This window comes from Miscanthus floridulus, chromosome 14 (assembly GCF_019320115.1).
Source record: "Miscanthus floridulus cultivar M001 chromosome 14, ASM1932011v1, whole genome shotgun sequence".
Taxonomy (NCBI): domain Eukaryota; kingdom Viridiplantae; phylum Streptophyta; class Magnoliopsida; order Poales; family Poaceae; genus Miscanthus; species Miscanthus floridulus.
In genome coordinates, this window is record NC_089593.1 from 78,085,063 (window position 1) to 78,157,151 (window position 72,089).

Sequence of the window (72,089 nt, forward strand, 5' to 3'; positions counted from 1 at the left end):
GGGAGTGGGCGTGTGGGGGCGCGGGCGCGCAGGAGCTCGGTCGTGGGCGTCGTCGTCTGAAAGCTCCTCAGATTTCAGTCGACTGAAATCTAGGAAAAGTGTGATGAATAAATGGTCCTTAAGCTACATATGACGAGGACTTTGTAGTTATTTTCTTTAAAAAATCAAGACAAATTTAATTAAGTTGAATGGAGAAGTACGAATTGAGATTGTCGAAATAACAAGACAGAAATCAAGAGGCAATGCCGAGTAGTACTTGGTCAGGGAATCACATTCATATAAGCCACGTATGTAATTGGATTACTTGGTCGGTAGGAATAAAAAAATTATATTTTTTTTCCCTGAAACACCAGAGTGGGGTCGCTCGAGCGGGTTTGATTTTTCAATCCAGGTATGTTTGCTCATTTCTCACTGATGAATTTTGGGGCCTTTGGAAGGGATTTCTTATCGGGTACCGACGGGTCTGAACCCGGACCCACTTACAGAGAGCGGAGGCTCATGACGACGACTCACGAGATCAGCCCAGCTGACGACCATCCCAACGGTCGGGAAGGTTAAAAGTTGACTCTCGGGCTCCAACTTTTGACTTAAGCCCCTGATGATTCGTATAATTATGAGGTGATCTTTCTGTTGGAGATTTTGATTCTCTTTCCGACAGCACACTATAGGTAGCATAATAAATAAAATAAAATAAAAAGAATGGGATACGAGGATGGCATCTTCCTTGCGGTGAGGCTGACGTGTCAATGGCACCAGCAGATTCAAATTATTCTGTCCTTCATTTAACACAACTTTTTGAATGTAAGTATCTCCAACTAGGACAATAAATATTGGGAAAATTGGTTTCATAGCATCGAAAGAACGCGAGATCCGAAAAATACCATCGAAAGTTTATCGCACCGTAGAATATCATTGAAAGTGAGCATTCGTTCCGCGATCTAACACTTTGTTACTTTCGCTGTTAACGTCGTTTGTTGGCACTATCCGTGCCTTCGTCTCACTCAATAACAAGCAGGAACCATGGGAGGACGCGGGGAATAACATGTACACTGCATCAACCTGGGCAGGCGAAGTGGTAGAGCAAGGACATGCCCATAGGCCTGCTGCTGCTGAACAGCGTGACAAGGGCTGCTCGGGCTGTGGCTTCATGCGACAGCTAGTCCTGTACTCGCCCTGCCGTTGGCAATGAAAATCCCAGAAGCGTTCATCGGCATCGCGCAGGCCTGGTAGACGGCGAGCTCCTCGCCGCCCTCTGTGCCACCGATGCCGCAGAGCGTGCCGTAGCCGGAGATGATGTCGCACTGGTCGCTCTTCTTGCACGCGCAGGCCTCGGGCATGGTGCTCTTGTAGACCAGACTACCGTCGGTGTCGAAGTGGTCGCCCTTCCCCCAGCACGCGATGGAGTAGTTGCTCTTGAGGATGCCGCACACCGCGTGCGTCGGCCTCGATGGCCAGGAAATGCATGTTCCTGTACTAGTTCGGCACCTAGACGGCGCCCCAGCACTGGACCCCGCCGCTGCCCGAGAGGATGCAAGTGGTGTCGTTGCCGAGCGCCATGGTCAGCATGTCTCCCGACAGCTTGTGCATCCACACCTCGAGGACAGCGCCATCGCCCCAGCAGGCGAAGCTGCCCTACGCGTCGACGGCGCAGGCGTGGCGGTGCCGGTGGCGACGTTTTTGAAGGGCGTGGGCATGGGTGTGAGTGACGGTGCCCAAGTGGCTCATGCTGGTCTTGCCAAGCTTGCCGATGCCGCGGAGGAAGTCTGGCCCAGTGCGATGCGGGAGAAGTCGAGGGCCTTGAGGCCTTTTGGGAGGTCGAGGTTCGACCACTCCCAGCATGTGGGGCCGTGGTCGTCGGAGAGGCCACAAACATGGCAGCCGCCAGCGTTGAGCGAGTGGAGCGAGGGGCCCCAGTAGAGGCAGCGGCCGACGGGGCAGCCGAGGTGAAGTGCAGCTTGGAGCCTCGGACCGACTCCAACAAACGACGTTAACAGCGAAAGTAATAGAGTGCTAGATTGCGGAACGGATACTCACTTTCAATGGTATTTTACAGTGAGATGAACTTTCGATGGTATTTTCCGGATCTCGCGTTCTTTCGGTGCTATGAAACCGATTTTCCCATAAATATTTCTCGCCACGGGCGACTTTTGTATTTGTGGTGCATCCTGTATGAGTGTTCTACGTCGTGATGCGCAGCACAGTTTAAAAAAATCGTAACCTTTTGATACGAATTGAGATGAGGACAATTTATATAGAATTGCTGCTCTGAATAAGATCTATAACTCCCTAGTTCATCATTTTTTTATCTGAAGCCATTTAAATGACGAAATCTGTTTGTTGATTTCAAAATAGATGTAAACTTTGTAGCGTTCATGTGGGTGTCCAAATTGACTTAATAAAAAAAAGGACTATAAAGTTGTAGATCTCGTCGAAAGCCTATAATACTTTGTTGATAATTTTAACCTTAGTCTGAGTTGTCAAAAAAAATCTTAATCTGAGTTCATATATGAAAAAGTTATATTTTATAAAAAAATCATGTTATGCAATTGTGGGGGGTACGCCCCCAGATACCCATGGCAGACTACATGGGCTGCACCGTCAGGGGTGGTCCAGCCCACAAGACAAAGACTTACGGTGCACAGTACTGGGCGCGTACCACAAGACATCAAGGGAAATATCCTGAAGATGCTACGAGATCTGTTAGGATATGCTCGATCCCATGATTTCTGTAATTTGTTATTACTTACCGGTTATCTCCTAGATCTAACCGACTTGTAACCCTACCCCTCGGCTATATATGGTGTGTAGGGGACCCCCTCAAAACACACGCAATATCATACGATAGCCAATACAAATCAACAGACCACAGGAGTAGGGTATTACGTCATGTAGATGGCCCGAACCAGTCTAACTCTTATGTCTCTATTGCCTTCTTGTTCTTGATTACGCACACCTCTGCCGATCAATCTATCTTCGTGGGATACTCCTCGGAGGACTGCCGACGATATTCTGTCAACAGTTGGCGCACCAGGTAGGTGTGTGTTTGCTGATCCTGTAGCGAATTAGATGTGAATTTCTTCATCAGCGACGTCGTTTGTGGTGGCTCGGATCATCATGGCGGCGGCGTTCGGCTGTGGCCAACGGCGGATGTGACACATGATCTTCACGGCATCCCTCTGCTCCTACATCTGACGCTGCGCGGGGAAGTTGAGATTTCCCTGTAATGTCAACGGCAAACAGACAAGGAGCACACACAATCTTCGGGGCCATGCAAGATGATGGAGCATTGAAAGCATCTAGGCCCCTAGTTGGGTTTCGGTGATTAATGACAATACGTGATTACTATGACTAATGTGTGTTTTATAGAGGCAATTAAGTTAGGTCATGGTAATGTAGATCAATTGGGCAATCACGGTGGTCATGCCCCTACGATGGAAATCATTTCAGTTTTCAAAGGATGGATGACAAGGTTAAGGATGGACTAGTTCTAAGTGTCGTTTGGTGTTGAAGAGACACTTAGAGTAGTTTAGGACTTTGTTTTTTCTTTGGCCGTACTATTAAGGGGGTATGGACGGGTAGCTTGACCTAGGTGAATCTAGTGAGTTAGGTGTGGTGCACACTTGCTAAAACTAGCACTAGGTAGCTCCTAAAAAGCCCTTAGATCCATTGGAGCAAACTTCATTCACGTATGATTGAGAGTTGGAAGTGAATGGAGGGTCAAATGCTGACCAGACGCTGGTTCCGGAGTGACCGAACGCTGGCTCAGGGTTCGGTTAGTTCATTTGATCAAGGTGATTTCGTCTGGTACGACCGGACGCTGAGAGGTGAGCGACCGGACGCTGGGTGCCAGCGTCCGGTCGACTCCAGTAAGGTTCCAGAGAGGGAAAATCACGACCGGACGTGTCCGGTCAGTGCTGACCGGATGCTGTCCAGCGTCCGGTCACAACTTAAACACTGGAGGTCGGGGTGAACTGACCGGAGCATCCGATCACCCCGCAGAGGCACATAACGGTTTGTTTTTCAACCAATGTTACAAATACTTCCTCCATTCGTGTAAGGGGGTACTTTTGCTCATTCCAATAGCTGAGAAACACCTTTGAGAGTGCCAAGAAGAGCAAGGTCATAGTGAGGCGATTGAAATTTGAGAATCCCAAAGAAAGCCCTCATTATTGAGATCAAGAGTAGCAAAGTGTGCATCCACCCTTCTCATTAGGCTTATCATGGTCAAGTGAGAGTCCGTGCTTGTTACTCTTGGTGATCGCCATCACCTAGATGGCTTGGTGGTGATTGGGATCTTAGTGATCATCCGGTGGAGCTTGTGGACGACCCAACTCAAGTTGTGAGCGGTTGTGGGTGATTCACCACGATGGAGTGTCGAAGAATCAACCCATAGAGAACACTTGATCCTTGCGTGAATCAAGGGGGGCCTACACCCTTGCGCGGGTGCTCCAACGAGGACTAGTGGGGAATGGCGACTCTCCGATACCTCGGCAAAACATCGCCGCGTTCCTCCTTCTCTCTTTACTTTGAGCAATTCAATTCTTGTCATTTACATTCATAGAATTACCATGCTAGAGTAGGATTAGAACGTAGGTTGCTAAACTTTTGTGCGATAGATCAATACAAACACTTTCTAGGCACAAGGGGTTAATTGGGATAACCGTAGGGTTTTATTATTGCAAAAAAATTAGAATTAGCCCAATTCACCCCCCTCTTGGGCATCTTGATCCTTTCAATTGATATCGGAGCCTCGTGCTCACATATTTAGGCTTAACCGCCTAGAGAAAGATGTCTCACGGGGATGGACCTCCTCCTATCTTTGAGGGCGATGATTTTTCTTATTGAAAAATCCACATGGAGGCGTACTTAGAAGCTCTAGATGTTAGAATACTTAGAGCCGCCTCACAAGGCTTCCCAAAACCTCAGGATGCTACACACCTATAAGGTGATGAGGTGAATTACAAGAAATGGAATGCAAAGGCTCGAAACATCATCTTTAGAGGCCTTTGCAAAGATGTGTTCAATCGGGTGAGGAACCACAAAGACACCCATGCACTATGGTCGGATGTTTGTGCGCTCCATGAGGGAACAAAGAGTGAGTGTGAGGAACGCTATCATCTAGTCATGAAAAAGCTAAATTCTTTTAAGATGCTTCCTAAAGAATGTGCTAATGAGATGCACTCCCATTTGAATGTTCTTGTAGAGGAAGTCAATGGGCTTGGACTCACTCAAATGCAACCATCCGACGTTGTAAGAAAAATCTTGAGTGTCCTCCCCATTGATAAATATGGGCATATTGTGACCGTGCTTCATCAAGGTGATCTTTCCACCGCTACACCAACACAAATCTTGGGAAAGATCAATGCTCATGAGATGTACATGCACATCACACCTCAAGATGGCTCATCCTCTACTAAGAAGAAAGAAAAAGATTTAGCATTCAAAGCTAGCCAAGAGAAGGGCAAAGCAAGGCTTGAGTATGAGAGCTCAAGTGATGATGAAATTGATGATGCAAGTCTTGCTTTCATGGTGAGAAGAACCGCCAAGATGCTAAAGAAGCTTAACAAGAGTGGCACCAAGTTTGATGGCAAAAAAAGAAGTTCTTCACTAGCTCTAGAAGAAAGCCAATCTCCGAGATGGATTGCTACAATTGTGGAGAACTTGGTCATCTAGCACACCAATGCACCAAGCCCAAGAAAGACAAGTTCAAGAACAAGTACAAGGGCAAGAAAGATGACTCAAGCAATGAAGAAGAAGATGAGAAGAAGAAAAACAAGCCATATAAGAAGAGAGATGGCAAGAAGGACTTCCACAAGAAGAAGAAAAGTGGAAAGGCATACATCGTCGGTGATTGGCTCATGGACATTGATTCATCTAGTGGCTCATTCGATGATGATAGTGACAACGAGAAGGTGGCTGACATTGTCATTGACTCTTCATCATCTTCACCGCCACCACCGCCATCATCCTCTACACACCTATGCCTTATGGCCAAGGGTGATCGCAAGGTATCAAATGATGATAGTAGTGGTGATGAACATGCTAGCAATGATGATAGCGATAGTAATGATAATGAATATGAATCACCTTCTTATGATGATCTTGTTAAATTGCTAAATTAATACACTAAGATCATTAGAAAGTCTAGAGCTAAGAATGAAAAGCTAGAAGCTAAGAATGATTCACTTTTAGCAAAATATGATGTAGCCGGAAAGGCTAGTGTTGAGCTTAGAGAAGCAAATGATGCTATATCATCCAAACTTAAGGAGCTCAAATCTTCTAAGAAAGAGCTTAAAGATAAACATGATAAACTTGAGAGGATACACAACGAGCTCATCACTAGCCACAACATGCTAAAAGAAGAATATACTACTCTTAAGATTAATCATGATAATCTTGTCATTGCTTAAGAATATTTATCCAATGAGCCACATGATGCTACTAACAATGTTGTTAAGATTGATATAGCTACATCATGTGATGATTTAATCATTGAGAGCATTGAGCAAAGTTCTAGTAGCAAGGGCAAGCAAGTGATTGAGACCGATAGTTATGATGAGTATGTCAAGCTCAAGAATGACAATGAAAAGCTCAAGAAAGATCTTGAAGAGATCAAAAGCCACAACACTATTGTGCTAGAAACTCTTGATCATTATGGTGATTTGATTTTTGAGAATGAGAAGCTCAAACAAGAGAACAACAAGCTCAAGGAAGAGAAAAATAATGATGCTCTCAAGGAAGAGAACAAGAAGCTCAAGTTGGAGAAAGAGCATCTCAAGATTGGATTGAGCAAGTTCACAAGAGGCAAGCATCTTCAAAGTGAGCTACTAATGAACATCATCATGAAGATGGATAGAAGTGGCATTGGGTATATGGCAAACAAAGAGAAGAAGGCTCAAGCTCAACAACAACAAAAGCCAAAGCCAAAGAAGTGTTTTGAGTGTGGACAGGAAGGTCACTTTGCTCATGAGTGCCAAAACTCCACCACCACAACCCTTGCCCAAGCATGCTAGACCTTTTGTTTTTAATGCTCATTACATGCTTAGAAAGGATTCTAGTGGAAAGATGAAAGTGATGTTCTTAGGACCTCCCAACAAGAATAGGCCTAAGAAAATTTGGGTAGCAAAGTCACTTGTTGAGAAGGTGAAGGACCCTCAACAAGTTTGGGTTCCTAAAGCTTGATCTTTTGTGTGTAGGTGAACTACAAAACCGGTGGAAGTCATTGGGTTATTGATAGTGGTTGCACACAACATATGACCGGTGATCCTCGTATGTTTACCTCACTAGATGAAGAGGTAGATGGATAAGAAAGAATCATATTTGGAGACAATTCAAAGGGCAAGGTTAAAGGATTGGGCAAAGTGGTAATATCAAATGATCATTCTATCTCAAATATGCTATATGTTGCTTCATTGAGCTTCAACTTGCTATTCGTTGGACAATTGTGTAATCTTGGCTTCCAATGCTTGTTTACCGAGAAGGAAGTTGTTGTATCTAAGAAGGATGATGATCAAGTGATATTCAAAGGATTTAGATACAACAACCTATATCAAGTGGACTTCACCTCCGAAGATGCAAATTTGAAGACTTGTCTATTCACCAAAATAACACTAGGGTGGCTATGGCATAGAAGACTTGTTCATGTTGGGATGAGCTCACTCAAGAAGCTAATGAAGAATGATTTGGTGAGAGAGTTGAAGGATGTGAAGTTTGAGAAGGACAAGCTTTGTAGTTCATGTCAAGCCAGCAAGCAAGTTGCAAATACTCATCCAACCAAAGCTTTTATGTCAACCACAAGAGTGCTAGAACTCCTTCACATGGATTTATTTGGACCAACAACATACAAGAGTTTAGGAGGAAATCTTTATTGTCTTGTGATTGTTGATGACTATTTAAGATACACATGGGTATTCTTCCTTCATGACAAATCTGAAGTTGCATCATGCTTCAAGAAGTTTGCCAAGAGAGCACAAAATGAGTTTGAAGTGAAGCTCAAAAAGATTAGAAGTGACAATGGGAAGGAATTTGACAACACAAACATAGAAGCCTATTGTGATGAAGTTGGGATCAAGCATGAGGTCTCCGCAATATATACTCCTCAACAAAATGGTATAGTTGAGAGAAAGAACCGGACATTGATCACTCTTGCAAGAACAATTCTAGATGAGTATAACACCCCCGAAGCTCTATGGGCGGAAGCTATCAACACCGCATGTTATGCATCCAACCATCTATTCCTTCAAAAGTTCCTTGGCAAGATACCTTATGAGTTGCTCAATGGGAAGAAGCCGGACGTCTCCTTCTTTAGAGTGTTTGGTTGCAAATGCTATATCTACAAGAAGCGGCAACACCTAGGGAAGTTTCAAAGACATTGTGATATTGGTTTTTTTGTTGGTTACTCATCAAAGTCCAAAGCATATAGAGTATTTAATCATGCCACCGGCTTGGTTGAAGAAACATATGATGTAGAATTTGATGAATCTAACGGCTCCCAAGGAGCACATGAGAATCTTGATGATGTAGGTGATGAACCATTGAAGGAGGCTATGAAGAACATTCCGGTTGGAGACATCAAGCCTCAAGATGATGAAGATGATGTACAAGTGATCAATCCACCTTCTTCATCAAATGTGCCACAAGATGGTGAAAAAGATGGGAGAGTAGAAAATGAAGACACTCATGTCTTCCATGATCAAATGGTGGTACAAGCACAAGATGTTGATGCTCCACAACCTCCTCCTCAAGTGGTCAATAGAAGAAATACACCTCTACTACAAGATCATCCACAAGGTCTCATCATAGGGAGTCCATCAAAGGGTGTAATGACTCACTCACAAAAACTTGCTTCATTTATTGCACATCACTCTTTTGTCTCTTGCTTTGAGCCTACTAAGGTAGAAGAAGCTCTTCAAGATCCGGATTGGATAAATATCATGCATGAAGAGTTGAATAACTTCACCCGCAATGAAGTTTGGACTCTTGAAGAGCGGCCAAAAGGTACAAGAGTCATTGGAACGAAGTGGGTGTTCCGCAACAAGCAAGATAATCAAGGTGTTGTTGTGAGGAATAAGGCAAGACTAGTTGTAAAGGGGTTCTCTCAAGTTGAAGGTTTGGATTTTGGAGAGACCTTTGCACCAGTTGCAAGATTAGAAGCCATTTGTATCCTCCTTGCATATGCATCACATCATGAAATGAAACTATATCAAATGGATATGAAAAGTGCATTTTTAAATGACTTTATTAATGACCTAGTCTATGTTGATCAATCTCCCAGGTTTGAAGACCCTAGATATCCTAATCATGTTTATAGGTTGTCCAAGGCGTTATATGGGCTTAAGCAAGCCCCAAGAGCTTGGTATAAGCGCCTTCGGGACTTCCTCATTAAGAATGGCTTCACCATTGGAAAGGTCGACACCACACTATACACCAAGAAGCTTAATGGGCATATCTTCATTTGTCAAGTGTATGTTGATGATATCATCTTTAGATCATCAAATGAAGATTCTTGTAAAGAATTTGGTGAATTGATGTCAAAGGAGTTCAAGATGTCAATGATTAGAGAGCTTACATTCTTTCTTGGTTTTCAAATCAAGCAAATGAGAGAAGGGATTTTCATCTCTCAAGAGAAATATACAAATGATCTTCTCAAGAGATTCAAGATGGATGAATGTAAGCCAATCAAGACACTAATGCCAACTAATGGACATTTCGACCTAGATGAGGGAGATAACACGGTTGATCAAACTCTCTACCGCTCTATGATTGCTAGCTTGTTATATTTAACCGCATCTAGGCCCGACATCATGTTTAGTGTGTGTATGTGTGCTAGATTTCAAACTAATCCTAAGGAAACTCATTTGATTGCCGTTAAAAGAATCCTTAGGTATCCTAAGCACACACCAAGCATTGGCCTTTGATATACCAAAGGAGCTATATTTGAATTAGTTGGCTATTTTGATTTGGATTATGCCGGTTGCAAAGTTGATAGAAAAAGCACATCCGGAGGGTGCCATTTGCTTGGTAGATCTTTTGTGTCTTGATCCTCCAAGAAACAAAATAGTATGGCTTTGTCCACCGCCGAAGCAGAATACATTGCTGTGGGTGCTTGTTGTGCACAAATACTTTATATGAAACAAACTTTACTAGACTATGGTGTAGTTCTAAGAAAAGTACCTCTTTTGTGAGACAATGAAAGTGTGATAAAACTTGCAAATAATCCAGTTCAACACTCTCACACCAAGCACATAGATATCCGCCATCACTTTTTTAGAGATCATGTTGCAAAGAATGATATTTTATTAGAAGGTGTAAGGACCGAGGATCAATTGGCGGATATCTTCACTAAACCGCTAGATGAGGCAACTTTTTGTCGATTGCGGAATGAGCTCAATGTTCTTGGTTTTAGCAACTTCACTAGAAATGAGCTTGTGTTGTCCCTTGCATTGCATTGTAATATATAACATGTTTACTTAATGGTAATGCACTTAGGGCTTGTCTAACATGGTTAAGATAACTGCCGTAAAGCGTGTGAAGAAGCTTAACCTTGGATCAAACTTGACAAGCAACTAGATTTACTTTCAAGTTTTGCATTACATATGCATGAATGTTGTTTTGTCGTTTATCTTCAATTGCCCTCTTATTGCCTATTTTCTTAAAAAGAATTATAGCCTAAGGCAAAATATTTTTGAAAAATTTGAGGGTTTGAGAGAGGTCACTCACATCAGTCCCAATTGGTGTTTATTTGGATCTTATTAGAGTTGGGACTTGATTGGGAACAGGCAACACGAAGGACTTTAAAGATTTGCTGGAAAAAGAGTGACCGGACGCTGCACCGGACTCTAAAGTCCAGCGTCCAGTCAGTTCACAGGAGGTGAACCTGCTGCGATAGAGTGACCGGACTCTGCTGTTCAGCGTCTGGTCCGATGGTGGCTCAGCGTCCGATCAAGCGAAGGCGATCAAGGCAGTGGGGACCGGACTCTGGCTGCGTCCGGTCGGTGTTCATCGGACGCGTCCGGTCGTGGTTCCAGGGGTTTTGGACCGCTCTGGAACCGACCGGACTCTGGGTGGCAGCGTCCGGTCGTTGCCACCGGAGCGTCCGGTCAGTAGAAAACGTACAGGTTTAGGACTTCTTCTCCGTTTCCTTTTCTAATCCATCGGGGGCCACCATTAACGCCGCGCCGTTTGACCTAAGGCCCCACCCCGCATCGTCATTGCCGTTCTTGAGTCGAGCCGCTGCACCGCATTGCTCCATGCCGCCGCATCTAGCGCCGCTCCTGCATAGCTGCTCCGAGCACCGCCGCCGCGCTCCACGACGCCTTGTCTGCACCGCAGCAGCACCGCTCGCAGCAATCCCGTGCCACCGTGCACTGCTCCAGCACCGCCACCGCGCCAGTCGCAGCCGAGCTCGTGCCCTAGCGCCTCCAGCATCGCCAGCGCTGCCACTAGAGCCCCGCCGGAGTCCCTGCTGCCTTCATGAGCATCTCCAGTGCCCACATTGGATCTCCATGGCCGATCCACGCCGACCAACGCACCCTAACCCTAGGATTCCAGGTGGTTCCCCACGTGTCGTTCCTTTGCTTTTTGGATCGCCGGTTCGTCAAGTAGCAAGCCCTCAATTCCAATTTTGTATCTATTGCTTGCTTTCTTAGGGTTTCGTATCTCTAGATATATTGTAATTATTCATATATCCAATCCATTATAACCTGTAGTGAGTCGGTGTTTCTAAGGTCACATTGGCAGTTGTCAGTCAACTCGGGGCCAAGCTCACGAGTACGGATCGAGGCCAAGCCTCGAAAGTGACAGTTGGCAGTTGATCTTTGTCAGCGACAGCTATTCTTTTCAGCTCCATCAGATGGCTCGTGTCAAGAATGTTGGAGGAGGTCCCGGTGATGAGGATCCGAGGCCCCCACCTCGCTAGCCTATAGATACAAAAGGCAAGGTGACAAAGAAGCTGGCAACAAAGAAGCAAAAGTATCCAGATGTAGATATAGCTAGAGCAGCCACAGTTGCAGCAGCCGCAGAGCATGTAGAGTCAGGAGGTGCTAGGGGTGGAGTCTAGATCACAGATCAGCTTTCACCAGTACAGAGGGCTGCACTTGAGTAGGTTGAGCACTGTTATGGTGGTCCAGCTAGGACTCTCATGGTTGGAGGACGGCGTGTTGCTATTGATGAGAGTCAGCCTCAGGGGGAGTCACAGCAGCAGCCACAGCCAGCAGAGCAGACTCAGGAGGGAGAGTAGGCCGAGGAGACAGAGCAGACACCTCAGCCATAGTTATGCTGCTCTGGTCATACCCGTGCTCTAGTCACACTGAGGCCAGAGACACAACGGAGGGGTTCTCGTCCGCCTCCTAGACCACAGGGTCCGCTGCTAGTGACTCATCTAGATTTGAGGGCCGCCACGGCCAAGCAGGTGCAGCAGCTCAGATTTGTGGATTTTGACCAATGATTCCCATCAAGGAGGGATGACTGAGCTTCAGAGGGCTTCTACACACCACTGCAGGAAGATTTTTATAATGCATATCTTAACAGTGGAGCAGTTTTCAGATTTCAGAGGGTGTGAAACATTGAGTCAATTGTAGCAGCAGCTGGAGAGCATATTCGCCCCTACCTAGCATACTTGCCAGGGCTGACTGATTTACTCAGATGGACATGCTTATATGTTCCACCTTGGGTCTGAGAGTTCTATGCTAAACTTTGGATTGACCCGCAGCACAGATTCATTCACTTTGCTTTCAGAGGCAGAGATTACAGGCTGATGAGCTTTAGGGTCAGGGAGATTCTCAGGCTTCAGGAGCAGCCCGTTAGGCTACATGAGGTTTGCTATGGACAGACAGCGCCTCCTAGACGCCCTTATGGCGGTATGGTACCTCCTATAGATCTAGTCCGCCACTGCTTCACATAGCCTTTTGGCGAGGGGTCGAGTAGGACTCCTAGTGATCTCACTCCTATAGCTAGAGTGCTGGATGCTATTATGAGGAGGACCCTGCTTCCAAGGATGGGGTATCGCGAGGGCTTGACTCGCATACAGTTATGGCTACTGAACTCTCTGATGCAGCAGACTGTGTTTGACATTTGGGATCTCCTTCTATCAGAGATGGAGGATATTATTGTAGAGGGGTTCAGGGGTCACAGGCAGCTGCCATATGCTCACTGGATTACATTCCTGATCCATAGGATAGTTACTGTGAGGCCACCTGAGATGTTGACAGAGTATAGTGGTGCTACTACAGAGTTCCCTGCATACAACATGACTCAGATGATCCGCCATAGTGCAGTGAGGACACCCAGTTAGCCACATCGTCGTCTAGAGGTGCCAGAGTCTACAGCCCAGCAGGATGATACTATCAGGGGCATAGCAGCTACTGAGGAGGAGCAGTTAGATGCTCAGCTGGAGGAGATGGTCGAGAGCGACCCCAGCGAGAGCTCAGATGATGACTACCGGGATATCCCTCAGATGCCTCCTCGACGACATGACCATGAGGTTGGTAGCTCTAGTTCAGCTCCACCTGCACCGCAGACAGACCCAGCTCTACTTGCTATACTTGAGCGGATGAGGCAGGATTAGACTCGCCAGGCTCAAGAGACAGCTGCTACATTTGCGCAGTTTCAGACTAGACAGGATAAGTTCCAGTGACAGCAGCAGGTGATCCAGCAGTAGCAGCAGGCTATACAGCAGCAGTAGGCCATGCATCAGCAATAGCTTCTCATGCAGCAGCAGCTACTTGGGTTTATGTAGCATGTTGTGACAGCTATTGGGGCTCCATCGCCACAGCATTCGCCCCAGATAGCCCAGCCTACCACCACTTCTATGACTCTAGCTTTATAGCCTAGTGGGCTTTAGAGTCTGGGACAGCCACCAGCACAGTTTGCTTCACCTACAAAGCAGGTGTCCCAGTGGTTTGCCTCGCTAGTGCCAGCCCCGCAGTTCACACCTTTTTAGATGGGCTTCATACCGGCTCAGACTTTCTTGCTGCTTGTGCCAGAGACTATAGTTTCCAAAAGCCTTGGTGCTTCCTTTAGTGAGTTGACAGGGCAGCCTACTCTGCCATATCTACATGTCCTAGGTCCTTCCATAGTTGCACCTATTATCGGGACTACAGAGACGGTCCCTTCTTCTGTTGCATCATCAAAGCCGCCTGCTACAGTCATACCTACACAGTCTATAGCCGCTCCAGTCCCTGATCCGACCCAGACTGCTTCAGCATTACTTCCAGCTACAGAGGGTCAGACTGCTTAGAGCTCAGGGTCAGATGATGATGGCACACAGTTTCAGCTCGCTCCTCGCACCTCAGCTCCCAACTCGTCCGCTGCAGCCCCGCCGACCGACCCTTAGGTTTTGGTGTTTGACGCCAAAGGGGTAGAGGGTTCGAGTATGTTAGCCTTAGGGGGAGCAACTCATTTAGGGGGAGTTTACTTATTAGCTTATCTATTACATTTGGAGTTTTATGTGTGATACATTATGTATTCATGTTTATTGTTATGCATTGAACTACATAAGTGTGATCGTAATTGTGATATTAATGTGATCGTGATATTTATGTGATATGTGACATGTGTGCTCTCTACTTTGAATTATTTATATGTCATATCACTTGTACTATGCTCATTTGCTTTTGCTTTTGCGTTTTACTCCGATGCAAATGGGCTTTATTTATTGTACTCATGCTTATTTTATATCTTTTGAGTACATCATGTTGTCTTGGGTCATATAAGCTTGCCTAACTCTTTTGTTCTTATTGTCAAAAGCTTATATGATCCAAGCATGTTAAAAACCTCAACTCTTTCACATACTCGAGGTAGTATTGTCATCAATCACCAAAAATGGGGAGATTGAAAGCATCTAGGCCCCTAGTTGGGTTTCGGTGATTAATGACAATACGTGATTACTATGACTAACGTGTGTTTTGCAGAGGCAATTAAGTTAGGTCATGGTAATGGACATCGATTGGGCAATCACGGTGGTCATGCCCCTACGATGGAAATCGTTTCGGTTTTCAAAGGATGAACGACAAGGTTAAGGATGGACTAGTTCTAAGTGTCGTTTGATATTGAAGAGACACTTAGAGTAGTTTAGGACTTTGTTTTTCCTTTGGCCGTACTATTAAGGGGGGTATGGACAGGTAGCTTGACCTAGGTGAATCTAGTGAGTTAGGTGTGGTGCACACTTGCTAAAAGTAGCACTAGGTAGCTCCTAAAAAGCCCTTAGATCCATTGGAGCAAACTTCATTCACGTATGATTGAGAGTTGGAAGTGAATAGAGGGTCAAATGCTGACCGGACGCTGGTCCCGGAGTGACCGGACGCTGGCTCAGGGTCCAGTCAGTTCATTTGATCAAGGTGATTTCGTCTGGTGCGACCGGACGCTGGGTGCCAGCATCTGATCGACCCCAGTAAGGTTCCAAGAGAGGGAAAATCATGACCGGACGTGTTCGGTCAGTGCTGACCGGACGCTGTCCAGCGTCTGGTCACAACTTAAACACTGGAGGTCGTGGTGAACTGACCAGAGCGTCCGGTCAATATGACCGGAGCGTTCGGTCACCCCGTAGAGGCACATAACGGTTCGTTTTTCAACCAATGTTATAAATACTTTCTCCATTCGTGTAAGGGGGTACTTTTGCTCATTCTAATAGCTGAGAAACACCTTTGAGAGTGCCAAGAAGAACAAGATCCTAATGAGGTGATTGAGATTTGAGAATCCAAAGAGAGTCCTAATTAGTGAGATCAAAAGTAGCAAAGTGTGCATCTACCCTTCTCATTAGGCTTGTCGTGGTCAAGTGAGAGTCCGTGCTTGTTACTCTTGGTGATCGCCATCACTTAGACGGCTTGATGGTGATTGGAAGCTTGGTGATCATCCGGTAGAGTTTGTGGATGACCCAACTCAAGTTGTGAGCGGTTGTGGGTGATTCACCGCGACGGAGTGTCGAAGAATCAACCCGTAGAGAGCACTTGATCCTTGTGCGGATCAAGGGGGGCTACACCCTTGCGCGGGTGCTCCAACGAGGACTAGTAGGGAGTGACGACTCTCCGATACCTCGGCAAAATATCGCCGCGTTCCTTTTTCTCTCTTTACTTTGAGCAATTCAATTCTTGTCATTTACATTTATAAAATTACCATGCTAGAGTAGGATTGGAACATAGGTTGCTAAACTTTTATGTGATAGATCAATAAAAACACTTTCTAGGCATAATGAGTTAATTGGGCTAACCGTAGAATTTTATTATTGCAAAGAAATTTAGAATTAGCTCAATTCACCTCTCTTCGACCGTCTTCAACCTTTCAAGCATCTACATCTAAATCTCATCATCGCCCTGCGTCATGGATCTGCGTATGCGATGATCTGTGGTGCTCAAGCCAACGATGGTGGCGGCCCTTTAACATCCTCGACGCACTTGAGCCGGACGCCTCCATCAACATCGAGAACAAGCAAGCAAGGCCATGTGCGATCTACGAAGCCATGCAGGTTAATTAAGTAATCAAGATATTGGTGAATGCTGCATGTACGGACGGATGCGTCATGCATGCAGCCACTATGCACGCCCACGCCGCCACGCGCAACCGAACAAAGCTAAGTCAATCTTTAAATCTTCAATCAATCTTGTGATATATGTATGCAACCAGATATCTCCATATGTGCGCATGATTATTTTGACAGGAATTTAACTGCGTTCATAGTCGTTCCGCGTCGTCTCACGCTTGCGCCATGGATCTCATCGACTGCACGCAGCGATTGTCCTGCAAGCTCGGCTCAAGGTGGATCAAGGCACCGCGTCACCAAGCCGATGACGCCAAGGAGTGCATCAAGGCACGTGCGATGACGCAAGCAAGCTAACAATCAAAAGCTACTTGCGTACACATACGCACCGGATCGTATGTGCAGCAGCCGTGCAACGCTGAGTTCGAGTACGCTGGCGCTGACCCTGACCCTGATTTCTTCTTGCCAACTTCGACTACGTTTGAAGCGAGCCATCAAGCGAGCCGTACCGCGTCGCAATGATGACCGACACGAAGAACGGCACTATGATGATCACAACCGTCGTCATGATGATAGTTCGGAAAGCTCGAGGGCTGGACAATTTCGTACACGCCGACCAGATAACGACAGACGCCTCCGACTAGATGTTCTGTCTAAAGCTAAGTCACTCTTTAATATTTTTCTAAATATTCCCCAACCTTCATATATCTCCATGATATTTCTTCGAGCCGTTTTCTCCATATTTATTCACCAAATAATTTTCTTTCATGTATACCATCTTAAAGATGACATACAGCTAAGTCTAAGGCAAATCCCCGAACAGTCATGTTGATGCTCGGATGTTCCCAGAGACGGCCCTGTCTCCAGCTTCTCCCTACACGTGCACGAGCGCCTACCCTCTGCGTTTGGGGTGGTCGGCAGCACCTCCTTAGCGACGCCCTGCTCTTCCTACACGCACACGGGCTCCGCGATCCGCGTTATGGTTAACAGGCTAGCTAGGACTGGAGACTCAGCTACACACTAACTGGTCGGGCGGTTTATATTAAATATAAGCACATCTTCAGAATAACACTAAGTCTTCACACCAACTGATCGCCTAGCTGCATACGCTATTTCATCATCATTGCTGATTCTTCTCCTGAGTTCATATATTTTATTTTTACATCATGTACTACCCATTCTACACATTTGTTTCACAGGGGCGTGGTTCGGTCAACGAGCTTACGCTCAGAGACTGGACAAGATGATCATCGTCCGGGTGGTCGGACCACCTATCGGGCGGACTTCACCGCCAACCAACTGGTCGGACTGCTCGGCACTCACTCCTGCTCGGTGTTCACTTCGCCGCCGACCAGTTGGTTGGACTGCTCATCGTATGGGCTTTATCGTCAGCTATATTGGGGGCTCGCCAGGTACGCTGGGGACTCCTCGGGGTTTGGATTCTTCGTGCAAGCGTCGTCAGCTAAGCTGGGGACTTCCTTGGTGGTCGGATCTTGCTATGTCTCATCGGTGTGCTACCAAGTTGCTCCATGCTGTTCAGATCAGGGTGCTAATCTTGGGCAGCACGTCCGGGGTCTTGTGAAGTACATGGCAGATGACGTTGGCAAGCTTTCATTAAAAATTCTTTGACCATGCTACAAGATATCTTCAAAATCTTCCAGCAGGCTCGAGGACTACGTCATCATTATGATTCAGTTTCTCACCATACTGGGGACTTTTTTTTCTGGTTACTGTTGTTTCTAACCCTAGCACCACATGACCACGTCACCTACTATCAGGCTCGGGGACTAAGTGGGCACACTTCACCTTGCGGTGAATGTGCGCTTTTCATTTCAGGGCTCAGCCTGTGGACTGGTTGCCTGTTCGGCTGGTCTTCTATCTTTCTTCTACTTTCCGGACCCTGGTACTACGTGACCACGTCACATACTGTCAGGCTCGGGGACTAAGTGGGCACACTTCACCTTGCGGTGAGTGTGTTTCCTTTCATCTGTTCATTGGAAGACTCCGTGCCTCCTGAAGTTGAAGAAGATTATCTCCCTTTCTCGTGGTCGGACTCTAAGTGAGCACACTTGGTTCACAGCGAGGAAATTTTCGATTTTGAATTTGAGCTCCTTACATCCTTCTAGCAAGCCTTACTTGGGTAAGCCCGGGCTCGGCCGGACAGTTAAGCTGGTCGGTTACGGTCTACAACTGCTCGACAACTCATTAGGGTGGTCAGACTATGAGTCTGACTGCTCGGCTTTGTTTACACTTGCTCGGATAAGCTCAAAACGGTGTTGCACAGCGGATACAAGGCGCTCGGGGACTAGCTGTGGGGGGTACGACCCCGAATACCCATGGCAGACTACATGGGCTGCGCCGCCAGGGTTGGTCCTGCCCACAAGACGAAGACTTATGGTGCACGGTACTGCTCGGTGCATACCGCAAGACATCAAGGGCGATATCCTGAAGATGCTACGAGATCTGTTAGGATATGCTCGATCCTGTGATTCCTGTAATCTATTATTACTTACCGGTTATCTTTTAGATCTAACCGACTTGTAACCCTACCCCACGGCTATATAAGGCGGGTAGGGGACCTCCTCAAAACACACGCAATATCATACGATAGCCAATACAAACCAACAGACCATAGGAGTAGGGTATTATGTCATGCAGACGGTCCGAACCTGTCTAACTCTTATGTCTCTGCTGCCTTTTTGTTCTTGATTACGCGCACCTACCTTCGTGGGATACCTCCCGGAGGACTACCGACGATATTCTGTCGACAGCCATGCAAATAATTCATTGCCCATTGGTCAAGAAGAAATATAAAAAACCTTTGAATGAGAGATAGCATATAGGTCACCAAATAGAAATATTTACCTGTATGACCCTCAAAATAATGCGTCTTTCTTCCGTGGCCTATTTTTTTTTCGAAATTACCTGTAAAGCCAAAAATGAAATTCTCTTACATGTATGACCTTCCGTCCGTTTCTAGCACTTAACGGTGTTAAGTCAAGGGTAAAATGAGAATTTTACCTTGGCAAAAAAATAAAGTACAAAGTTTAGTTTCTGTTTTTCTAGATTTGGAGTAAATATTGCGTGGCACCAATTGGCCCCTCCCATAATGTTAGTCCAAATTTAAAAAAGACAAACTAAACACTGCACTTTATTTTTTCGCCAGGGGTAAAATGGGCATTACCCTTGACTTAACAACGTTAAGTACTAGAAACGGACCGAAGGCCATACAAGAGAATTTCGTTTTCGGACGTTACAGGTAAGTTCGAAAAAAATGGGCCATAGAAGGAAGATGCATTATTTTTAGGTAAATATCTCCACCAAATGTGAGAGATCCAACTTGCAATCCTTTCATCGGGCTGCTTCTAAACCTCATCCACTCAAAAGGGCAGCAGGTCGACCACATCCATAAATTGCCAACTGGGTGGGCGATAATTTCCGATCACCCACTGAGTAGTAGATGATTGGAGGCAATATTTGTATTTTTTTAATGCACTACAGAAAATACAAAAACAAAAAAACGGAATGAGAGGCGCGGATGGGCCGGCAATGAGCTCTCGTCCATGCAGGTCAGATGGCTTGCTTTGACCTTTGAGAGGTGTATTAATACTTTCTCCGTCCATAAAAAAACACAACTACGTGTTACGTGCCACCAATTTTTAGTGAATATTATTTACATTTATGGCTTTAAAATAATTTATTATAAAAATATATTTCATACTTAACCTAATAATATTTAATTGATATCATAAATAGTGATACTTTTTTTATTTATAATTGATCGAACTTAAGATACTACTATGCTAAATTATATTTTTTTGACGGAGAGAGTAATATAATATTGCATGGGCAAGGATTGAACTTTCTTCTAACAATTGCTACTGGTTGTGGGCTTGGCCATCTAGTATTTCTGGGCCTTTAGGCAGGCCAGCTCGTTAGAGCAAGTGTATGAATTCTTGGCTGGACATAGCGTATATGTTGAAAACATTTGCAAATTGTCACAGGCATATACCTCTAGTCAAGATTCGATCACAATGCATGCCCCCATATATAACTTAATGTCCCTCTACTAATTCAGCTGATGTACAAGTTCGTTTCAGGGTAGTTATTACATGTTCATTACCAATGTTGGTGAACCAAAAACAAGCTTCTTCGTTTGTTTAAATTCACTACAAGAATTCTGTTGATATCAATGTTTTCCTAAACGGTAAACGGTAGACAGTCGACGAGGTCTCGTGTAGCGTTTAGACCGTGTACACGGCGTGTACACGGTTTTACACGGATTACTCGTTTTTACTTTATTTGTAAAAATAACTGTAATAACCTGTGTAGATATTCCTATAACATAGATAATATAGAATTACACAACAACAGTTAGTCCAATAATATAGAATTAAGAACCTAAGTGCTAGACCTAATAGCCTAAGTGCCTAATAAAATATTCCCTCCATCCCAAAATAAGTGCACATCTCGCTTATCGAGGAGTCAAACTCTTTTAAGTTTGACTAAGTATGTAGAAAGTAATATTAATATCTGTATATTTAAATAATTTTATTATGAAAGTATATTCCACAACTAATCTAATGGTACTTATTACACATCATAAACATTGGTAATATTTTAAAAATAATTTATTTTCAAAATATTAGTAGTGTTCGCCTACACGGCCGTGTAGACCGATTACACGGCCGTTTTTTACCGTTTACACGGCGATCCCGTGTAACCTACCGTTTATGGCCTAAACTGCACGTTCGGCTACCGAGTAGCGATTACACGCCGTGTAATCGGTCTACACGGCCGTGTAGGCGAACACTGGTTGATATATGACGGATCCATTTCGTCACAATATCCCTAAAATCCGTCATAAAAGGCACCAAATATTCAGTCCTAGCGAGATGCATGTACAGTTTTGAGAAGCTTCTTTTGTTTGAATTCACATTGGACACAAATGATCCAGTTTTCCAATAGTTGGCAGTTGGCACCCAATGTGTTCACAACCATAGTTGCCTCCGCAAAATAGAAAAATGGAGGGATGAAAGTTTGACACTTTTGGCCTTTGCCACGTCCTAATTAAACAGAACATTGAAGAGATATAGAGCATACCCTCTGTAATATGGAAAAGCCTGCTGATGTTAGAAAGGATAGCCTCAATCTAGTGAACTTGGCAACAAAAAGTTCCCAAAGTTATTCTAGAGCAATCTCTGAATTTGGAACATTTATGAAACTAAACCGAGCATCAACACTTATCTTGGCTGAAGGCCATCAGTAGACTTACGTTGTTTTAGTGCTGCAGCTAAAACTGATGTATTGCCCTTATTTTTCTCCATGCTGTCATCAGTCAAAGGCCTCAAAAGCCTTAAAAGCTCATGCTCAATGTTCACCGATCCTGCTCTCATGGCATACAAATACAGTTCTTACTATTTTGCAACCTACTGCCTATTTGCAAGGAATATTAAACGAATCAATCACATGGTGAAAGTAGAAGAGGAAAATTTGCCACAATCATACACAGTATTAAATTCCACATCATACTTTCATACATAAGTCAATATTGTTCTGATAATTAGATTGCAAACTCAAATTCCCAAGCACAAAGTGAGTACAATCCTGATTCAGCTACCATCTTGTGGAAGAGCCCAATACAGCATCAAACTAAGTAGCAAGCTACTGACTTTAGAGATAAATAGTACTACTAATTATTAATGGTACCGGTGGTCTAGAATACATTTAGGAGCGCAGCACAGCAGCAAAATCAAGTAAGACTATCTCCAATGGATGACCCATATGGAGACCCAAACCCAAAATTGATCGTGGATGGTACTGTATCAGCCTCCAACAGAATACCTATATGCAAGACCCATTTTTTGTTATAGCAGAGGTACAACCCAAATATGAGTATCATCTCTTCTTGAGACTCATTTGCAGAAAGGGTTTTCTTTTAGGTCCTGTTGCTGGAGAAGGCCAAAAATGGGTATTAAACCCTTTGCCTGTAGCGCTACCCAAACATGAAATGAGTTTTGTATTTTGGGTGATGTTGTTGGAGATAGTCTAAGAGATACCACACTGAAAACCATGATTCTGTTGTATTAATTTCCCTCTTGATTTAGAGGCCCTTGCACTTGTAATTTGAGCTTCTTAGGCATTTGACACATGCCAGCAGCTCCTGGCCCCTCATTTGCAGAGACCGCAACACCAGCTCCAGGTCCCTCGTCTGTAGAGACCGCAATATCAGCTACTGACACCTCATATGTAGAAATGGCAACACCAGTTTCTGGTCTATCATCTGTGGAGACTGCTCCCGGTGCTGCATAAGAAACACAAATACAAAATATGAGTAATTGATGGGAACAATGAACATTCGGTCTACAGAAATCACACAGGAGCCATCAAGCACTGGTAGAGAACCGAGCTTTACTCCCGGTGGGGAACCCCCTCTAGTCCCGGTTCCCCACCCGGGAGCAAGCATCCGGGACTAAAGGGGGGTCCTTTAGTCCCGGGTCAGGAACCGGGACTAAAGGAGGACCTTTAGTCCCGGTGGGTAACACCAACCGGGACTAAAGGTGCCTCCTGACATGCCACGATGGCCGGCACCTTTAGTCCCGGTTGGTAATACGAACCGGGACTAAAGGTTTTTTTCTTTTTTCTTTTCTTTTCATTTTTTTGTTTTCTTTTCAAAATAGGTTTTCGAAGTCGTATTGTACGCTGCTAATTATACATTTATACGCGCATATAGTATGTTTCGGTTCAAGCACAATGAACGTATTAAATCACACAATTCAAGCATAGAAATATATATATATATATATATATATATATATATATATATGCATGCATGCATCATATATATATTTACATGCATGCATGCATATGTGTATTTTACATTATATTATTTCATGTGCATATATTACAAAAGATTGCATTATAGTTGTTGTGACATAACAAGTTTCTTCTCATCCTCTAGCTTGGCTTCAATGGCAGTGTTGGGTCGAAGTAGAACTCGCCCTTGGAATCGATGACCTGCTCATTAAAAATCCGGCTATAGACTCTTGAATTGCTTTGATTTGGTCTTGCCGTATGACCTTTTCCTCCAACCATCGAGTCTACAGGTTTGAATTAAAGGAAAATAAATTAATATATGTACATATATATATATATAAAGACATAGTAACACAATCAATAATAATAATTAAATGAATATATAGTGTATTTTTAACGTACTTTGAGTCTCTCTGTAGGAGTTCTTTGGGAGAGCACCTTGATAAACTTGCAAACATAGTAACCACAGTAATTGTTCCCCTGTTCCTGCCTCAGACACCACTTTACGAGAAAAAGATTTGTCATCCAATCTGGTGATCCGGTGAAAGCTATATGTTTAATTAATAAAGATGATGCGATTCAGGGGACTTACTTTCAATGGGATTACATTCAGTGGCGCTTTGCATTTTTCCATGTGTTGCTTCTCAATAAAGGTTTTCCAAATACTGTCCAATAAAAAATTTGCCACGTCATCAGATATAGTTAATCATCATGTTTGTGTGTATATATAGTTGCTAGAGATCCCGAAATTACCTCTGGATAATATCTATCATATCTTGGTAGTCTTGTTGTGGTTTTCTCATCGAGTCATAGATTATCAAGTGACTTTTCACCAGATCGATGTCCATCAATATCCAGTGATTGCTGCATGTGTTTATAGGATATAACGCATAACACTCATTAATTAACTAGAATCAACATATGAGCCATTAAGGCTATGATCGACATGATTAACACTCACTTGAAGTTATAGGGAAAGAGTATATCCTTCTTGTGGCGTTGGTTCACTAAGAAGTTCATGAGGTTACTCTCTGACTCAGACTTCCAATTAGTCATTGGAGTAATTGGGTCTTTGAATACTATATGGGGATCAACAAAACCAATTTCATTGCAGCCTTCCTTTCTGAGCTCTGTCATTGTAAATCTGCATATATATAGTACTTGTTAGGATAATTTATATGCATATACACACATATGATGAGTTTAATAATAGATCGAAAGAATTATTACTTACAGGCAATAGCAGCTAATGATAACTTTGTCCAGAGAGGTCAGGTGGCATAGTTGATGAAATTCTGCAAAGTCAACATACATAACATCATCGCCACGGAACCAATGTTCGTCTCTAATTCTGACACCAACGCAGAAGTCTCCACTGGTAGACGCTTGCATATACCACTTGTTTAGCAGGTACATTTGCGTCCCCAGATCAGATAAGGCTTGAGGGTTGTATAGACTCTGGCCTAGTACAAATTTTTTCTTCCAAATATCAACCTCCGCCGCACTCTCAATGTTTCCATCACCAAACATCTGGTAAAGGTCGAGACCAGTCTCATCAAGAAATTCACCAAGGTGATCCAAATCGACATCCGGAGGTATGTTTGCCTGATGCATTAATCCTAAATTCGAACCATATTCATTACCAACAACTAGCGGGGGGATTGATTGGTGCGCTTGTTGTCCGAGTTGGGCAACTCCTTTCCCTGCCCGCTTCTTTTTCTGTGCCGCCTCAATTGACTTGGTGAGAGTGCGGTCATAGTCTGATAACGTTGATTTGGACGGCTTACGAGATTCCCGCTGTTGATGCTGGTAAGAAGTCACCTTTTTTCTTAAAATATCCGGAGCTACGAAGAAGTATGGTTTCTCTGGGTTTCTCCTTGCTTCTTGATTCATTTTAAGTTTGTCATAGAATCTAGACATGTCTTTTTTATATGCATCAGTTCCTTCTTCCTTCTCTTCAGATATTATTTTGGGAATAGCCCTTGGTTTCACGGTGGCTTTCTTTGCAGGCGGGGACTGGTTCTTCGTTTGAGGGGCTGGCCTCTTGCTAGGCTTCTTGGTAGGCGGGGGCGGGGGAGGCGTTGGAGACCTCCTTGGAGGTGTTGGCAGCGGCGTTGGAGACCTCCTTGGAGGTGGCGGCTGCGGCGTTGGAGACCTCCTTGGAGAGGGTGTGGATGCAGCCTCGTCTTCCAACACAATGTCATCGTACAGAGCACTATGATGATCTGGCGATTGAACAATTGGATTTAGGTTGGGGGAGGATCTGCTACAAAAAAAGGAATGACATATTATTATGAGCAGATTGTTAATTATTTAAGCCAATCAAATTAATGATGTAGTGTTTTCATCCGCACGTACCTATGGTGAGGTAGTTTAGGAGGAGGTGGAGCCGACATCCCTGGAATGATGATGTAGCGCTTGCGCCATAGAATGAATGTCTTCTCCGCTTCTCCTAGAGTCTTCTCGCCATCACCTCCAGGAATGTCAAGAGGCAAATCACTAAAACCTTTTCAGCTTTATCTACCGAGATGGTGGCATATCCTTCTTGGATTATATTCCCATGAATCCTTGGTGTCTTGGTTCGGTCGATAGGATTAACAAGACCGATAACCACCTTGATTGTGGAATTCTCCTTCGGAATGTGTAGCTCACACGTTGTACAAGGTTCAGTGACGTCATCCACAGGGAAGCGCAGTCCTGTGTCCCCTTGATTTGGTATCTCCGTGGAAGCGCAGCTGCTTTTCAACTGAACAGATTGGCTAATGTTGATTCCTGGCTCTGATGCCTGCTTGCTTGCACTCACTGCTATTTGCACTTGCCTTTTGATTTCCTCCTGCATTCTCGCTTCAAGGTTTTTTTCCCGCTCCTGTGCTTCACGCACCGCTTCCTCCAACCTCTGGAGCCGGTGTGCCTCTTCTTCCTTCTTTCTCTGGCGACTTCTGTAGGAAGGTCTGTCCTGAGGGAATCCATGCTCCCACGAGACACTTCCTTTGCCTCTAGTTCGGCCACCATGTTCAATAGTCCCGATGGCGTATGTCAGCTCATCCTTCTCTCTGTTGGGCCTGAACGCACCACTAGCAGTAGCTCTCTGAGCATAAAACAATCTTTCTGCTGCTTCTTGCAATCTTGCGCCATAAACGCACTTCCCTGTCTCCTGGTCTAGTGTTCCCCCATGAGCGAAAAACCAATTCTTTGCACGTTCTCCCCACTCGAGTGATTCTGGTCTGATACCCTTGGCAAGAAGGTCTGCTTCCATTTTGTTCCACTTCTTAATGGCAGTCGGGTAGCCACCTGATCCCAAGGTATGGTGGTATGTCTTCTGTTGGGCATTACGTTGGTTCTTTATCACCCGACTCACACCCTCTTCCGAAGTCTTGTACTGTACAAACTCATCCCAATAGGGCCTCTGCTTTGAGATCGGGCCTGGGACAGTAAAATCTGGTGCTATGTTCTTCTTGACATACGTCGTGTATAGGTGTTTCTTCCAAGTCTGAAACTGGGTGGCCATCTTCTTCATTGCCCAATCCCTAACTCGCTCCTTCAATTCATCACCATCTATTATATCATCATAATCATCTGTTTGGAGCGTGAAATGTACCAAGACATCATTCCAAATTAACGCCTTGTCACGATCGGAGACAAAACTGATATGAGGAGCATTGGTCTTCTTCTTCCATTCACGGGTACTAATCGGGAGCCGGTCCCGTACAAGGTAACCACAGTGGTGCACAAATTTCATTTTATTCGGCCCCCCCGGTTCTCCTGTATCCACATTGAACTCCGAGATGATGAAGCGACCCTCCAATGGCTTTTTGGGACCTCGAACATTTTTACTCTTCGTTGTAGTTGTTGATGTCGATCCAGAGGGCTACAAAACATAAACATTATTTTTAATGTCATGAGCACACATAAGACATATGATAATATATATATATAGCTAATAATAAAAAATATATACTTGGCCAATATGTTGTTGCTCATTTTGTTCAAGAGCTAAGTACTGACTCCCATCATCTACATCCTCTTGCACGTTATTTTTAGCACCATCATCGCCGGCAACTTGAGTGCCAGTGTTGATCAAATTCATCATCAACTCCTCCTCATCCATATTTCTCGGGTCGGCCATCTAGCTTCAAAAAACAAAACCAATATATAGTACGTCAAATCTTTGCTTATTACATGCGTAAAATCTACAAACAATATGCATTATTAAATCTTGCCCCTCGATCACGGACGCAATTCGCCACACTAGGACGAACTACGTCGGTACTAGGACGAATTAGGGCACGAGAAAGGGCGGTGTGACAAGAGTGGCGGTGCTCCACTCCGCCGTATATATGTCTGTACACATGGGTGAACGAGGGCGGCGGTGCTCCGCCGTATACATAGAAACGCATGGACGAAATGCATATGAATACAAATGACGTATATATACGTGTCGGCGCGGTGGCCGGTGTGCTGACGACGATGACGTGAGGCGGGCCGGCGTGCTGACGACGACGACGACGTGAGGCGGGCCGGGGCGGTGTCGGTGCGTGATGTTGTGATCCTATGTACCATGTGATCAACCATGTAGTCATTCATCATATGAGAAAATTCTATGTTAATAATATAAGTATAAGTCATTATGAAATGTAAGTATATGTGTCTTATTGCTCATATAATCATTACTATTTCCGAAATGATAAGAATTTATTTTCTTCTTCTACAGGCGATCTTTGATGCTATGATATAAAGTTTGAAGATAGTCTTCCCGGAAAAAAATATGTAATGCTCATATTACTTTAGCAACATTAATATATTATATCTGTATATTCAAAGTTCACAAATGAAGAAACATGTGATATTTTTGATAAACTAAAAAACGCTTAGTTTACAAACTGGGTATCAAAATTGAGTTCCTATTTGACCATTATATATCCTACAACAAATCCTTCAAAAAAAAGACCCTACATGAATATATTTGGATAAAATTTCGTTAACAAACATTGATCTATGAAGATAGAAAAAATTCTTCTATTGAAACTGCATCTTGAAATAATGGCATATCATATAGTGATGAATATATGGCGGTTGATGGGCTAGATCATTAGCGGATGGTTCGTAGCGTTGTTTCCAAATAATATATATAGCGTGTTTATTATACAAGCCATGGATTTACATCGATCTAATTAATTTCTAAAGTAATTTCATTGGTGATCCTTAATTATACTTGTCATTTAGAGTTCCAAATATTCAAAACTTGCCTTAAGATATGTTTTTATTTAAAATCATTTAGAGTTCCAAATATTCATTTTTAGTTTCTAGATTTTGTGATTCAAAATTTGGAATTTTCAATCGACCTCGACCGTTGACATGGCTTACACCAAAGTTGTAGTTTTCGACGTGATCTATAACTCGGCAGTGGAGGGCTCGGACGAATGTACAAAGAGATCGACGAATATATCACCTCGAAGCTCGGCAGTGTACGTACTGGAGGGCCTCGGGCCGGCGCGGTGGGGCAACGCGCGGTGGAGGGCCTCGGGCGCGGAGGAGGGGCACGGGCAAGCGCGGAGGAGGGGCACGGGCAAGCGCGGTGGAGGCCGCACGAGGAAGAAGACGGCGGCGCCGGTGTCACGGAAGGCGAACGGACGCGGCGCGAGGAAGAAGAGGGCGGCGGTGTTCGACGAGGAAGAAGACGAGCGGATCGATCTGCCAGGCGCTGGAGGTTATATAGCAGAGGAGAATTACTCCCGGTGCCAGCCACCAACCGGGAGTAAAAACCCTTTACTCCCGGTGCGTGTTACCAACCGGGAGTAAAGGTATACCTTTACTCCCGGTGTGCGTATTACCAACCGGGAGTAAAGGTTCCTTTACTCCCGGTGCGTGTTACCAACCGGGAGTAAAGGCTTTTTTTTGGCGGGCCACGAAACTGCAGCCCACCTTTACTCCCGGGTGGGCTTCCCACCCGGGAGTAAAGGTGGCCTGCAGTTTCGTTTCCCGCCTGTTTTAAGCAATAGTCTTGTTAAATACAATAGAAATGCAATAGTTTTTATTAAATACATAGTAAATTAAATAAAAGGCATAAAATTATTTTGTTAAAAATATGAATTTTATTTTTGTTTATTGCACATAGGAAAAATCGATAACCTAACTTTTTTTATTTTTTGTTAGAATTATAAAACATAATGTAACTAATATTTATTATTTTGTTAATGCAAAAATGTAGTATTTAATTAAAATTATTAAAATTATTGGTTTTGGACAGGAAATTTGTTTTCACATCATTTTAACGTTAATATTTTAATTTTTCATCACTCAGTATCCTAATTTACCTTTTTGAGAGAGAAATCCCACCAAATCAAATATTGATTTAATTTGAAACATGACATAATAAACATCTGAATTCACAATTATTACATAATATCTCAAACACACACTATATTAAATCACTATATCATCAAGTGGGCACAGCAGTGAACTTCTTCTTTACGTATGTCCCTTGGTTATGATCGCTTCGTAACCATGGAGTGTCCTCATCATTTATCAAGATGCTAGGGTCTTTGTTCACTTTGAAGGGCGGAATTCGGTCATCCTTTTCATATTCTTCTGACATGTCCGACTTGTCCTCAATTCCCACGATGACTCTTTTCCCTGAAAGAACTATGTGGCGCTTTGGCTCTTTGGTTGAGTCATTATCGTTTTTCCCTCTTTTTGGTTTGGTAGACATATCATTGACATAGAACACCTGATTCACATCCTTGGCAAGGACGAATGGTTCGTCTTTGTACCCAATATTACTAAGGTCTACTGTTGTCATTCCATACTCGTTGTCTACTGTTACCCCGCCTCCGGTCACCTTGACCCATTGGCACTTGAACAATGGGATCTTCAAAGTAGGTGCATATTCTAGTTCCCATATTTCATCTATGCGTCCATAATATGTCTGCTTATTCCCATTCGGGTCTGTGGCATCTATGCGGACACCACTGTTTTGGTTGGTACTCCTTTTATCTTGGGCTACTGTATAGAATATGTTCCCATTTATCTCGTACCCTTTGTATGTGACGATATGCCATGATGGTTGCATAGCCAATAAATACAGTTGCTCATGGATGCTCTCATCACCTTGACATTTTTTTCGCAACCAACCGCCGAAAGTTTCCATGTGCTTATGCGTAATCCAAGCTTCAGTCTTCCCTGGAAACTCGGATCGTAAGAGATCCTTGTGTGTCTCAATATACGGATCTACCAAAGAGGAGTTCTGTAGAACTGTGTAGTGCGCTTTATTGAAATAATCATCATCCGTACCAATATATGTTTTCCTCCCTAGTGTCCCCTTTCCGCTTAGTCTTCCCTCATGTCTCGATTCAGGAACACCAATCGAGTCAAGGTCGGGAATAAAGTCAACACAGAACTCAATGACCTCTTCTGTTCCATAGCCCTTGGCGATGCTTCCTTCTGGGCGAGCACGGTTGTGAACATATTTCTTCAGGACTCCCATGAATCTCTCTAAGGGGAACATGTTGTGTAGGAACACAGGACCGAGAGTGAAAATCTCTTTGACTAGGTGAACTAGGAGGTGTGTCATAATATCAAAGAAGGAAGGAGGGAACACTAACTCAAAGCTGACGAGACATTGAACCACATCATTCTGTAGTTTAGCTAGATCAGTTGGATCAATTGCCTTCTGAGAAATTGCATTGAGGAATGCACATAGCTTTACGGTGGCTAGACGTACATTTGGAGGTAGAATTCCTCTTAATGCAACTGGAAGTAATTGCGTCATGAGAACGTGACAGTCATGGGACTTTAAGTTACAGAATTTCTTCTCTGGCACATTTATAATACCCTTTATATTCGAGGAGAATCCAGATGGTACCTTGATGTTGTTTAAGCATTCAAACATGATTTCCTTCTCCTCTTTGCTTAGAGTGTAGCTAGCAGGACGTAAGTAATGGCGTCCATCATCTGTCTTCTCTGGATACAGGTTGTCTCTTTCTCTCAAACAACGCAGGTCCTGTCGTGCTTCAAATGTGTCCTTAGGCTTTCCATACACACCCATAAAGCCTAGCAGGTTCACACAAAGATTCTTCGTCAGGTGCATCACGTCGATCGAGCTACGGACCTCCAGGACTTGCCAATAGGGTAGGTCCCAAAATATGGACTTTTTCTTCCACATGGGTGCGTGACCGTTAGCGTCTTTCGGAATAGGTTGGCTTCCATGTCCTTTTCCAAAGACGACTTTCACATCATTGACCATATCGAGTACATCCTCACCGGTTCGGTTGCGAGGCTTGGTCAGGTGGTCTGCTTTCCCTTTAAAATGCTTACCTTTCTTTCTTACGGGGTGATTTGCAGGAAGAAATCGACGATGGCCAAGGTACACGACCTTTCGACATTTTTTCAAGAATACACCTCTAATATCACCGAAGCAGTGTGTGCATGCATTATATCCCTTGTTTGACTGTCCTGAAAGATTACTTAGAGCAGGCCAATCATTGATTGTTACGAACAACAATGCTCGCAGATCAAAGTGTTCCTGTTTGTACTCATCCCACACACGTACACCTTCTTTATTCCACAAAATGAGAAGTTCATCAATAAGTGGTCTCAGGTACACATCGATGTCATTGCCAGGTTGCTTCGGGCCTTGGATTAGCACAGGCATCATAATGAACTTCCGCTTCATGCATAACCAAGGAGGAATGTTGTAGATACTTAGAGTAACAGGCCAAGTGCTATGACTACTGTTCTGCTCTCCAAAAGGATTGATACCATCTGTACTTAAAGCAAACCTTAAGTTTCTTGCGTCATTTGCAAACTCCGGGAATTCTCTGTCGATTGCTCTCCACTGGGACCCATCAGCAGGGTGTCTCAACATATTGTCTACCTTACGGTCTTCTTTGTGCCATCGTAACAATTTTGCATGTTCTTTGTTTCTGAACAGACGTTTCAAGCGTGGTATTATAGGAGCATACCACATAACCTTGGCAGGGATTTTCTTACGTGGACGTTCGCCCTCAACATCACCAGGGTCATCTCGCCTGATCTTATACCGCGACGCATGGCATACCGGGCATGCATCCAATTTCTCGTACTCTTTGCCACGGTATAGGATGCAGTCATTAGGACATGCATGTATCTTCTCTATTTCTAGCCCCATAGGACAGACAACTTGTTTTGCTTCGTAGGTAGTGGTGGGCAATTCATTGTACTTCGGAAGCATCTTCTTTTGGATTTTTAGTAACTCTCCAAATCCCTTGTCAGATACACCATTCTTTGCCTTCCATTGCAGCAATTCTAGTGTGGTTCCCAACTTTTTCTGCCCTGCATCACAAGTTGGGTACAACAATTTCTTGTGATCTTCTAGCATCCGCTCGAACTTGATCTTCTCCTTTTCACTTTCACATTCTCTTTGTGCATCACGAATGACCTGACAAAGATCATCAGCCGGCTCATCTTCTGCGGCTACCTCTTCTTCAGCTTCTCCCATTGCAGTATCATTGAAGCACGCACCATCAGGAATAATATCATTGTCGTCCCATTGTTCTTCTTCATCTTCTTCCATTACAACACCGGTTTCTCCGTGCTTTGTCCAACAAATATAGTTTGGCATGAAACCCGACTTGAACAAGTGTGAATGAAGAGTCCTTGAGCAAGGATATTCCACCGTATTCTTACATATGGCACATGGACAGCACATGAAACCGTCGCGTTTGTTTGTCTCGGCCGCACGTAATAAAGAATGCACGCCGTCAATGAACTCTTGTGAGCGGCGATCAGCATTATACATCCAATGACGGCTCATCTGCATTACATGACATAAATATCATATTAAAACCTAGATCATAATTAATTATTTATACAACATGCGTGCCACCACAAAAGATACAAATTTATGAAAGCATCGCTACAATGTAGACAATCCCAACTACCACTAAAAGAACTAAAGCTAAAATACATTTCAGGAGCACAAGGATTTCGCGACCAATCTCAACTAAAACAGACAGATCCCCCGATTGTGCAACATCTTTGGGCTTCTTCGGCTGGATCACTGCCTCATTAGCCGCCGTATCTGCCTGTTGTGCAAGATATTTTTGCACGAGTTCAACATACTCTTCCTCCCAGTAGAAGCCTGAACATCGTCCACTGCCATCCCACTGAAATTAAAACAAAAAATTAGAACTTTAATCACAACCATCATGAAAATAGGTATAAACTAACCATAATCATTAAATACGATAAAATAACTCACATTGCGATCCGGACACTTGTAGAAGATACGATCCTTGTTGGGACCCTCCTTCTTCACTCGGTACTCCATCACAATCTTCGTCTCATCACGACACTTGCCGCATGGAATGAGAGGAAGGCCCGGCCTAAGTCGCTTTGGAAACCCATGAGAGGCCGAGGACCCGGAAGCAGTTGCCATCTACTCTCTATACTCATTTTTTAATACACTATAAATTTCTTCTTTTATAAACAAATAAAATTAACAAACTATAAAATTATCTAGATCTCTAAACAATGATATTTTTAATGGTCATTGTGTTCTCGTCTTTTACTGCGGCAGGTAAGTAATTCATATGATATTTCCGCAAATTAACAGAAGAATGAGAATGTACACACATAACAGACTACTACGACGATATCGGGACGTGTGAATAAATAACCATCCGTACTAGTTGACCTTGCTTACGTGATTATCTCGGCGAGCATTTCTCCACCGGACAGCACCGTACTTGGTCAAGGAAGAGCTCCGATTCTATGAGGAAGGGAACACGGTCTCCCACGACCGTTGTCGCTCTCCCTCGTAGAATCAAAGCTCCTCCTTGATGTCCGTTACCGCTCGACAGAGAACATGCTTGCCGAGCTGAACACGGTCCGCAAGTTCAACTAGTACGGATTTTCTATAATTTTCTAACTATTTTCTAAGTTTTTATTTATATATACTACGTTTAGGTACGGTGATTGACAGACTACTACGACGATATCGGAACATGTGAATAAATAACCATCCGTACTAGTTGACCTTGCTTACGTGATCAGCTCGGCGAGGATTTCTCCACCGGACGGCACCGTACTTGGTCAAGGAAGAGCTCCGATTCTACGAGGAAGGGAACACGGTCTTCCACGACCGTTATCGCTCTCCCTCGTAGAATCAAAGCTCCTCCTTGACGTCCGTTACCGCTCGGCAGAGAACATCCTCGCCGACCTGAACACGGTCCGCAAGTTCAACTAGTAAGGATTTGCTATAATTTTCTAACTATTTTCTAACTTTATATTTATATATACTTTAACCTTCTTTCATGTAAATATGCAAGCTTAAAGTGATTTTGAGCTCAAATTGCTTACAAAAAGAAAAAAAACCACAATAAAGAACCATAAATATATATAGTGAATAAAATGGCATAAGAAAATGGTAAAAAATGAGAGTATGAGATTGGTAACCTTTACAACTGAAGAATCGACGGAGGAATCGAAGAATGGATGGAGGAACAATGGAGGGAGGGAGGAAGCAAGAACACTACTGCAGTGAGCTTCAAAATGTGCTGAGCTCGGGCTCGGGGAGGAAGGAGGAGACGGCCGATTTATAAAGGGAGAACATTTAGTCCCGGTTGATAGATCCAACCGGGACTAAAGGTAACTTTCCAACCCCGGGCGCAGCCACGGCCCGGGAGTATACCTTTACTCCCGGTTGGAGCCACCAACCGGGAGTAAAAGTATACCTTTAGTCCCGGTTGGTGGCTCCAACCGGGACTAAAGGTCCCTGCCACCTCTGTCTGGCGCAGTAGCCGTTGGGCAGGGACCTTTAGTCCCGGTTGGATCCACCAACCGGGACTAAAGGTATTTCTAGTCCCGGGGGCAAAAAATTCCGGGACTAGAGCCCATTTTGGCCGAGGATCAAAGGTCTGTTCTCTACTAGTGAAGTCGGCTCCGATGGCTAACAAAACAGCACTGATTTATTATCCAGTTAATGGTCACATATCCACAACATCATAAAGATGAACTCAAACTAGTCCAAATCTAGGAATGTATCCAATTTGTACTTCTACGATGTTATCAAGTGACATTAGCATACAAGAGATGATTGAGGAACATATATCATTAAAGATTGGCATGAGGCTAATATTTGAACTTTAGAAGCTCATGTATGTAGGTAAAACCTTTTATGTAGGTACCATATAGGTAGGAGTAATCTGGTTTACATGAGGTTCAGATATCATACTTTGACAGAGATATTGTTCTTTTCCCTGCAAAAAAATAATCAATAAAAATAACACACTGTTGTTGAGCCATTTGCAACTGACCATATTTTCATGCTGAACTAACTACTTGTGCAAACGGGCAAATTTGGAAGTGATCAAATGCATACCTGGTGTGCAGAAGCTGACGTAGGGAACAACGCGAGCCGAGACTAAGTCCTCCCCTACTTTCTTGCAACTCCCAGACTTCAGATCGATAGTGAAATACCCAACACGTGTCCATAAGAAAATGACGCCAGCTCCAGTCTCTGCAAAGCCAGTCAACCAAGGTCTGACTTCATATGGGAGTAGCGGATCCGGCAGGGCATCAAGTGGGAGTAGTGCCTGAAGGTCAATGGTTCTGCTTTCTTCCCATCTTCCATGCTCCCTTACCCAGAGTCCCAGACGACGAGTGTTGAATTGCTTGCCTTGGCAACTCCTAGCCTACCATCCTCCGTAGCAGTAAGCATACAGTCGTCCAGTCAGACACCAGGTCCTAGTATTATGCGAATATTACACATTTGATTTGTCAGCATGTCGTACTTGAAGATATCATAGCTTGCTGCACACTTGCCGTAGAGGGTACTCTCAATAAGGACACAGTTCCCCGGGATAAAAGCGCCGATGATCCCCTCAGAAGCAAAGACGGGATCACTCCAGCTATCAGCCTCGGATGAGTAGAAACAAGAGAACGTCCCTAGACGTTTTCCCACGAAGACTACCTTGAAATGGCAGTGGAGATGGTTGCAGCCGTCGCCATTGGCGCATATGAGGACTGCGTCCCAGTTAGACATGCTGAGGCATAGGGACGACCGCACTGGCACCACGGGCAGGTCCTGCTGCTCGTCTGTGATGGGATCCCACACGGAGAGGAGGACATCCGGATCCTTCCCGGTGGAGCGAAGGGCATACAGATTCTCCCCGGCGGAACGATGGAGGAAGACGCGGCCATGGCTTGAGCTGACCGCTCGCACACCACGGCGGTGAGTGTTGGGCGGGCGAAATGATGACATAGGAACGAAGCGGATGGAGTCGGCGTGATTGAGTATGTAGCCCAGCAATGGTGTCGAGCGGTGGAACTCACGGAATCTACGGCAGAAGGAGGGGCCGGTGACGACGCGGTACCACTGCCTGCTGACGAGGGCGGCGCGAGCGAGGACCGCGGGGTCCTCCGGTGGGAGGCGGAGGAGGAACTCTTCCACGGGCTCGTCCATTAGAACCGCCGGATCCGGTGGCGGCGGTGGCGGCGCCGCGCATGGTCGCCGGCGGCGGCTAGGGTTTGGGAATGGGAGCGGGCGATTTGGGGATGGGAGGTTTTTTTGTTTCTAGGGGAATGGGGATGGGAGGCTGGCTGGGCAGGGTCCAGGGAGGACCAAGTGGACTCGAACGTCGCCCAGTGAACCTAAGCGAAGTGAACAATATGAGTGTGGCTTAGCCCCTAGCCAGGCCTATAATGTAATTTAGGGCGCGTTTAGATCCAAATTTTTTTGGGTTTTGGCTAATGTAGCATTTTGTTTGTATTTGATAATTAATGTCTAATTATGGACTAATTAGGTTCAAAAGTTTCGTCTCGCGATTTCTCACCTAACTATGCAATTAGTTTTTTTTTCATCTACATTTAGTACTCCATGCATGTGCCGCAAGATTCGATGTAACGGGTACTATGCAAAATTTTTTGGCAACTAAACGGAGCCTTAGTCTGTAAGGCCTGATAGCTAGGTTTGAACAAACCTATTTTGTATGAAAAGGTAGCTTTCTGGAAATGACCGATCTCCTCCTTCTATCGTAGCCAGGCTCTGATTCGCTCGACACCCGACTCCGCTCACCTCCTGTCGTGTTCCGTCACCCTGCCCTCACACGCCCCTCCGCGCCGTCCCACCTCCACTGCGCTCGTCCTCCACGCCGCTTGTCGGCCGACGAGCCTGCTTACCCTCCTCCTCCATCCCACTGGCCACGCGAGCATTCTCCTCCTCCTCCTCCATCCCGCGGATCCGGCGAGCCTTGAGAGCCTCCTCCCCCTCCACCCCACCGGCGAGCCCCGCCCGCCATCTCCGCTCATGGTGGCCTGAGCGGTGGGAAGCAGATGGTGACGGAGATGCTATCGCTGGATCCGTGCATTCCTTCCGAGATCCCCACCTGAGTGCTCAGGAACGGCACAGGTGCGAGAGCCAGGGGTGGTGGACCTCGTGCTACCACCGCCCGCGCCGCCATAGAAGCTGGAGCTGACGGAGGACGGGGATGAACGCAGAATGAGGCGACCGGAGCTGAAGCACGAGCTCGAAGAGGAGGAGGAGGAGGCAATGGGCGGGCGGCGGTGCCCCGCAGAGAACGGCGAGCTGCTCCGCCGCGAGGACGACGTTGACGGCCGCGACGACATCACACCCGGATCTCGCGGAAGCTTCTCGCCCCTGTGAGGCGAATGCCATGCTGTCCTGCTGCAGCAGCACAGGAAGAAGGGGAAGGTATCGAGAGGTCAGAGGCTGTCCGCCATACCCACCACCTGTTCGACTACAGTCTTCAAAGGGGTAAAGTTACCAGCTAAAAGAAGGGATGATTCTATGCAAACTAAATCGAGCAACCAAACACACCGATTCTTAGCCAGGCTTAGGCAGTACACACAACAAAACATGTACTTCTTACATTGGCTAAAGCTGGACACAGCTAGTCTGCCTTAGTTTTGCTAGGCAGGTTTAGCGAGGAAGTGAACCAAACACACTTTACGGGTCCCAGATGAGTTAGGCTCGAATCACATAGCAAAATGGCCCGAGATGTCAGTTTCTTCCTCGCTTGACAGGTACGAAATGGGCCTACATGTTACTTTCTGCTTTGTCACGTCAAATTCCCACTTATTATTGACGTGAGCTTATTATTGGGATCAATGCTAAGCTTAAAATCTCAACATGAGGGATCGCCTGGCACAAGATATTTCGGCCAAGGAGCTGGTTTGGGAAATTCTGAAACTGAAGGAAAATGTGCAGCGAAGGGTGATTACTCTCATGTATGGCCCTGCTCATTTCGCTAAAATTTGATTGATGCTGCTGCTGCTGCTGATTTGTTGTGAGAAAAAATAATATTCCTTCGCTGAAAAATACTACTGAAGTAGCGCTGAAAAACAAAATGATTATATTTTATGGTTGGAACGGTGCAGAATTCGTGAAGGGGATGCACCAAGGGGGCTGGGACAGATTGCCCAGTTTGTAAATTGCTACGCCGAGGAATGGGCGCCTCTGAAGAATGTACAAGCTGAACCTGTCCAAAGCCAAAGGAAACATGCATGGTCTAAGCCACCGGCCGATTTTATCAAGATCAATTGTGATGGGGCTTTTAGCCAGGAGGATCTATCATGCGGGTGGGGTTATGTTATGAGAGGAGGCGATGGCTCTGTTATTTGTTCATGCTATGGCAAGCTAGGGAAGGTTCTTGAGGCTGCTCACACCGAGATGATTGCCTGTCTAGAAGCTCTACAGCGGGCAACGACTTTAGGGACTCCGAAGGTGGTTCAGACGCATTGATGGTGGCCCAAGCGGCCAATGGGCCGGTTCTCGACCGAAGCTCGGCTAGTGGTTTGCTGTTGGAGTTGAAGGAATGCCTGCTATGTAATTTCTCTAGTTTTGTCGTAGCATATAATCCTAATCTTGTTGCTCACAGTTAAGCTGCCCTTGGGGCGATGTTATGTTCGGGTACTAATCCGATTATGGATAGTATTCCACCTTGTATAAACGTTTTGGTGGCCAATGATTTTCATCAGGTTCTAAGTAATGGAGATTTCTTTCATGCTCAAAAAAAAAACATGAGCTTAAATTCAACTTTGTGAAAGATTGCAACAGGATGCCCAACTTCGGAACGTTGAGATTTTAAGTTCATTTTGAAGTCACGTACTTATGTTCCCAGCAATAAATAATAACATTGATCGATCTATCTAAATAATGCTAAGTGGAGTAAAACTGTAAAAAAGATCGCCAACTTTTAGTCAATGTACGTCCTCAACTCAAAGCCTGTTGTTGAAAAAGAACTAAGCCCTCAACTATATGAGTCCCAATTGTGTTTGTAACTCGGTACATTCTTCTCAACCGTTCATGCTTACGCATCAGAACATAAGAAACCCTATTCAAATTCCGACTTATTATTGGGAGACCCACCACCATCGGAAAAGTCCTTTTAATTGCATAAATTTCTTAGAAAATAATATTTGAACAATTTTTTTTTAAAAAATAAGTCCGATAAAACTTTTGACAAGACTCGATTTATATCCGTTGTGGTTGACGTGGCACTACATAGGACAGAGCAGCCGTCTGAACCGCTCATGGTGCAAATTCAACTGGTTTCAAAAGTTGGAGAAAATCAAACATCTGGTTTTTCGATGCGGGAGAGAAGAACCAAACATCCCGCAAAATTGGAGGTCAAAAAGGACCTTTTCTCATTTATTTTTTATTGCTCGTGATATTTTTTCCCAAGGAACGAGGAAGACAAATAAGAGGTGCAAACGGTGTTGGGAGTGGACACGGGTGTCCCTCCAATTTTTGACCCCTGAATTGTACCAAAAATCTTGGGGAATATTCCCTTTTGTGGACGACTACATCCTAGTGTCCATAAAAACCCAACAGTTCCTGCCCCCCTCCAAACCAAACATCATTGCTGGAGCATCTTGGTGGTAAGGCGAGGATCTATAAAATTGACGGGAAGCTAATTACCCAGCATTAATGGTATCTGATAGACCCTCCACTCGATAGTGATATATTACTACTAGGTGAAGCTAGGACCCGATAGTGTTAGGTACATCATCATTGCCGGTTCAAGTTCAGAACTGGGAGTAAAATATCCCTGCCGGGTCAAAGCAACCACCTGGCAATGTCATCCGAGCTTCTTGGAGGGCATCAAGTACAAGTTGACTCGAGAGTATATATTTTACTGGAGTTTTTTTTTTGTGTGTGTGTTTTGGGTTTGACTTGGGATAGTGGCTAGGATTTCAAAATAAATTTTTGGCTACCATTCATCCTCTTATTGTCGCCTTTCTCGGTCCTTCGGCTAGACTATGAGAAACAAATTTTAAATTGATAACAAGTATCTAAAAAGGCAATGACGTTATAAACTCTGGCATATCCTTTTTGCAGCAATGGAAACATGCTGAAGCTAAAAGATCAAGAAACGATGGACTTGGTGGTAGAAAGGAGAGGACAAAGTAATGGCCCATTCGTTTTAAACCTAGTCCTTTCAATTTCAGACATTGGTGAAGTTTGATTGTAACAGGCTAGGTGGGCGTATGATCTTTTTCCTGGTGCACTTCGGGTCTTCTATGCAAAACTGATTTCCCAGTATGTACTCTTTTAATGCTTTCAAGGAAAGCAGAGTTAATCCGCGGCATGCTAAAATCAAGAAAAGCAGAGTTCGGAAAAGTACATTATGGTTCGACAAGAAAAATAAATTATGATTGGCCTGATTCTACCTCATGGTAGATGAAGCCGAATATAAACTATCCTTTATCTAAAAAAAAAACCTATGACAAGCCAACGATCCAGAGCGTTAGTGTATCTAAAATATCAAAATCCTTGTCAGTGCAGTCTGCTTACTCCACCTTACGAATCTTTAAACCATTACGAAATTGAAGGAAGCGACATCATTTGCTGCACTCCACCTGACCGTTCTTTAATAAAGCATTATTCCCTTCCTTTCAAATTATAAGACGTTTTGGTTTTTCAGTGTAGTAATTCTATAAAAAAATGAAATGTGTAGTGCTCATGTAGCTAGACAGATGCAAGATGCTGTCATTTTGTTTACCATTACTTTATTGGCTACTTGTTAATTTCGTTGATCAATCTTGAAAACTGAAATAGTACAACAACGTGCAAATTAATATTGATCGGTTTCACATTTTAATCCATAGAGGCAAAAGAGAACACAATTATCATGTAGGAGAACAACATTGTCAAACCTAGACAATAATATAAAGTAAATGGGAGATTGCTGGTAGGAATTCACAACTACACTATAACACTAGCCCGAAACAGTTTTTAGAGGTGGCAGAAATCGATCTGTAGAACCGTCTCTACTTGCCTATTTCAAATAAAATGAACCAGCGGGCTATAAGACAAATGGGTGTGCGAAGTAACAAATGGAACACTTAGGATTTCTATATTCAGTATACTCTTCTATACAATAACTACGCAGCAAGATTTATGGTGGCAGCTTAGCATCCTAAAATAAGAGAAATGTGGGGGAAAAGTAAAAAGGTTGTATTCCAGGGTTTGCATCCTAGTTCCACAGAACTTTATCATCCTGAATTCCTCATCAACAAGATACTGCCAGTCACCTTGAAATTGCATTCTTTTAAACATTGACAAAAGTTACAAGCCCACAACACCCTCATTAATGTTCATGTATACAAATAGGAATTTCATATTGTGCTAATGGTAAGTACATATCTGCTACTAAAAAAAAGGTAACCACCAGCTTAAAAGAAAGCCCTTCCACCGCACATATTTCATCTCCCATTTATGCATATTTTTAGCTATAGCATATTCCTATCTTTTATGCATTCTATATTTTTCAGATCGTACTGGTGTAAGCGGCCATCAGTGAGCAATGCAGTAGCACAGCTCCCCTGTGTTTTCGAGTGAGCATGCAATGATCAATCCACAAACTTGAGCAACGTTGCTCTTCGTATCTTGGAGACCCGGTGCTGAAAGCTTAAAAGTGTTTTGTTTCAGTCACTGTCAATTAGTATAACTGTTTCAGTTGGAAATTTAGAGTGATATATAAGAGTATGTTTGATGTTTCCACGGTCATTTAGTTCGTCTTTTTAGTGAATCACCCATGATAGTAGCCTGATATAAAATCTGATGTATTCCATGTCATTTCTCAGCATTTATTAAGTCTGCCCTCTGAGACCTCTATAGAATTCTCTAAATTAATCAAAGATTTTGTTTCAGCACCTGCCCTCTGCTGCATTTGTTTTACTATTTCCTCTGTGATTCAGGGCACCCATTTTCCTCTGCTGTTACTGTGCTAGCATTTTTGAAATTTGAATGGACCTAAAGATGTTTCTTGAAGATCCACATGGTAACCTATCTTTAGCTAGGTCTGAATCCAAAATGTTTCAGGATATATATTATATATCATAATGGTAGTCAAAGATTTGGCTGGATATTGACTCCCTTTTGTGTTCCAAAGGCAAGCAGTTAAAATAAATGGAGGGATGAAAAATTGACACTTTGGCCTTTGCCACGTCCTAAATTAACAGAACAATGAAGAGATATAGAGCATACCCTCTGCAGTATTTGAAAAAGCCTGCTGATGTTGGAAAGGATAGCCTCAATCTAGTGAACTTGGCAACAAAAAGTTCTAGAGCAATCTCTGAATTTGTAACATTGACGAAACTAAACCGAGCATCAGCACTTATCTTAGCTGAAGGCCATCAGTAGACTTACGTTGTTTTAGTGCTGCAGCTAAAACTGATGTATTGCCCTTATTTTTCTCTATGCTGTCATCAGTCAAAGGCCTCAAAAACCTTAAAAGCTCATATGCTCAATGTTCACCGATCCTGCTCTCATTAAGTTGCCACAATCATACACAGTATTAAATTCCACGTCATACTTTCATACATAAGTCAATATTGTTCTGATAATTAGATTGCAAACTCAAGTTCCAGGCACAAAGTGAGTACAATCCTGATTCAGCTACCATCTTGCAGAAGAGCCCAAGACAGCATCAAACTAAGTAGCAAGCTAATTACTTTAGAGATAAATAGTACTACTAATTATTACCGATACCAGTGATCTAGAATACATTTAAGAGCGCAGCACAGCAGCAAAATCAAGTAAGAGACATCACACTGAAAACCATGATTCCGTTCTATTCATTTCCCTCTTGATTTAGAGGCCTTGCACTTGTAATTTGAGCTTCTTAGGCACTTGACACATGCTAGCAGCTCCTGGCACCTCATCTGCAGAGACCGCAACACCAGCTCCTGGTCCCTCGTCTGTAGCGACAGCAATATCAGCTACTGGCACCTCATCTGAAGAAATGGCAACACCAGCTCCTGGTGCTACATAAGAAACACAAATACAAAATATGAGTAATTGGTGGGAATAATGAACATTCGGTCTACAGAAATCACACAGGAGCCATCAAGTTGGCTCCGATGGCTAACAAAACAGCACTGATTTATTATCCAGTTAATGGTCACATATCCACAACATCATAGAGATGAACTCAAACTAGTCCAGATCTAGAAACTTATCCGATTTATATTGCTACGATGTTATCAAGTGACATTAGCATACAAGAGAAGATTAAGGTACATATAACATTAAAGATTGGCATGAGACTAATATTTGAACTTTAGAAGGTCATGTATGTAGGTATAACCTTTTATGTAGGTAACACATAGGTAGTAGACGTAACCTGGATTTTACATGAGGTTCAGATATCATACTTTGACAGAGACATTGTTCTTTATCCCGGAAAAAACACACACAATGTTGTTGAGCCCATGTGCAATTGACCAGATTTTCATTCTGAACTAACTACTTGTGCAAATGGGCAAATTAGGAAGTGATCAAATGCGTACCTGGAGTGCAGAAGCTCACGTAGGGAACAACGCGACCTGAGGAGTACTTCCCAACCTTTTTGCAACTCCCAGACTTCAGATCGATGGTGAAATTCCCAACACGTGTCCATAAGAAAATAACACCAGCTCCAGTCTCTGCAAAGGCAACAACCCAAGGTGTGTCTAGGATGGCTACACATGCGGATAGTGGCTGATCAGGAATGGCATCAGCTGGGAGCAGCGTGCGAAGGTCAATGGCTCTGCTTTCTTCCCATCTTCCATTCTCCCTTAGCCACAGGCGAAGTGTTGAATTGATTGCTTTGGCAAATCCTAGCCTACCATCCTCTGCAGCAATAAGCCTACCAGGTCCTGGTGTTATGGAAATATTACACATTTGGTGCTGGTTGTCCATTTTGGGAGTGGGAAGAGGGGTATGAGCAATACTTGGTTGACAATAAATTGGTGCCTTCAAATTATCAATCTGTTTTCGAGTCTACTAAGTTGCCGCAGCAAGTCCTAATTGTCGAAAACAAGACGAACCGTGGAGAATCAAGCCAGGAAGAACAACTTAAGCAGCTTAGGGAGATAGTAATGTTGCTGAAATGTTTGATTCTTGTTTGTGGACTTGTGTTAGTTAGCAATTTGTATGCAATTGTCAAGAGTGGATGAATCTTGTGTACTTGTTATAAAAATGTATCAGTTGTACCAATGTATCAAAATGGCGCTAAACACTTCTCCGCTCCTACCATTTGTAGTAGTAGTAACAACATACAATTAAGTTTTAGAAACACACAAGTCTGGTAGCACATATGTTTTCAAATGAAAAAGGTTCACAAACTCACACAGGACACAGGTTCATCAAACACACATGTTATGAAAATGACACATGTTCTTAGATTTTTTTCATTTTCCTTGGGACCAACTTCTTCGGTGTCGTTCTCTTCTTTCTTGGTGTTCCTTGAGTAGTGCTGGGCGACCCATTAGTAGGTTGGCCATCTGTGCCTTCTCCCATCAAGAATGCCAAGCGACTGAAAAAAGGAACAAAATTAAGTAACTGAACATTGCAACTTTCAGGAAGTATAGATGGCTGACATTACTGTCTTTACCTTCTTGTCAGCCTAATTGGGCTGTCTTGCAATATTGTTTCATTTGTCGGTTTGGTGGGGCTGGTTACTACAATTGAATTTTCTGGAACAAATGGGACTATAGCAGTATCATTCACGGCTTGCACAGTTGCATTTTCAACTTACACAGTTGCATTTTCAGCTTGCACAATATCATTCTCAGCTTGCATAGTAGGGTTTTCAGGCTCCTTATCTTGCTTCTTTGTCCTTTTTGTTGGGACTTTAGCATTTGGCCCATATTTAGTAGTATTTTTCCTAGGCTTCCTTTTCCTGCAGGAAGGAAAACAGTAAAAAATTATTTAAAACAGCATGGTGCAATCAATCAATAAATAAAATGAAGAATAAAAGATGCTACCTTTTCTTTGTCCCATTTAGCTTGCACTTGTAGCTAGTTTCTCCATGATCCAATTCACCACACTGCTTGCACTTCCTTTTTTCTGTAATTAGTTGCCTCTTTCCCTTAGCAGCTTCCTCAACTTCCATTTCTGCATCCTTATCGGCTTGATTGGCAGCATCCTTGCATCTTTTTTGCTCATGCCACCACTTCCCCTCTCCATACATCCTTTGATTCGCAGTTTTCTGGGCTTTCCAGCAGGTCTTTTAGCTAATGGGGCGTTAACTGCAAAGTCAAGCACAACTTCAGGCCACTGGGTCTTATTTGGAAGTGGCTCTATCAGTCTCTTATAAGCATTCTTGAACCTCTCCACTGAGTAATAATCATGAACAAAGTCTTCCATCTTAACATCAGAACTTTGTTGTGTTGTTATGAGGACCAAGGCATGCTGACAAGGTTTTCCAGTGTGCTACCACTGAACATAGGTACATTCATGCAAATGTGACTTGACAACATGCCTGTTATGTGTGCTGGTTGTGTTATGTATCTCTGCAGCAAAAGCACCTGCCTTCACAACTGTTAGGTTTCCTAAACCCATAGTCCTTGCTTTCAATTGTTGTAGTACTTCTGGTAGGATCCTACCATGAAGCTTCTCTGAAATTGCACGTCTCTTGTTCTATAGTGTCATTATCATCTCTGTAATCTTGTCAGCAAGCTCAACTATAGGTAGGTCTTTCCAATCTTTGATCCAATTATTGAAACTCTATGCAAGGTTGTTGGTAACATAGTCACACTTGATTTCAGGGTTGAAGGCACTTCTCATCCATAACAATTTGTGATGGTTTTGAAGCCATTCGAATACATCAGGGCTAGCTATCACAATTTGGTTCAAGAAATATCTGAATACTTGAGACCTATATGTTCTTGCTGTAGGATACATCTTTGAAAAAATATCTCTCCCAAATCTTTTAATAAAATTCTACATTAGATGCCTAAAACATTCTCTATGTTCAGCTTGAGGGAACACATCTTTTACTGCTTTTTCTAACCCTTTGCATGCATCAGTGCAAATAGCAAGTACTGGTAGGTGTCCTATGGCCTTATGTAGCTGACTCATAAACCATGTCCAGTTATCTATTGTCTCACCATCTATGAAACCAAAAGCATGTGGATACATCCAATTGTGACCATCTATAGCAGTAGCTACAACCATATGCCCATTCCATCTACCATTAAGTGCTGTTGAGTCTACGCTAACATAAAGCCTACAACCCTCCAAAAAACCCTCAATGCAAGGACTTAATGCACAAAAAAATCTATGGAAGTAGAATTTCCCATCTACATGCTCTATGTCAATTTCAGTGACACTTCTAGGTGATCGATGCAGTACCTCTGCCCTCCAATTGAATAACATTTGGAAGTTCTGTTGCCTGCTGCCAAACAACTCCTCCAAGGCAATTTGTCATCCCTTCCATACGGTGTCATAGTGAATCTGACACTTGTGCTAATCTTGTAGCAGTTTCTGCATATTTTTGGTGCCTATGGTGGATTCCTTCCTGAGGTGATGAATGGCCTTTGATGCCACCTAGGCACTTGATGGAGTGGTGGTCCTCCTCCTTGAGCTAGAAGTACAGGTTTGCAAAGCAATCAAAGTTGTAACCTGCAACAAGCCAATAGCCAAAATATTAGATATTTACAAAAAAATGGTGACTTACAGCTAGCAAAAGTTATACACCTTGACGGTCATCCCATCAGGTTGTGTTCGCCCATTAATATGCCAAGGGCAACCATCTGCATTGCAATTAGCAATGTATCTCTTCTTATCTATTTTGACTAAGTGCAGTTCAAACTCCTCATTTATTGCAAATTGTTTCATAGCCAAACTAAACTCCTTCATGTTTGGATACACGGTGCCAATATCCATACAAGGCTTGTTAGGATCATAATCATAGTCTTTCCCCTGGTACATGATCATCAATAGGAATTGCAGCACCAGTTGTGTCAATATCAATGTCAGCAGCTCTATTTCCAGCTGTGCTATCCCTCTCAGCAGCAGCCTTAGCCTCAGCCTCACTAGGCTTATCATGCTGATCATCATCAGTTCTCAAACCTAAAAGACAGAACAACTGGTCCTCATCAATTATATCTAGCACACCCTCACCCTCTTCATCAACTGTATCAGCAATCTACAGTGTGTCCCAATCAACATCTCCATAACATTCTACAGCCTGTGAACTACCATGGACATCACATGTTTCCTGTTCTACAGGCTTATCATTGCTACCAACAGCTGCAATTTGTTCTACTGCATCTACACTAACCTCAGGCTCTGCATCGAGCCTGGAGAAATTTGAATTTTTTTGGCAAGGTCACTGCATTGGCTTGCCAAACTGAGTTTGAGGAATACAAACACTAGAAGAAAGAGGAATCATACCGAATGAGGTAACTCCATCTGCAGTCCATGGGGATTTTGATTGGCCTTTGTTACCCTAGCAAATTCAACCATGGAAGGCAGGGTGCGCGCACGCCTGGAGAGGACAACGCGCAGACGAGAGGTAGCGCGCGGGGAGAGGCAGGTCGTGGGGGAGCTAGCCATAGGAGAGGTGGGCCGCCGTGGGAGGAGCTTGTCGTGGTAGAGGGCGCCCGCTCGCTCCTCGCTCGACGCTCGGAGAAGCAGCAACAGCCTGCTCGCCGTGGGTGGGGGCGCTGGGCGCTTGGCGCTAGGGGTGTGGGGGGCTCGCCGTGGGTGGGTGGGTGTGGGGGGGGGGGGGGGTGGCTCGCTCGGTGCTCGGAGAAGCAGCAGCAGCCAAGCTCGATCCATTTCTGCGCCCCTCTGTTCCGTCTGTACAAGGATTGGTGAAAGAAAGAGGAAAGGGACAGGGGCAGAAGAGGAAGAAAAGGGTCCCAAAGTCATCGGATGACATTCCCGCGGATGGGTCACGTTTTGTAATGGCTAGGTGGCAAAGCCCCGTTGCGGGATGGCAAATCACCGAAGCCCACTTTCTATAATGGTCGAATTCCAAAAAGCCCGCTAATGAGGGCGGCGCGAGCGAGGAGCACGGGGTCCTCCGTTGACATGCGGAGAAGGAACTCTTCCACGAGCGCGTCGATCAGAACTGCAGGATCCGGTGGCGGCGGCGCCGCCATGGTCGCCTTCGGCGGCTAGGGTTTGGGAGGGCGGGCGATTTGGGGATGCGAGGCTGCGAGCGACTGGATCGAGTGGAGTGACTGAGCGAGCGAGCGAAGGGTTGGCGAGCGGAGTGAAGTGGTCTGCTTCGTTCCGCTGGGTCTGGTAATTGGGCTCATGGTGATATGGGGCTCCAACGGATAACAATATGGGCCCTGGATGAGCTGGGCTCAAACGCCATAGAAAATGGGCCCAGATACCAGTTTTTCGATTTGAGAGAGAAAACCAAACATCGAGAAAAAATGAGCTTTTCTCGTTTATTGTTTATTTATTGCTCGTGACATTTTCTTTTCAAGTTCAGCTCAATCCACTATAGAATATGTGGCTTATGACTAGAACTGAAGGAAAAAAATTACAATGGCATGGTTTATGAGTTATGACTCCGTTTCAGTAAACAAGGTACCACACGTGGTTATAACTAATCTAGTCCATTTATGCTCTCAAGTGAAGGTGAATTACGTAGGGTCTATCATTGGTTTTAGATATCACGTGATAATTCAAGAGAGTATGGAGCATATGATCTATCGGTTGTAGCTCTAAATCGTAGGTCGTTTTAGATTTTTCTTGGTAACTTTTCTTATACACCCAAATATACGTGATATTTAGATACATGGTAAAAACTATGCATCTATAAGACAAAATCGATTTACGATTTGGAATAGAAAGAGTAGCATGTATGCATGCTCTTAAAATTTACTACTACAGAAAAGATTTTGCGAGGCGTTGCCATTTTATTATTCGAGGCGGGTGGGCTGGGCCACGGGCCGTCGCCCAAGCGCCCGCCTTGGTTAATGCTTAACAAAGGTGGACAACATTAGGCGTTGGCCTCCGTTAATGCTAGCGGTTAATCTATTAACCGAGGCTGGCAACTTAAGACGTCTGCCTCCGTTAATCGATTATTTTCGGAGGCGGTCGTTCTAAGCGTCCACCTTCGTAAATTGATTTACGGAGGCGGACATCTTAAATTGTCTACCTCGGTTAATGATTGCAACAAAAAAAATTCATAATTTTTTCATATAAACTCGAATGAAGACAAACTTTATATCAAAATTATAGCTCTCGGCGAGACCTACAACTTTGTAGTTGAAAAGTTTTCTCAATTGATCCATTGCTATTATTTAGTTTTGCTTAATAGCTCACTAGGATCATAAGGCATTGGAGCATATTTACAGTCACTATACCTAAAGCGACTCAAAATCTTTTCCACATAGTGAGATTGCAGAAGTGTGACCCCACCATTGCCCTTTCTCAGTAGCTTGATATTAAGAATAACATTAGCCTCTACCAAACCTTTCATTTCAAAATTATTGGACAAAAAGTCCTTATCCCCCATAATCACATCAAGGCTAGTTCCAAAAATCAATATGTCATTAACATACAAGCACAAAATCATGCCTTCGCTCCCACCATAACGATAGTATACACATTTGTCAGCTTCATTCACAACAAGACCGACATATGTTAAAGTTCTATCGAACCTCTCATGGCACTGATTAGGTGATTGTTTTAGGCCATACAAAGACTTCAGTAATTTAGAAACAAGAAAAATTCCTGTCTTAACAATTCCCAAGACTACCTTGAAATGGCGGTGGAGATGGTCGCAGCCGTCGCATATGTTGCAATGACAATATATGCATGTTGCGAGCATATGTTTTCAAGTGTTTCAGGTGTTTCATACGTATGTTTCAAGTGTTTCATTTGGATGTTGCAAAAGTAGATCTGGATATATTGCATATACATGCATGTTGCAAGAGTATGTTTTCAAGTGTTAGTATTTCATATGTATGTTGCAAGTGCTTCATCTGGATGTTGCATATGTTTTGCAATGGCTACACATGTGTTTTTTAAGTGTTTCAGACATATCATGCAAGTGTTTTAGCGGTTTCGGACGTATGTTGCAAGTGTTTCATCTAGGTATTGCAAAAGTAGATCTAAGGTTGCACATGTTGCAACATGACTCATCTATTGGAGCCGCCTGCTGTAGCTACTAGGGTGTCGTGCATGCTCATGTGAAGCGAAGGGGGATGGAGGCAGAGGCGCGGTGCGGGTGGTCCTAGGCGTGTGAAACAAGAGTTGTTAGGGCGTCATTGGACCTCTCATGCCACTGATTAGGTGATTGTTTTAGGTCATACAAAGACTTCAAAAATTTACAAACCATGCCTTCTTGACCATTTGCTACAAACCCATCTGGCTGATCTATATAGATCTTCTCCTCTAACTCTTCATTTAGGAAAGCTATCTTAACGTCCATCTAATGATCGAGAAGACCATGTGAGGCTCTAGGGAAATTAATACTCGAATTTAGTCAATCGAGCAACTAGTGAATAAGTATTGAGGTCCTCACCTTCTTTCTGGGTATAACCCTTCACCATAAGCCTTGTCTTCTACTTCTCAATAGTACCATCAAGCCTAAGTTTTTCTTGAACAACCATTTGCAACCTATAGGTTTCCACCCATAAGGATGTTCAAGAACATCCCAAGTTTCATTAGACATAACTGAATCTATCTCACTTCGTACTTCTTCCTTGCAAAAGTCAGCATCAGGAGAATATGCCTCTTCAATGGTTCCTAGTGTGTCATCCACAAGGTACCCAGTGTAGTCATCAGCAAAAGACTTTGCATTCCTTTGTCTTGTACTCTTTCAAGCAACTACAGTGCCATCCTCCTCAGAATTTTGCACATGGGTTTCCTCTGTGTGTTCTATCAGATGAAATTGCTCATGGGGTATTATAGGTTCTTGACTGGACATGCTAGGTGTATTTTTTCATAGAAAATTCATTTTCAAAAAATGTAGCATCTCTGAACTCCATAATGGTACCAACATGCATGTCAGGTACTTCAGAGTTTATTACTTAAAATAATACAAAGATTCATCTTTTGATTTTGACAAGTACACATAGGAAAATCTAGTATAATCATCTATAAAAGTCATGAAATATGTTTTGCTAGCTTTAGTCAACTTGCCGTTCATCTCGCAGAAATCGGAATGAACTAGTTCTAATAGCGCCAAGTTCCTCGCCTCAGATGCCTCGTGATGCTTGTGAGGTTGCTTAGATTGCACACACACACATGGCACTTAGAACCTTTGACTAAATTAAAATTTGAAATTAAATTCAGATTTGCTAGCCATGTTAAACAACCAAAGTTAACATGACAAAGTCGTGAACTCCAAATATCAGACTCAACCAAAATAATAACATTGTTCACAATCTTATTACACACATAATGCAAAGATAAGCGGAACAAAGCCTCTGTAATCATAAACTTTTTCAACAAATGTCCCCTACTTAGAAAGTGCACATTTATTTGATTCAATGACTATTTTATGTCCATCTCTACATAGTAGAGAGCCGCTAACTAGATTCTTTTTTATGGAGACAACATGTTGCACGTTGTTCAATTACACTGTCTTTCCCGAAATGAACTTTAGAATGACAATGACCATATCAACAGCAAGAACACGTGCATGAAATCCGTTCTCCATCAACAGGGCTCCAACCCATTCTAGTAAGATGAAAATAAAGAAGCATCTACACAAACATGAATATTAGCCACAATCTCCATCCACCACTTAGGCGAATGACAGACTGAAAGAATAGTAGGTAAAGAATTACTATATCTAGATGTTCCTTCTTTAGCCTCGCTAATAACCTTGTTTGCAGATTTCTTTTTTCTGCTTGAATTTGTGGTCTAGGCATGCTGCTAGTAGCCAAGTTCCCGGAACATTGGGGTCGTGGTACAGGGATGTGGTACGTTGTTTCCGCATGCACTTTCTCAATGCTCATCGCTCCCGCAAACAAAGCAGTTTCCTTTGTTGTTGTTGTTGTTCTTCTTCTTAAACGTAGTTGTTTGCTTAGGCTTTATATTGTTCTCTTGCCTTTTCTTTTTCTTCTTATTACGAGTGGCACTAGAGTTTTTCTGCTACACTAAATTGGCACTAGAAGGCTTAATTCCTTTCTCATGAGTGTCCTTTACTGTCACTTTCTCCTCAACATATAGAGACGCAATAAGCTCAGCCACGCTAAACTCTTGTCTCTTGTGTTTTAGAGAGGTAGCAAAATCCTTCTAAGAAGGTGGCAATTTGGTGACGATATTGCAGTCACAAACACTACAGCAGACGCATGCTTTGCCGAGTGCAATTGCACTCGACAAAGAGCTGTCATCATATCCCTTCACGGCAAAGGCTTCTTTGCCGAGCGCCGCTTGTCGGGCACTCGGCAAAGGATTTCCCGAGTGCCACGACGGCACTCGGCAAAGAAAAGCCGCCGTGATGGCTAGGTCACAGTGATGGCCCCTTTGCCGAGTGCCACACGTCGGCACTCGGCAAAGAAATGTGTTTTTTATTTTTTTTAAATTCTTTGCCGAGTGCCTGAATCTGGCACTTGGCAAAGCCTGTTTCCTTTTTTTTTGGATTTTCTTTGCCGAGTGCCTTGCCCATGACACTCGGTAAAGCTGGGAAGCTTGGTGTCCCAAATTCCGAGCTTTGCCGAGTGTCATGGTCATGACACTTGGCAAAGAAGTGAAAAAATTCAATTTTTTTTGGTTTTTAGTCTTCCATTGTTGCAAACAAGATATACATCATATATATATATATATATATATATATATATATATATATATATATATAACACAACTATATATCACAATCCACCACAAACACAAACATAGCATACAAGTATCACAATCTCGACTCCCAAGTCCAAAGTCCAAACACACAAGCATAGTTCACAAAGTTCACAAGTGCATTATATCACAACGGCTGCCATTTGAAGCTCACGGCGACGGTCCGAGTTGGGATGGCCCAATGTGCGATCCCGGCGACCCTCCGAGGTGGTTCGATGCCACCCCCGATTGATGCTGCACAAAATAGAAGAGATTGCACGTGAGCGACAAGAGAAGAGATAAATATGCAAGATAAATATCCGCCACTACCACCACATCACCGCCATCACCAACACTTCACCACCAACACTTCACCACCACCACCACCACACCACCACCACCACCACATCACCACCATGACCACCACCACCACCACACCACCACCACCACCATGAGCACCACAACACCGTGACCACCACCACCAACACCACACCACCACCACCACCACACCACCATGACCACCACACCACCACCATCACCACCACTAGGTTTCTCTAAGTTTCAGCATAGAAAGTAAAACTTCGTACTTATACTCACCGGGGTAGAATCAGGACGTTGTGGAGGTGGATCTGGAGCAAGCAGTGTCTGTGGAATCGCCCAACCTTGTTGCTGGCCAATTTGCTACATGAACTTGATCATCTCGGCCATCTGCCACTGATCTCGCTCCCACTAGGCCTCCAAAGCCTGTAGCCTCTGCCTCTCGACCTCCCGCTCGGCCTGTAGTTCCTGCACCTAGGCCTACAACATTTGACCCCAATGTTTCAATAATGCATAGGTAAGGTATGTAAAAGTCAAAGAATGACGAATGAAACAGGAATGCTTACCTGGAGTGCCAACACTGTGGTCGGCCATTGGCGTATGGGCATGCTTGAGCTCGTGCTCGCTGCTCGGAGCTGGTGAAGAGGAGGAGTAGAGGCCGTGTCGAGGACGCCGTTGCCAATCCAGAACCACCCATGCTTCTTGCCTTGCCCCACCCTCATCACGAGCTGAGGATCAAGGTGCTCCTCGATTCTCGGATTGTAGCCCGGCCCATGGACTGACCTGGCTGCCTCCATGTACGAAGAGAGGCAGGTGTGGACGCTGGAGTTGGTGTACGCCTCAAGCGGAGCATCTGGGTCATACTCGATGTCGGCCGTCGCCTTGCCCATGTGAGCCAGAGCATATGCCTTGAGTTGACCAACTGGCTGGCCACCGTGTGCATCCGACTACGAGAAAGACAACAACATGTGGTTAGAAATGATGCAGAATTGAGCACGGCTAGATTAGAGCAATGGCGAAGACTTACATATGCCTTTGCATATTTGCTGAGGCTGCGGCTGCCCTGATGGTGAGGTACACCTGGCATCTGCAAACGCCTATCGCGGGCCTCCTCGTGCTTCTTCTGCCAGTCCCCGTCCAACCAGGTGTCCACAATATATTCCTAGCAATCGGGGTGGGTGGCGCACCAGCTTGGAATCGTGTGGTGATACCTTGTGCACAATATACCAACCCTAAAGACGCGGGTCGGTTTTGCAAGCATATGGACAATAATAAACTTGTGTGGCTTGTTGAGCCACAATATAGACATCTTCTCCTGGATAGAAGGAATCCTGTCGAGTTTCAACTATCCCAAGTTGATGGGACTTTCTCGATACTGCAGGATCAAACCACTGGCATTTGAATATGACAGGATTAAGTGCTTTGGAACCACGATAGTCAAGCTCGTATATTTCTTCAACTGTCCCATAATACTCCTCCTGATCAGTGTTGGGCGTAAATACTCCGGTATTCGTGGTCCTTGGATTGGGACGACTCTGCTCGTACCTTGTTGTGTGGAAGCGATATCCATTCACGTCATAAGCGTTAAATGACAAGACCTTATAGTCAAAGCAATTGGCCACCTGTCGTAATTCAGCACTTATATACACATCCCTTTGGCACTGCAAGTTCAAGCAGGAGAGAAATGAAATCAGGCAACTTGGAACGTCAAACTTAGTAAGAGCTAAGTTGGCCGGTACCTTTTTTGGAACCATGTAATGAAATCAGGCGAACCATGTTGAAGAAGGGTCTCTCGTTCATGGTCAGAAGGTGGCCTTGAATGATGCCAGGATTCATCAAAAAAATCCCTGCACCGACAAGGAACAATGTTGTTGGATGTACAAAAGTTACAGAGTATGTAACAAGTTCGTTGAGAACTTACCCCAGATACGTTTCCACTTCGTCAAGGTTGGTCAACACGTAGAGCATGATCTTGCGCCACTCTTCATAGCTCAAGGTCTTTGTGGTCGCTCCACTTGCTCTCCCGCGTGGCCCTTTGAAAAGGCTAAGGGTCGATTCATTTTCGTCCTCGTTGTACCGAGCGGGTGGATTATGCACGCTAGGAAGGTTCTCATTATAGTATGTTATTGTGAAGTTTGACACCTCCTCATGAATGAATGCCTCAGCAATGGATGCCTCAATCCTGCCTTTGTTTCCACATTTCTTGCGAATAGTCTTTAGACATCTCTCGATTGGATAGCACCAATAGTTCTGCACGGGCCCCCCCATTCGTGCCTTGGACGGGAGGTGCAAAATCAAATGCTGCATCGACAAGAAAAAGCCAGGTGGAAAGATCTTCTCCAACTTACAGAGCAACAGAGGTGCCGCTTTTTCCAACTCCTCCACCACTTTCATAGATACCTCCTTGGCACAAAGCTGGTGGAAGAAAAAGCTCAACTCTGCCAGCACCTTCCAGACATTCTCAGGGACGTAGCCTCGAACCATCGATGGAAGAAGCCGCTCAATCCATATGTGGTAGTCATGACTCTTCATCCCAAAGACTCGGCCAGTCTCTGGGTTCGCTCCCCTCCTCAGATTCGCTGCATACCCATCCAAGAATTTTAACGTCTACATCCATTGTATCACTTCCATCATGTGCTTCTTTTCTAAGACGTAATCGGCCTTAGGCCTTTTCCATGGCTTGCCGTCTCTTGGAGGCAGCATCTCTAGCTTTGGTCTATTGCATAGCGTTGCCAGGTCCACTCTGGCCTTAGGGTTGTCCTTTGTCTTGTCAGGAATGTCCATGAGTGTTGCCCAAAGTGCTTCGGCGACATTCTTCTCAGTGTGCATTACATCTATATTATGTGGAAGGAGAAGGTCATCAAAATAGGGAAGCCTCTCCAAGCCCGACTTATGAGTCCACATATGTTCGACACCATATCCCACAAAGCAATCTTTCTTTGGATTATCTTTCTTTCGACTATCTTTCTGTGGATTGACCATGAGAGCATCTATTTGAGCATGAACCTAGGCACCAATCATCTTCTAAGGTTCAGGGTCGGTCACCTTGACACCTTTCATGAAGTTCTTGGTGTCTTGTCTGAATGCATGGTTAAGAGGGAGGAACTGTCGATGCTTGTCGAACGACGAAAACTTGCCACCCTTCTTCAACCAAATGAACTCTAGAGTTGTCTTGCATATCGGGCATGGGAACTTCCCGTGGACACACCAGGCGCTGAATATCCCATACGCCAGGAAGTCATGCATGGAGTACTGGTACCAAACATACATTTTGAAGTTTTTCTTTGTGGCTCGGTCGTAAGTCCATACCCCTTCATTCCAAGCACTGATCAATTCATCATAAATAGGCTCCATGTACACACCCATTTTATTTCCCGGGTGTCCAGGAATTATCAACGTCAAGAATATGTTTTGCCGTTGAAGGAGGACCCCCGGGGGGGGGGGGGGGAGATTGAGGGGGATAGCAAACATGGGCCAACAAGTGTATGGGGCGGACATCATTCCATAAGGATTGAACCCATCCGTTGCCAGCACAACACGTACATTACGGGCCTCAAGATCTTTATCACGATGCTTGCGATTAAAGCCTTTCCATGCTTCACCATCAGCTGGATGTACCATCTTGTCAGGATTGTATCGAATGCCATTCTTGTGCCATGTCATCTGTTTCGTGGACTCCTCGGTCATGAATAGCCGTTGGAGCCTCGGTATGATCGGAAGGTGCCGTAGGACTTTCATGGGGATCTCAAGCTACTCCTTCTGGCCATCACCTTTGTCTACCTCCACATACCTAGAGGATTTACACTTTGGACAGTACTTTGCATCCTTGTGATCTTTCTTAAATAGGACGCACCCCTTCGGACAACAATGTATCTGCTCATATGGCATCTTAAGTGCACGAAGGAGTCTCTGTGACTCATAGAAGCAGCTCGGCAGAATATGACCCTTCGGAAGCAGCTCACCAATAACTGCCAACATACCATCGAAGCAGGCTCGACTCATGTTGTACTAGGACTTCAACCCCATTAGGCGTCCAATGGCATCCAGTTGAGAAAGCGTTGCCTTCTCGTGTAGGAGCTTCTGTGCCAAAGACAACATTTGGTAGAACGCCTTTCCGGTTGGCTCTAGCTCCTCCTCCTCATCCTCCTTCTCCTCCTCCTCCGTAGGTCTTTCAGCGAATGTTGCTTCATGAAAGTCACCTAACCATCCTGCTACCCCGCCATCAGCATCAAACGCCTCCAAGCGTGGTCTCACCACCTCCTCTCTAGTACGATGGGCTTCACCATGGAACACCCACCGGGTATAGTTTGGCGTAAATCCATACTTGCAAAGATGTTCCCCCATGATCTTCCTTGTTTTTCTTTTCCTGTTTCCGCATTTGCTACAGGGACAGAATGTGTCTCTCGCTCCATTAGCTGCCTTGCCAAATGCTTGGTTTAAGAAACCTTCGGTCTTGTCCATCCATTCAGGGGTGATTTCAGCCTGACTTGGGCGGCACGTGTACATCCACTCACGGTTATCCATCCTCTAGCATATACATGAGCGAGTAATATAACCACCAATTGCATCTGAACGACGTGCCTACTGTCTAATGGGTGAGGATAGGTCCTAATCCCACCCGCGGATGCGTAGATGAGGTTAGTTTTACATGCTCTACTCCGATCCGAGATAGAATTTCGGCAGCACCTCCCTGCTGTTCTCCCGATACACGTCCTGGAAGGGAGAATGTGTATCCGGAGAACAACAGGGAGGTGGTGCCGAAACTCTGTCTCGGATCGAAGCAGAACATGGAAACTACCCCATCTACGCATCCGCGGGCTGTCCAAAAAAGTGGACAATCTAAAATAGATATAGTCTTAGATATGCGAAGATCCGCATACCTCCAACCGTATCTGTTTCAAATGGGAGACGCCTAACTAGGTTACACCGATCTACGACAATGATAAGGAAGAGAGGTTATTTATACCTAGGGTGGCGGTGGAGTCAGGCTAGCGGGGTAGTGGCGAGGCAACGCTGTGCAGGCAGGACCGCAGCGCCGACGAAGACGATCGGGGTCGCCTACGTACTCCGGGTCCCCTCTGATGGGTCCTGCTCTGCAAAAAAAGAATTATAATACTATAAGTTAAAAATTTCAGCAGAACCTCCCCTGTACGGGGAGGTTTCCAAAACCTACAAGAAAAAAGCCGGCATGATGGACGACAGCATATATATGGCACGAAGGCCCACACATCCACGTACGGCACGAAGGCCGTCAATGACATACAAGGCACGAAGGCCGACAACCGGGGGGGCTTTATACCTTGGGTGGCGGTGGAGTCGGGCGACGCGGTGCCGGGGTCACCTTCGTCTCCAGTGAGGGGCGGGGACGACGGCGAGGACGAACGGCGAGGGGCGTGGCCGGCGGTCGAGGCTCCTCCTCCTCCGTTCTCCTTCTCCTTTTTCCTTCTTCCTTCTCCCTTCTCCTCTCCTCCACCTCCCTTCTCTCATCTACTCCCCTGCTCCTCCTCTCCTCCACTCCACCAGTTCAGGGGCAGGGGGCAGCCGGGGCAGGCACCACCGGCGGGTCCACGTCCGGCTGCGACGGACGTCGCGCGGCGGTGAGGCGGCGCACCACCGGCCGGGGAGGGCAGAACCGGGCGCGGGCCGGCCACGGCGGAGGTCCGATGGCGCCGGTGGTCCGCGGCGGCGGAGCGGGTCCGGGGCGGGGCTGGCTGCGGCGGAGGTCGGGCGGCGGTGGGGCGGGGCCGGGGTAGGGTGGCGCACCACCGGCCGGGGAGGGGAGAACCGGGCGCGGTCCGACGGCGGTGGGGCGGGGCCGGGGCACGCGGCTAGAGGGAGAGCGTGGGAGAGTGGGAGCGGGCCGGCCGGCCCGCTAGGGTTAAGTGGGGCGGCCCTTTGCCGAGTGTCGAGATGCGGGCACTCGGCAAAGAAATTCAGGGGTTCTTTTAATCCGAAAAATGAAAAAAAATCTGAATATTCTTTGCCGAGTGCTGCAAGCCTGGCACTCGGCAAAGAGGTTCCTTTGCCGAGTGCCAATTCCAACACTCGACAAAGTAATTTTTTTTTGTTTTCAAAATTTTTCTATGGCATTTATACAGTACCTTGAAGCACATGTTCCAATTTGGAACTTTTCTATGACTTTTTGGTATATTTTTTAAATTTTTTATGTTTACTTGAATTTTTCTCGAAAAAGTAAATTTGAACTGCAGGTGCATGAAATATTGGAATTTAGCGATTCAAAAAATGGTATTCATGTTTTTGAGTGTATTTTGAGGCCGTGTGCATGGAGAGGATCATGAAGTACATGGAGAGAGTTGTGGAGGTGGAGGAGATCAGTAAGGACATCTAAGTCAAGCCGGATGCCCAGTCCAACTCGAGCTTGAGCCTGTCTTGGCCTCCAAGACTAGCGCGTAGTAAAACGAAAGTCCAGGATCCATACGGACTCCGATTTTGATGATCCACAGATGCATGAAAAGATAATTTGATAAGCTAACCAATGACTTTGTTTTGACATCAAAATTCCACCTGAGTCAATAGGAATCGTTGAAACAAATCAGCTCAAGAATCTGCCAGGGTGTTATGTCACCATTTTTTGAAGCGTTGGGCCATGTATGGTTTTATGGCCCATTAGGAGCAAATGCTTGAATTGTGTGGACCCTTGATAACTACTCCAAATCGATTATGTAGAAGTGTTTGATAACAGGTTAATTTGAATCATCCATTCCATGATGGCCCCAATGCATATCTGACGCCCTGACGGGGTCATGTGTGAAACTAAACAAGATGTAAGTTGTGTGATCGGAGGTAATTAAAATAGTGTTTGGTATAAGGGCACCTTGATGAATAGGACGAAAACGCAACCAGACAACACCTACTTGGAATCATAAGTACTAGAGTGATGCTAAACCATGCATGTGAATGAAGACAGAAAAAAGGAGGCCAATATAGTGGATACGTAGTACCTCTTTTTAAGTCCATAATAACATAATCTGTACGCAATTTGTCTAACTGCTTTAATTTGGCATCCCAACTACAGTAGTAGTTAACGGCTAGTCTCATATTTTCCAGGTTATATATATATATATATATATAAAATACTGGTACTACGCTGATTGCCTTTTGTCTTGGCATAGTTTGGCATCCCACTGATTTTTATTCCAACTAGTTGGTTAGTCGCATTTGCCAGATTATATACACCGTAGATAACTCCAGGTAGTTTGACTTTTTTTGTTGTCTTCACATGGTTTGGCATCCACTGATTCGATCCCTAGTAGCTGGCTAGTCGTAGTTGCCAGATTGTATCATGCTTATATACCAAACATTAGAGCTTACGTCCTCGAGGCACTGATGCTTGCTCCCTCAAGTGTAAAACAATACAACTTAATTTAGTATTCCTTCAAATGGAACATATGAGTGTTCACCAACTCTGAAACGGAACATATGAATGTTCGCCAACTCTGAAAGACATTTTTATTCGCATTATTTTATGTTTGCAATTACTTAAATGCACCCTAATAATCAATGTAATAAAATTGTCATTAATCTTAACTCCAGCAATATATAATTGATTGGCAATAGGGTCATTGTTCTTCTTTCTTTAATTATTATCCTGATACCTTAAGTTGCCCTATATATTGTGCTTCATCTATTACTTAATTCATTAATCTTATCACACACTGGTGGCGGAGGGCCACTCGCACCGCACGCGTCCTGGGGAGGCGGGGGAAGCCGCACTGCCACCAGGGGCCACGCGTATGGCCGCATCGACGTCAAGGGGCGAGGGTTTATATAATATATATATATATATATATATATATATATATATATATATATATATATATATATATATATATATATATATATATATATATATATATATATATATCCTAGTTCTGAAGCGAGCTAGTGATGCATATAGTGAGTACCGAGTAGGACTGACACAAGCATAGTCGCAGACTGGCTGAAACATTTGGTCTCGCCAACCTGCAAAAGATCCTGAGACATATTAATCTGTATATTCACTAATCGCACGCATAAGTAATCACTCACGCATCCACCATCCAATATAAGTGCTCCAAATAGTGCCTAAATAGTTGCAAAAGAATTTGGGTGCCTGAGCCACTCTCTGGTGAGTGCTCGTGCACTGTTCATATTTCGAATTTGAATAGTAGCGAAATTTTTAATAGTGCCACGAATTTGAATAGTGGCCGCAGAATTTGAATAGTGCTATGAATAGTAACTCGTGAAATTTAGATTTGAATTTTGAGTTCGAGTTTGTTGTAGCAGTTAGCGTAACCTTGTAGCAATGGTATCAGAGCCTGGTTTCGAAAAATTTGAATTAAGGGATTTACTATAATCTGTTGAAGATTGAAAAGTTATATTATTTAAATTTGGAAGTTAATACTTGAAAGACAGTCAATACTAAAGAGAATATAAATATAAGGTGCATACTAAATAGCTCTGAAGAACATACTTGACATACCTCTCACGGACAGATAAACTTAATAGTTGATTTAATACATAACTTTTACATATCTTGGGGAAAGAAGCAAGACGATCTAGAACTAAAATTTGATAGACTGCAAAAGGAATATAAGCACCTTGAAGAGCAATATTCAGATACCAATAATAAATTAGTATTAGCTTTACAAATTTTAGAAGAAAGTAAAGTTTCACTCGGAAGAATTAGCCAGAATAGTGATTATATTAAAAAGATATAACGTACCTATATAAGAAGTCTGATAATATTAATATTGTTGAGCATAACAAAGAAATTGTGTTATCATCAGCAGGAATAGTTGAGTCCACTGGATCTTTAAATTCAGAAAGATGGAAGTATCTGAAAGCCTCTCTAGAAGAGACAAGTCACTCCAGCTAGTAAATAGAGACATAAGACCTCTAGGTTTTAAAGATAAACTAAAGGGAGGATGTGATGATATTGAAACCTTAGAAGAAATGATAGACGTAGAAAGAGATCTTGATAGATAGAAAGAGATCTTGATAGATATCAGAAATATACTTTAAGAAAAATAAGGCCTCAGCAAATATATCAAATGAGTTGGTTTAAAAATAAAAATGGATTATATAGAATATCCAGAGAAGTAGAATTAAGTGTATTGACAGAACCAGTTCTATTAAGAATTGTTAGTAAACAATTTGAGAATGCTTTAAAATATTCAGGATATAAATATATATATCAGGGAATGTATATCATTGGAATTAAAGGTATGACAAGGAAAAAAACTAGGAACTAAGGTTCTAATAACTTTATTAGATAAAAGATGGGACTCAATAAATAAATCAGCATTAGGATTTAATAATGCTAGTTAAAGAATTTATAGATAAGATGGCATTTGGATTTCAGACTAAAGGATATGAATATTTTAAAGGAACGAATCTATTAGTAAGCATTGAATTTATAGGAAGGCTAACCAACAGAAGTGGAACCAGATATAAGGTAAATGTGAACAATGTTGTAGAAAGTATGCAATCTAAAGGAATAAAATTTATGAGTCCTCTAAAAATAAGTTCTGAAGAAAGAGCAGGAGAAGAATGGAATATAAGCTCGTTAATAGAGCCAAAAATTTTAAAACAACCTAAAGATTACATAAGCTATGAAAATAATAGAGGGTTGACTAGTATTAGGTTTGTAGATTATAAAGAACAAAGTTTAGATGATTTAGAAGCATCCAGTTTAGAGGCAAAATTAGAAAAAAAATAGAAGGCATAGCATATGTGAATTTATGGAAAAATTAGATATAGATAATGAAATAAAACATTATGAGCAAAAGTTAAGCAAAATTCATGACGAATACAAAACCTCTATGATATGTCAATGGGCTGCTATAAGAGAAAAGGAACTCTATTTTATACGAGAGTTATATAGACTTAATAACATCAAGAAAGATAGAGAGCTAAATGCTAAGAAATTTAGCATTCCAATAAAGAAAAATGAATTTGTGTCAAGACAAATAGATAACAGGGTAAGGGAAGCCCAAAAGGAATTAGAACATAGCAAGGATAAGATAAAAGACAGAAGATAATGATATAAGCGAAGAAGAGCAATGGGAAATTAATAACAAGTTGTTACTAGAAAGCTATGAAGAAGAGGATGAAGATGCAATTGAGATATGCAGTAACAACACAATAACTCTCATAAACTCCTTAGAAAATAAAGAGTTGCATAAAAATGCCATAGAAGCAATGGAAATAGATCCAAGTACATCAAAAAGAAGACGGACCTGAAATAAAGATAGAAGGAGAAAGTGAGAGACCAACTAGAAAACCAGGAACTTGGCCACCAGAAAAAGAAGAACCTGCATATAGATACCTGGACAATATAAGCATATGGGTTCAAAAAGAAGAGAATTTGAAAAGAAGGTACAATTTCAAGGCCCGCACGGTTTGGGGGTGACAGACTAGATTGCGAGTTGATTTCCAAAAAAAATGGTGGGTGTTTTTGCAAAATGTACAGGGATGCGTGTCGCCGCGCGGAGACGCCACCCATGCTCCGAATTCTCTCGTGCGAGCGAAGTCGAGTGGGTTTCAATCAACCCCGATAATAACATAATCTGTACGCAATTTGTCTAACTGCTTTGGCATCCCACGGGCTCCATCCCAACTGCAGTAGTAGTTAACGGCTAGTCTCATATTTGCCAGGGGTTATATATATATATATATATATATATATATATATATATATATATATATATATATATATATATATATATATATATATATATATATATATATATATATATATATATATATCGCTGATTGGCTTTTGTCTTCGCATAGTTTGGCATCCCACTGATTTTTATTCCAACTAGTTGGTTAGTCGCATTTGCCAGATTATATACACCGTAGATAACTCCAGGTAGTTTGACTTTCTTTTTTGTCTTCACATGGTTTGGCATCCACTGATTCGATCCCTAGTAGCTGGCTAGTCGTATTTGCCAGATTGTATCATGCTTATATACCAAACATTAGAGCTTACGTACTCGAGCCACTGATGCTTACTCCCTCTAGTGTAAAACAATACAACTTAATTTAGTATTCCTTCAAATGGAACATACGAATGTTCGCCAACTCTGAAATGGAACATATGAATGTTCGCCAACTCTGAGAGACATTTTTATTCGCATTATTTTATGTTTGCCATTACTTAAATGCACCCTAATAATCAATGTAATAAAATTGTCATTAATCTTGACTCCAGCAATATATAATTGATTGGCAATAGGGTCATTGTGCTTCTTTCTTTAATTATTATCCTGATACCTTAAGTTGCCCTATATATTGTGCTTCATCTATTAGTTAATTCATTAATCTTAAGTTATCCTGATACCGGCGGTGGGTGCCGCTCACGCCCCGGTGGCGGAGGGCCACTCGCACCGCACGCGTCCTGGGGAGGCGGGGGAAGCCGCACTGCCACCAGGGGCCGCGTGTATGGCCGCATCGACGTCAAGGGGGTGAGGGTTTAGGGTTTAGGACCGCCCCGATCAACGGGACGGCACGCTGCCCGCTGCCTCTCGATGGATCTGCCAACAAGAGAGAAGAGGGGGCCGTGCGGCCACCGAGGCTGAAGAGAGGGGCCACCACCGGGTGGAGGGGAGGTGCTGCCGCCACCGGGTGGAGGGACGCTGCCACGACTATTCAGTGCGTTGAATTTGGGAGGAGAGAGAAAGAGCGTAGCACTTCTAGCAGAAGAATCGTAGCAATGGAGATGGATGGAAGAAGAAAGGGCAATATGATCATTAAACACCTATTAGCTAGAGGATCCAAACAACTCCCGCTAAACTTTAGTTGGTCAAATTAGCTGGCTAAAGTTTAGCTGGGGTGGATCCAAATAGGGCCTTAGTGGGGGTTTCACCTCCTAGTTTCCAACACACTCACATTTTGGAGAAAGTGCAGAAGAGTTTTATCCCCATGAAATTCTCTCTACTCCCATAAAACTTTTATCACATCTCCCTTCATCAATACAGTGCCATGTTGGCAACTTTGCATATTTAATGCCCATGAAACTCTACTGAAACCCCATTGAGATTGTCCTAATGACTGATTAGCTATCTATATCTTCTATTCTATACTCCATATACTTCTAGCAAATATACCAATGTACTAGATATTCAAAAAATTATAAACATAATTTAATCTAGAAAAATGGCAAAACATTTGTATATGAGCTTGTGTGTTCTACTCGCAGCAGCAAACATGTTGACTAACACACTGAATATAACAAATTGTGTAAAGACATAGCGAGCATGCCCGAAGTTGCCAACTTCAGTCGATGCATGAAGATATTTGGAGTGTAGTCCCGCTATCGGCCACCAAGAAGAAGACAAGCACCACTAGTCCGCCAGGAAGAAGACAGCCCCGTGAACGGCCAAGAAGACGTGCACCACTGGTCCGCTGAGAAAAAGACAAACCCGTGAATGGGCGCCTAGAAGAAATGGCGTGCCACTGGTCTGTTGGAAGAAGAAGTCCCAGATGAACACCAGGAAAAGGGAGCAGTCACGTGATGAAGTGTACTCCCAAAAAAAGCTGATTTGTCCGCATACCCGAGCAGGTATCGCAGACGGGCATGGGTTCCAGAGGCCTACTCTTCCGCGCAGGAGATCGGTACTGGGACAACTCCGAAGCAGCAGAAACAGATAATGGCGCGATGGTTTTCTGTGTGTCTTACGCACGAGGCTATGGCATTCGTGCTCTCTTATGGCCACAGATGAAGAGGAGGCAGGGACTTGCGGAATACAAATGGACATTGCGAAGTGAATGGGATGAAGAATAATCACGGACCTTATGCTCGCGGAGATTACTACGAGCTAAGGATGGAACTAATCTCCTCTTGGTAACCGCTCTAATGACTGCATCAACCAGCCCATCCCGCACCATGTCATGATGGGGTCCGAGTCCTTGCACGTCATGCTCGCTCACGCTCACACCATGGCAATGCTTGGCTTGGTTTGGCACATGCACGTGAGGCACGGGCTTCGTTTGTCTCAACTTCACAACAGGTGCACACATAGGACACCTAGTTGAGTTGAGTCAACATTTAGTCAAAATCCCATACGAGACTACGAATTGATTGCACGTAGCATTTAGTATGAGCTTTAGGATATATTTGATTCAACAGAATTAAAAATGAACCAAGCCCAAATTAAATCCTGTTATTTAATATTAATGTGGATGTCCATAACCCCTATACCATCAAAGCTACAACCTTCTACTTCATCAATGGTTTAACTCCCCTAGCATCAATTCTTGTAACTCCGTCTTCACATGTATGGCTATATATAGGAGGGCTTATGTATTGGAAAGATGACAAGAGAAAAGATAACAACTCATTTCCTTCCTCTCTAAATTTGTTCTCCACATTCTTACATACATATTCTTGTTAGTCAAACTAGCTATTATATAACACGTTATCAGCACAACGGTCTCTAAAAGCTATCAAGAACTAGGTAAGGAACTTTACATTGATCATAATATTATTTTGTGGTAAGACATTATCATTTGTATTTGTTTCTATATTTTGTTCTTGCGCGATTGTTTGAATTTTGCAATCTATATATTTTGTAGTTTACTATGTCGAATCTTGCCAAGCTTGATTTCACAGCTCTGGATATTTCGGGCAAGAATTACATGTCATGGGTGCTAGATGCTGAAACTCACCTGAATGCCAATGGGTTTGGTGGTACGATCAAAGAAAAAAATAATGCATCTAGCCAAGATAAAGCTAATGCTTTGATTTTCATTCGCCGCCACCTCCATGAAGGTCTAAAGGCTGAATACCTTATTGATAAGGATCCCCTTGTTCTTTGGAACAAACTAAAAGAAAGATTTGACCATAAGAAAACAGTGATCCTCCCTAAAGCTCGTTATGAGTGGTTGCACCTAAGGTTGCAAGACTATAAAAGTGTTTCTGAATACAATTCAACCATGTTTAGAATCACATCACTGTTACTATTGTGTGGAGAAAAAGTAACAGATGAAGAGATGCTAGAGAAAACATTCTCTACATTTCATGCATCAAATGTGCTGCTTCAGCAGCAATACTGTGAGAAAGGATTCAAGAAATATTCTGAACTTATTTCTTGTTTGCTTGTGGCTGGACAAAATTATGAACTTTTGATGAAAAACCATGAGACACGTCCAAGTGGTTCAAATCCACCCCCTGAAGTAAATGCAACAAGATATGATAATCAAAATAGTGGGAGTGGACGCGGTCATGGTTGTGGATATGAACATGGTCGTGGCAGAGGAAATTATGGTGTTCAATTCAAGAACACATGAAATTTCCATAAGAGGCAAGAAAGGGGAGATAAAGATAAAGGAGAAATTGATGAAACAAAAAATGCATGCCATCGTTGTGGTGGACGATCTCATTGGGCATGCAACTGTCGCACACCAAAATATCTTATTGATCTCTATCAAGAATCACTCGAGAAGAACAAAAAGATGGTGACAAACTTTGCAAGTGGTAGTGGTGATAATATTTTTGATGATAATATATTTAGTTCGACAGATATTGGAGAATATGACAACAGCACCATAACTCATCTTGATGTTTCTGATTTCTTCGTCCAAGAATAAATGATCTTGTCGTTAATTCTTCTTCATGCATGAATAAGTGCAATGTAACAGTAGTATTAATGAAGTATGTTTCATCTTATAAAGTAATGAATAAATTTGTATTATGTTTGTATTTAATTAGTATTCATTTTCGTATGTTTCACTATGTAATAATTGTTTTTTCAATAGATAGTAATGTTTATTAGTACATTTTATTTTGAAGAGAATGGATGAACCATTGCCTCAAGAGCTTGCAAGTGAAGAAAATATATGTATTATAGATAGTGGAACAACACATACTATCTTGAAGAGTAAAATGCATTTTTCCTATATTACATTGCAAGATGCAGTTGTTCATACTATATCTAGAAGTGCTAAATTGATAGAGGGATCAGGAAGAGCCACAATAATGTTACCTTGTGTGACAAAAGGTAGACATAAACAAAGCACTTTATTCCTCAAAGTCTCAAAGAAATTTGTTAAGCTTTAAAGATATACGCCGAAATGGCTATCATATAGAGACAATGTGTGAGGGTAATGTGGAGTACCTCAACATTACAAAGATATCATCGGGGAAAAAGTATGTGTTGGAGAAATTACCAGAATTACCTTCAGGTTTATACTATACAAGTTTCAAAAAGAATGAGTCATATATGGTGGTGGAACAGAAGTTCAACAAACATAGCAATTTTATTATATGGCATGACCGGCTAGGCCATCCTGGATCTGTAATGATGCGAAAAATTATTATTAGTTCATTGTGGGCATAAACTGAAGAACGAAAAGATTCTTCAATTGAATGACTTCCCATGCATTGCATGCTCTCATGGGAAACTGATTGTACGCTCATCACCGGCTAAAATTAGACATGAGTCAACCGCTTTTTTGGAGCACATACAAGGAGATATATGTGGACCAATTCATCCACCAAGTGGACCATTTAGATATTTTATGGTTTTAATTGATGCATCAACTAGATGGTCACACGTCTCCTTACTACCAACCCACAACGTAGCGTTTGCGCGGCTGTTGGCTCAAATAATCAAGTTAAGAGCTCAGTTTTTGGATAATTTGATCAAAACTATACGCTTGGATAATGCCAGTGAATTTACATCAAATAGTTTCAATGACTAATGCATGTCGATTGGAATAAGTGTTGAACATCCGGTTGCACATGTTCATACACAGAATGGTCTTGCAGTGTCATTTATCAAACGTCTCCAATTAATAGTGAGACCGTTATGTATGAAGTCAAAACTCCCAATGTCTACATGGGGACATGCTATTTTGCATGCAGCGGCATTAATTCGCATTAGGCCAACAAGTTACCATAGTTTTTCCCCTCTACAGTTGGTTTTTGGCAAAGAGCCAGATATTTCCCATCTAAGAATTTTTGGATGTGCGGTGTATGTCCCAATTGCTCCACCAAAACACACAAAGATGGGACCCCAAAGAAGGTTGTGAATATATATTGGGTATGAATCCCCATCTATAATAAAGTGTCTTGAACCATCAACGGGAGACATATTTACAACAATATTTGCTAATTATCATTTTGATGAATCAAATTTCCCAACAACAGGGGGAGAAAATAAACAGATGAATAGAGAAATATGCTGGAATGAATTATCGTTTTCTCATTTTGATCCACGTACAAAACAATGTGAGCAAGCAGTTCAAAGGATAATTCATTTACAAAGTTTAGCAAATAATTTGCCAGATGCTTTTATAGATTTAAAAAGAGTGACTAAGTCGTATATTCCAGCTACTAATGCTTCTGAAAAAATTAGTGTCCAAGAGGGACAACCATCTACTGCTAATGAGTCAAAGGCTACTATAAAACGTGGTAGACCATTGGGTTCCAAAGATAAAAATCATCGAAAACGAAAGGGAGCAAAGAATCAAGATGGTCAAATCGAGGAAATAATAATTTAGAAAAAATCTCTTGAAGGAAATGAAGACAAGACTCAAGAGGAGACAAAGGTACCTAATGCTTTAGAAGATGAGATCTCATTAAACTATGTCATGTCGGGAAAATCTGGAACTATGGCAAAGTCATCATCGATGATGCATTCACATACAATCTAGCGCTAGAAGTTATGGATAAAAATGATGATCAAGAACCTCACTTAGTCGAGGAATGCAAAGAAAGAAAAGATTGGCCAAAATGGAATGACACAATTCAAGCAGAATTGAATTCTCTCGCAAAACGAGAAGTTTTTGGGCCTGTAACCCGTATACCAAATGGTGTCAAACCCGTTGGCTATAAATGGGTATTTGTTAGAAAACGAAATGAGAAAGGAGAAATCACAAGATATAAGGCACGATTGGTTGCCCAAGGATTCTCCTAAAGACCTAGAATTGATTATGAAGAAACATACTCTCCCGTGATGGATGCAACAACTTTTAGATACCTTATAAGTCTAGCAATTAAAGAGAATCTTGACTTGCATCTAATGGATGTTGTTACAGCATATTTATATGGGTCACTTGATAGTGACATATATATGAAACTACCAGAAGGATTTAAATTGCCAGGAGCAGGTTCTCGAGAATAGTATTCAATCAAATTGAACAAATCTCTATATGGGTTGAAACAATCTGGGAGAATGTGGTACAATTGTCTTAGTGAGTATTTGATAAAAGAAGGGTATAAGAATGACTCTATTTGTCCATGTATATTCATAAAAAGATCTGGATCTGAATTTGTGATCATAGCTGTATATGTTGATGATCTAAACTTAATTGGTACTCCTATGAATCTGCTTGGAAGTAGTGATCAATATCAGTATCATCAACCTAATGATGAAGTGTTGCTTTTTAGCTCACAAGAGCCATGTATGTCAACTCCCACTATCACCATGATAATGACAAATACTTCTACTAGTAAGGAAGGTTATGATTGTGGTGACATTGAACCCTATAAGAACGATTGTCTTGAGAAGTTTGTTGAGTGTAATCAAAGCCAGAATCAATAGCAGTAGGAGATAGAACAGAATGTCCATAAGGAGCAGGTGCAAGGCAATAAGTTAAAGCAAAACTACATTCAAGGCAGGTTGAACAATGTGAATCTAATTACCACTCATGGAGCTAAGGAGGTCGTTTATGGTTTGATTGCAGTAAGCTTAGACACTGCTATGGTGTTGTTTGACCCCAGTGCGTCACATTCATTCATCTTTAGGGAATATGTGGAAGAACATAAGATAACTATGCTTCTGATGATGAAACCCCTAATAGTGAACTCTCTAGGAGGAGAAAAGAAGGCAAACCGCATATGCCTAAAAGTTAGTCTTAACATAAAAGGGAAGAACTTCGAGGCAAACCTTATAGTTTTGGAGTTAATGGACATTGATGTTATTCATGGCTTAAATATCAATTCTGGACTTTTCTAGAATTATTTTATTCACGAAATTAATTAATTACGAAAAAATAATATATCTCATTTTCCAACCAACTCTCAAAGCCTATGTGCAATAATCCTAATAAATCCTAAAGGCCCATGCATTTATTTACTAATGGGCTTTAATGATTATTTAGGCCCATTAGTAAATGTGGAGGGTGCAACATCAATTAGTACCATATTGCTAGTTGATGTAGATGTGGTGAGTTTTTCTCCATATAAATATGTACCAACCCCTTGGGAAAAGCACACCAAAACAACAGTAAGGGGAGCCCCTAGTTTGGGAAATCCCTCGTGTAGTAAATTAGATTTTTCTCCTCCTTTTCTCGCCGTTGCCGTCGCCGTCGCCGCCGCGCTGCCCGACTCCGTAGACCCACCGTCGACCACAAGAAGGCCCTAGGTGAGTTCGCCGTCTTCTCCTCTTGTTCACTGTGCTTTCGGCTCATCAAACCGTGACCTCTAGGACCCAAACCAAGTGCTCCAGGGAGCTT

General features: G+C 43.4%; 2 protein-coding genes and 1 pseudogene across 3 annotated transcripts in view; all 3 read right to left on the reverse strand.

Annotated features, from left to right (window-relative positions):
• Positions 1 to 21,985: 21,985 nt before the first annotated feature.
• LOC136505024 (uncharacterized) lies at positions 21,986 to 36,833 on the reverse strand. 2 transcript variants are annotated; one of them, XM_066500096.1, is made up of 3 exons: positions 35,646 to 36,833; positions 35,437 to 35,523; positions 21,986 to 22,775 (listed from the first exon to the last, which is right to left on the reverse strand). In XM_066500096.1, exon 1 carries the CDS (start codon positions 36,726 to 36,728, stop codon positions 35,997 to 35,999), a length of 732 nt encoding a protein of 243 aa, XP_066356193.1. In that variant the 5' UTR covers positions 36,729 to 36,833; the 3' UTR covers positions 21,986 to 22,775; positions 35,437 to 35,523; positions 35,646 to 35,996. The 2 variants fall into 2 exon arrangements, with proteins under 2 accessions (XP_066356193.1, XP_066356194.1); XM_066500097.1 differs by lacking the exon at positions 35,437 to 35,523.
• Positions 36,834 to 45,305: 8,472 nt separating this feature from the next.
• Positions 45,306 to 47,441, reverse strand: LOC136503824 (uncharacterized; annotated as a pseudogene).
• Positions 47,442 to 59,111: 11,670 nt separating this feature from the next.
• Positions 59,112 to 72,089, reverse strand: part of LOC136503825 (uncharacterized) — a 52,342-nt gene continuing 39,364 nt past the window's right edge. The window contains exon 2 of the mRNA XM_066498780.1: positions 59,112 to 59,566. Coding sequence (XP_066354877.1) covers positions 59,112 to 59,566 — 455 coding nt within the window. The remainder of the gene's footprint in view (positions 59,567 to 72,089) is intronic.

Excerpts from the sequence above, each read along its gene's own strand:
- LOC136505024 (XM_066500097.1), bottom strand. The coding sequence starts at position 36,728 with ATGGACGAGCCCGTGGAAGAGTTCCTCCTCCGCCTCCCACCGGAGGAC.